This window comes from Nycticebus coucang, chromosome 7, assembly GCF_027406575.1.
Source record: "Nycticebus coucang isolate mNycCou1 chromosome 7, mNycCou1.pri, whole genome shotgun sequence".
Classification (NCBI taxonomy): domain Eukaryota; kingdom Metazoa; phylum Chordata; class Mammalia; order Primates; family Lorisidae; genus Nycticebus; species Nycticebus coucang.
The window spans coordinates 39586384-39658472 of record NC_069786.1 but is presented as its reverse complement, the minus strand read 5'-3'; positions in this window follow the sequence as shown (position 1 = coordinate 39658472).

Below are 72089 nucleotides of genomic sequence, written 5' to 3'. Positions count from 1 at the left end.
TCAACCATAAGTAAGTTTCAGAGAATTGTCCCCATAAATAAACATTTCAAAAAGAAATTCAGTAATACACTAAATATCAGCTGAAGTCACAGGTGTTAAGTCCCGGGTCTTTTCTATAATCTCTCATGTAATCACTTATTCTCTTTACCTTTAGAATCACCACATGTTCTTACTCACACGTGGAAGATAAAAAAGTTGACCTCATAGAAGTAGAGGGTGGAACAGTGGTTACTAGAAGGGAAGGGGAGAAAGAAGAGGAGTTACAGGTTGGTTAATGGATACAAAAGCACAGCTTGATAGGAAGGATAAATTCTGGTGTTCTATAGCACTATGGGTACTATAATTAACAACAATTTATTGCATATTTTCAAATACCTGCAAGAGCAAATTGTGAATGTTTCTGACATAAATAAATGACATTAAAAAAAGAGGTGATAGATATGCTAATCACACGGATTTGATCATTACACACTTTATGCATAGATCAAAATATCACACTGTACCCATAACATGTACAATTATTATGTGTCAATTTAAAATAATGAAAGCAAAACCATTTTCCCAGTGAGAATAGTTGTATGTGTAATAAAAAGTCTGATGAACAAAAAACTTTACAGTTATAAAAGTTGGTGTTTCCCAACTTGAACTGAACTCTGATATTGTACTTAACCCTACATTTTTTTCCTAAGTCTAATAATGTATATCTATGTCAAAGGGATCTTCGCTTCTTAAATTGTTTTCAAAGAGAATGAATAGAAAGATTGTTTATTAATATTCAAAACATTATTAAACAAATAGTGTAAGAGATATGATATTGAAAGGTTTTCCCTGAGATAACAATGTCTAAAATTATGATCCTTCCATCCATTAAAATCAGAGCTTTATATTTGACATAGATTCAGTGTGTAAGCTACTCATGTTCAAATTACATCCAAGAACACACAGAGAATTTTGTCCTAAAGTGTTTTGAATATCTCCAGCTTCTCAGAGGCTAGTTCTTTTCATTCAGAAACCTATTGTTCTGTATTGAAATAGAAGAAGTCACTTTATTTCAACACAGAAATTTAAGATAAGTCTTAGAGCGACAGGCTGGCATATACAGGGTATTCCATCTGCTATTAGGAAATTAAAATATAATTAAATAATAATACACTGGAACGTGACAATATGCTTCCTTTACACCCATGTTAAGGGTTTGTCAGCTGGTTGACGAGGATTAAAGGCACAGACATTATGGAACTATTAATAATTAAGATCCTTGAACTGGATCCAAAAGAAGCAATCTTAAAACAAATGCCCCAGAATTATTTGCAATGTTCTAAGAAGATGCTTTTTGTAAATATATTAGTTCCTTCTTTTTCTTTTATTTTGTCATATTTTATCAAGTTTGTAGAGAAAGACATGGGGGCCACAGTTCTAAAGTGGTGTGTGAAATAAACACAAAACTAGAAATGTGGTTTACTAAAGATGATTTGAATATTTCTCCCCAAATAACTCAAGTCTGATTTAATAATAAAATTAGACCTACTTAGATTACTTAGATTTCTACTAAGTTTAAAGGTTAAAATCTTCAGGTTTATAAATTCTCAACAAAAAAGTTGTATTTTGTAGCAATTTAAAAAAAATTAGCACATAAAAAGTTAATTTTTATAGGATCTTTGCTTTTGCTGAGTCTTTGCTTTCTCTCACACACACACACATACACACACACACACATAGACACACACATGCCACGCCCACGAAGCTCTTCTTGTCCCTACTAATTCCTCAACTGATTTTAATTGGAAATATATGTGCAAAAAGAAAATGTTAGGGGGATTGAACATGCATGAAATGCATTTGTTGTGAGTGTGTGTGTGCATTACGTGGGTGTTTTTTCTTTCTTCTAGATAATATTTAATATTACTTTATTATTATATTTTTCTGTTATTCCATTTTTTTGCTATTGGAGAAAGATGTCCTTTTTGATACTAAAATATTTTTCTAAAAAGTTAGTTTCAATTGCCATTATTTAAATTAATTTAATAGGATGAATATCTCCAGAACTTTCAAGAGAGGATTTTAAAATATTTTAGTGTCATTCTAAAGAACGGGAAAGAGCTCAGGCTTAGATGGATCAGGAATTTGTCTTTGTGCAATTGTCTCAGAGAAGCTATTTTTTTTTTCTGTCTTCTATTTTATTTTGTGAGGTAATGAAATATTTAAATAACTGATACTTGGCAGAAACACTTATTCCCACAGTATTTCTTGCCAAAACGAAAGAAGAAAGATCCAAATATCAAACAAGGGATGCCGTATTTGTGAGATTATAAGCCTGATTTTCTACATGACCTCCTCCGTAAAGTAAAATAAAATAAGATAAAATAAAACAAAGTAAAACAAAGCAAAACAAAATAATTAAAAGAGTGGAAATTCAGAAAGCCCTCTGTGAAGTGAAAGAACCACTGTCAACTGGGGGCAAAAATCGAAAATCAGAAAGGATATAGCAAGAAACAATCTTGCTCTGACAGGGAACGGATCAGACAACCAAATCAACTTTGCAGTTTCGATATTTGTTCAATTTTTAAAAGGAACACAAAAGTTAGGACAACATGACCCATAACTTGTTATTATCTAAATAAAATTAAATGCCTTTAAAAAGTTTTCCACTGGAGGCGGAGACTAGGTCAGAAATAATGTGTGTTCGCTGGGCCTCATTTCATGAAAGGAAATGCCTTCCCAAGAAAGAAGTAATTAAGGTCTATGCAGGTTTCATTTTAGTAAACATCAAATTGGCAAATATGCATTTACTTTCTTTCCTAAGATTCACCTTATAAAATTTAAAAAATTAAAGGAAGAACTCGCTTCAGTAAGGCTCTTTCATTTAATTATTGCATCCAAAATTTATTAGAGAAAGAAAACAAAAACATTTGTAAGCCGTGGGGATTGGTGGTAATTCAGGTACAGCGAGACCAGGAGGCTCTGCTGATTCCAGATGGAGTGGATATATTCCCACGGCACCTATTACTTGCCAAATGTTTCGTAAAGCAAACACATGACCTAAAAGATTTTGCAAGTGTGGGGTCTTCAAAAAAAAAAAAGGGAAAAAATTCTGTTCTTATTTAAAAGTCATGTCTTAATTCCTAACCATAAGTTGTTTTTAAAAACACACACACTTTTAATATTTTTCAGCTGTCATGCCCACTTTAGTGAGTCTACATGTGTGGGTATTCCATAAAATCTCAGTGGTGGTGGCAGATGTCCCCTTTGAAATATTTCATCTGCTGCTGGGGGTGGGGGTAGAGTGTCACTTTGGTGCCATGAACACCATTCCTTCTAAAGGCTCCGGTTTGGGACAGTCTCTCTAGGGCAAAAGCAACATTTCTGGATGTCACTCAAACTAGTGGTACAAAAAGCAGAGAAACATATGACCATGTTAAGATGAAAAAAGGAATTTTAAATAATAACATATTTCTGAGGCCCTTCACAACAGCGAAATAATTGTTATTAAAAAAAGTAATTGTTACAATTAAGACATGGCTATGGGAAAGTAAAAAAAATCTATCTGTTGTTTGAAGTCCCAGAATTCTATGCACTTGGCAGCCTTACCTACTCGGGAAGGAGCACTCAGTTTCGGGAGCTCCAGACTCTCTCTCCCTTCCTGACATTCCTCTAACAGTTTCACTCTGAACCACACATTTTAACGCTTAATTGTATGCTGTCATCCTGTATTCTCCAAATCTCTAGAGCTTTGGTGGTTTAGGAGTTTTGACTTATTTGGGGTGTATCTATATTTTTCCTCCTGCAAGATCACCCTGTGCTAAGTAGAAGGTGCTCGGTACACATTGATTTGACTCCTCACTCAGTAACCGCCTCGTATGGGCCATGTTAAAAAAAAAAAAATCACTGTCCCTCACGCACACATAGCATAAATATCTTTAGTAGAGAAAAAAAGATGCCAAGCCAATAATTTATGAGTATAATTACAACAGGTGATGAATGCTGCGAAGGCAGAGAATAAGAGTCTATTGGGAGATTTTATGCCGATTGGGAATGAAGTGGGCAAGGCTTTCTGAGGAACTGATACTTCATTGTAGGCACAAAGAGTAAGTTGGAATTAGCTAAGGAAGAAGGAATAAAAACATGTTGGCAGCATGAAAGTGCAGGCTAGTTTGAAGTACTGAAATACAACCAGTGTGACAGGTGAGTAATACATACAAAGGAAATGGGAAAAGATACTGGGGAGTTCAGCAGGAGCCTGGTCAGGTACATCCTTAGGGTTTATGATGAGGGTGTTGAACTTTTATGCTGCCTAAACTGTGAGGCCATTCAGGGTTTTAAACCAGGGACTGGCATCATCAGATTTACCTTTTAAGAAGACTATTCTGGCTGCAGAGTAAATAATGGATTGGAAAAAGCAACTGCAGAAGTAAGGTGACTCAGGAGGACAATTTCATTAATCCAGGTGAGAAAGGACACAACGAGGACAGATGATGGCAGTGGACATGGAAAGAGGTGGGCAGGCTTGAAGTGTATTTGAAACGTTAAATCTTTAGGAATTGATGGATTTGATACGGAGCTTGAGAGAGAAAGGAATCTAATGTAATATGGGCATCTGGCTTGAACAGCTAGGTAGATAATTTTCCATTTACAGAAATAGAAAAATATAAGGGAGAAAGAGACTAGACTAAGCAGGAGTAGGAGTGGATAGTTAGCTTTGGATAGGAAGTTTCAACTGCCTCTGAGGTTCAAAAGCGGAAGTGTCTTATAGAACTCTTGGAGCCCAGAAGAGAGATTTTCTGGGCAAGGGCAGTTGGGCAGTCAGCCACCTATGGAAAACATTTGAAAACAAGACTGGAATAGTTCCCTTAGGGAAAGATAGGAAGAAGGGAAGAGGGCCCAGGACAGAGTGGGGAAGAATTCCCAACAGGACAAGGAGGCAGAAAAATAAACCAAGGAAGACAGGGACCCAGGAGGAAAAGAGCAAAGTGAAGAAACTCAAGAAGATCAGAGTCAAGGAGAGCCCTTATGAGAAGCTTCCCAATCACCCATCAGAGTTTTCCATTTAAAGCACCTGCCTTGGGTCATTCCAGTTGGAGCTTTTCTGTCTGTCACTAATGCCTACATTTCTATGCCATTTTTCTCCTAACTAGCACCACATGAGCTGTTCTGGAAATGCGTATCTCTTTGCAGAACTGCATGATTTATAAGAAGAATTCATTGCATGGCAAGTAAACTATGTTTTGAGGTCTTAAACAGAGATCCAAATTTGGTGAAGATGGAGTCAATCATTTTCATTAGATGTGGTTAGCAAACAGATGAAATTTAATCTATTATTTTATTAGCAAATATTCATTGCAGACATGTTCAATGAGCTGCAATTTTATCTATCTAGGCTTCATTCTACCTTCTTATCTCAAACAAAAACTTAATAGACCAAAATGGTAAGAGATACATAAAAATTTAAAGCAATTTTATTTATTTTTTTTGTAAAATTACTGATAAGTATATATTCCCTTTTAAAATTTCCTTTAAAGTTCTATGTTAAGTATATTTCTGCTAGGCATATAAATTGGTGAAATCGTTTTAGAAAACAATTTGGCACAATTTTTAAAAACTTTAATAATAATGTGATGACAAAATTGTGCTTAACTGTATGGCTCTCTGAATATTCACAAACAGCATACTTTATAATCAGCTCTCAGATCACAAAAGAGAATGCCAGTACTTCAGAAGGGCCCTTGGCTTTGTAATTTTTAAATTGAACATTCCCTTACTCTATAGAAATTCTCTCTCTCTCCACATAAACATAAACATGATGCGTACATCCACACACGTGCAGCTATTCTACACATGTATATCATATAAATACATACACATATATCTCCAACAGAAATCCTTAGCAGCTTCCAGAAATGTGCCAGAATTCCCAGAACAAATCTGGTTATAGTACCATAAAATTGCAAACAATTTAGACAACAATCACCTGAGAGTACTAAATTGCAGTATATTCACACAATGGAATAAAATACAGCAGGGAAAACTACTACGTCTAAACACAACAACACAGATAAATCTTAGAAACGTCATGTTGACTGGGGAAGAGAAAATTTCGGAAGAGTAGAAGTGTATGACATCCTTTATATAAAGTTTAAAATAAACATCATAATAGTTAAGCGTATACATATATGTGACAAAAAGAAGCAAATGAATGCCAAACAACAATAAATACAATATTAAAGACAACATTTTCCTCTGAGGTAAGCCAGAGGGATGAGACAGGAAGGTGGCCAGAGCCAAGTTATAATATCATTGAGACCAGGACAAATGTGGGAGTGAAAGCGAGCACTATGAATAGTTAAACAAGGATAATACCAGTAACCCGGGAATATCCCAGACAAAACAAGACATGGAATCAGCCTGGTTATTGGTAAGGCTCTCGTTCTCAGATTGACTGGTGGGTTCATGAGCATTCCTGCTACTGCAAGTAGTTAACTGATTAATATAAATACAAGAGAGCCATTAATGACCAATGATTTTCATGTGGCATGAATGAATGATTTATAATTGATCCAATTTGGGATCCATCTGTTCTTCAAATAATACTTTGTCAAGTTAAAAAATATTAATTATTATGGGCTGGGCATGGTGGCTCACGTCCATAATTCTAGCCCTCTGGGAGGCCGAGACGGGTGAATGCTGAGCTCAGGAGTTCAAGAGCAGTCTAAGTAAGAACAAGACCCTGTCTTTAAGAGAAAAACTAGCCAAGGCTAGTGGCACATGTCTGTAGTCACAGCTACTCGGGAGGCTGAGGCAGGAGGATTGCCTGAGCCTAAGAGTTTGAAGTTGCTGTGAGCTATGATGACGCCATGGAACTCTATTCAGGGCAACAGAGGGAGACTCCGTCTCAAAAAAAAAAAAAAATTAATTATCTAGTAGTACCTACCTTAAAATGAATCCTTGGGGTCAGAAATGAGAGGCATGAAAGAGAACATCTATTTCTTAAAACGCAGTATAGTTGGGCGGCACCTATGGCTCAGTGAGTAGGGTGCCGGCCCCATATACAGAGGGCGGCGGGTTCAAACCTGGCCTTGGCCAAACTGCAACAACAACAACAAAAAAAAAATGCAGTCTAGTTGAAGAAAGGAGATTAAAGGGAGAAGACTGAGCCACCATCCAGTCCTATTTCTCCCTCCCCCAAAGATCCTAAAAGACAAAAATCCCCATGTAACAAATGCCATGAATCAAATGGTTATTTGATTTACAAACTTAACTGAGCTGGCTTAATTACCTAGGAAATTCTGGGCTTTTAGATGTATTCAAGTCTTACCAGTTTATGAAGTCAAAGTAATTGGATGCTGACAAAATAGTTGAAGTTGCTGTAAAACTGTTTATCAGCAGCTATGAGAGTTTTGAATTTCAGACAGATCTTCAGATTTACATGTGGTACTATTCAAGCTATTCAGCCACTGGTTTGGTGCCCAGAGCTCAGTGAGTAGGGTACTGGCCACATACACAGAAGGTGGTGAGTTCGAGCCCAGCCTGGGCCTGCTAAACAACAATGACAACTGCAACCAAAAAATAGCTGGGCATTGTGGCGGGTTCCTGTGGTCCTAGCTACTTGGGAGACTGAGGCAAGAGAATCGCTTAAGCCCAAGAGTTTGAGGTTGCTGTGAGCTGTGATGCCATGGCACTCTACCGTGGGTGACGTAGTGACACTAGGTCTCAAAAAAAAGAAAAAGACAAATATTCAGCTACCTATATAAGGAATGACCAATCCAAATAGATGCTACTCTTGTACCAGGAACAAGGTCCTGCAGTTTCCCTGCCACACTGGTGCAAGCTTTCTACGCTGGATCATAAGGTGGTCCAGGTGATTACCAAGGAGAGGCACCTGCAGCTAGAGGGTAGCGATGGCCCAGAGAAACATGAGTGGTAGCTAAAGACTAAGTTATGTAACTGGGTCACTCTTTTGAAAATTACCAGAGATGGATAAGTAATTTGTTCATCCTAAAATTTATACAATTTGGTATATATTCATCTAGAAAATAAATATAAATCATATGCTTTTACAGATGAAGAAGGGTGGGGAGATCATTACCAGGAACTCTCCCAGGATCTTAGAAGATTAAACATTAGTAGTTTCATGAAAACCTACTTCTGACTATGGCCTTACTGGAGTATGGGCTAGCTGGTATTTGCCTTGTGTCCATAATGATTATTCCAAGCCCTGCAGATTCTCAGACTAAACCAGGTTATGCAAGACCTTGTCACTGTTGATGGCAATGCCATCTACAGTTTAGTTTGTGCTTGATTCAATCGTAAATTAAATTTAATGTTACTACATCAGGATGCTAATCTTTGAGAGATACCAATGAAAATGCCTAAAATAGTTTCAGCAACAGGATAGCAAAATATAAAGTAACTTTACAATCACCACCACTATAACACTTCCATAACTTCCAACATCTTTTGTTACATCATCAGGTGTATTACATAGTAATATAATACATAATTGTTGTTTGAATAAATGAAGGCAAAGCTAGATTAAAATCCTGGCTTGACCAATTAACCTCCATATACCTTTTCTACTCAACTTTAAAATGGAGAAAGTAGGCCTGTGATTCATACCCATAATTCAAGCATTCTGAGAGGTGGAAGCAGGAGGCTCACTTGAGACTGGGAGTTCTAGACCAGCCTGAGCAACACAGTGAGACTCTGTCTAGCTGGGCATGCTGACATGTGCCTGTAGTCCCACCTACTTGGAGGCTGAGGCAGAATCGTTGCTTAATCCCAGAAGTTGGAGGTTGCAGTGAGCGAAGATGATGCCACTGCACTCTAGCCCAGACAACATAGCAAGATCCTGTTTCAAAAATAAATAAAAATAATAAATACAAAATGGATAAAGTAATAAAACAAAAGAGCGCTGTGAGGATTACTGAGAAGAGAGGAAAAAAATCATATAGTAGATGCTCAAAAACTGTTACTGCCTTCCCTTTCCTCCAGAATATAGTTAACATGAGTCTTGAGTTCATAACAAAAGAATGGGTGTTCTCTGCTGAATAGAACGCCAAACTCAAGACATAGGGACAAGGTTTTCCAAACATATGGAAAGAGCTAATGAAGCCAATGGCAACATGATGACTACATCTATGTCACTATGACCCAATCCCTAATTAAATGTTGCTCCAAACTATGAATTTCATACAGATAGTAAATTGAGTACACAAGGGAGTGTCTGATATATAATAGCTTCAAAGAAAGGAAAGAAAGAAATCACAACAATTTTTCTGAATTAGAAAAGGGAAAAATGAAAGACAATACTGTTAGGCTGATCCCCAAACTGTTAAAGAATTCGACATGACAAACAGAAACATATTGGTCATAAACCCTTCTTGGAACAAGATAGACTATATGTAAATGAGTGACTAATATAAGTATTAAAGCCCTTCTTTTTTAGCACATCAAGTAAAGATTGAATTTTTCAGAAATTAAAGAAAGTCAACGGAAGTGGGAGAAAACAGGGGGAAAAAAACGCCAGCCTTGTGGTTACCAACAATATTGCTGTCATCAGTGATTACTGAATTATTATTAATATCACCATTGGATGAGGTGTAAGTTCTCATGATTTATATATAATGAACACATTCATATTTGTTAAATGTGTGAACATATTAGCAATATATGATAACCTTCTTTCTAGAAACTATTATAGTTATGGGTGACAGAGTTTTATATTTCATAGTTCATCATTGCAATTTCTTATTAAGTACTGTCTTAAGTTACCCTATTTCACCCATCTGGTAAAAAAATTTTATATGTAAAATCAAGACTTTTCTTTTCAATTATATTTCATTCACTTTCTGAACTCCATTTTTTATAGCCCTGATTATGAACAAAAAGATCCTGAGAAATAAATCCATTTCCACTCCTAGCTGCATTTCAGAATATGGAATATTGAGTCTCCATGGACTACTCAGTCTCAGAAAGATTTTCCCCTGGGTCTCACAGAATATATTTTATAATACTTTAGGAGAGGAACCAATAGTCTTTATGGTCCTCACGAGCTTTGGATGGGTAGACGACCACCAAGAAATGGGATAAGATTTCAGTTCTGTGGGTGTTACTAGAAGGGATTTGCTAAACCTACAAATTTCCTCTTTAGTTTACTTTAAGTCAAGGTGGTATATATGTAATATAGATATGAGTTGGTGATGTAATTGTGACAAATTATTTCTGTCAAGTTGAATTTAAAATATATTTTTATCCTAAATATTTCTAAGAATATGGTGAAAATAATGTTTTACAATTTGGGAGATCACTTTGTTAATTTATCTAGAAAGACTTTAGGGATAATATAAAATCTAGTAGAAGAAAAATAATTTGTACATCTGTAATTGTTTCAACTGAAGAACATCATTTAAATTGGTGTTCCCCAGTAGTAAAATTTCTTATGTACATATTGTGAATATCAGAAACCCATGAAAAATAACCTAGAAATAACTTTGTAACAATGAAAGCTGATTAATAATGATGAGATGGGTAAAACGGATTACTAATAAAACTAATAATACTTAACCTTTGCAAAGCTTTTAGTTTGTGCAAGACCTGTGGTAAGTAACAATTTTATGCATTATTAATTTAATCCTTATAACAAGCATATAAAAATAAAGGAAAATTTGAATTAGAAATTGAACCCAGATAAGTGAAACTCTGTAGAATATAGAAGGGAAAAAGAGAACAAAGAAAATTTTAGCCTACTCCCTTTTCTATAACAGATTATTTTTCAAAATAGCACCTTGGGCATTCATCCTGTCCTTCAAGATAACTCTCAGAATTTCAATTTGGCAATATTCATTAGAAGACTTAAAAACCACCATCATGTTTTCTGAATTAGTAATTCATCCTCTGAAATACAAATGGAAAGATGCTCACAAAAGCATTGTGTAAGATAATAAAATTTAGAAAGGACACAAATGATTTGGGATTTGTGAAGTAAATTATGGTACATCTATGTAATAGTCTGCTATGTACCACTATAAATTATATTATTGAAAAGTGTTTCTTTCTGATCATGGGAATAAAATGTTCATGATCTATTGCTAACCTTAAAAAAAATCCCATTTGGACAGAGATAAAAATGTACATGTATGAAAAGATTCTCAAGGAAAACACATCGTGATGTGAATGTGCAACACTTCTCCCAGAGGGGCCTGGAATCCAGTACCTACATCTTCAGTGATGGTGGAGGGGTGGCAGCAAAGTGATGACTAAGGTGTGAGTCTAGTTATTCTAAGGGATGTAGTCCCCAAGCTGGTTCTCTGGCCCAAGTAAACTCCTCAGTAGTCTCTCATTGCTCCAGAACTTGTCTGTGGCTTGCACTAAGGAGCCTGGTAGATACAGGTCCTCCTTAGAACCTTCACTTAAGTCCTGTGTGAAACACAAAAGCTTTGCTCCAAGTTGGCCTTCTGGGAGCATATAGGGGAGAAGGTCAGGTCATCCGTTGAAAAATGAACAGAGTAAGTTATTCTCATAATTTCTGGAATTACAAAATACAAATTCTCTGCCCTGAGATAACTTTTTGAGCAATAGCAGAGACACTGGAAATTTACAAAATAAAATTGGAACTAAGAAAGAAACTGCTAGAAGCTTGACTGGTTAGATTCCACCTTAGAAGTCCCAGCTATGGTCACTTTAACAAATAAAGGTAACAACTGCCCCACTTTTAAAGAACTCTTCAGATTTCTGTGCAGTCAATAAATGCAGACCTACTAAGAGTTTCAAAGAGGATACTTTACTAAGACAATTCTCAGGCCCTAAAAACAATATCTATGTTGTTTTAGTGAAGCACTAAAGCTATTCCAAGCCCAGAATGTCCGAACACCCCCTACGATGTGATAACTGAGCAGAGTGGACAAATAAATCCAACAGCAGAACAGAGAGGCAGTCTTTTAAAAGAGTCAAACAAAATTGATTTTGTTTTCAGATCAGGTAGCTCACATGGTCACTCTCACTGCCTCTCAGTCTTCACATGAGACTTCTGAGGAAGTTCCCATGACCATTTCAGCTGAGGAAGAAAATCTAAGATCCAATTACAGAGGACTCACATGGCACCAGCCAGCCATGGATTGTCAGAGTGCAGCAGCCCTCCTTAAAGGTGGCCTTAAAGGAATGTGATGAAGGAGTATCCCCTCTCCTGAGCAAAACTTGAAATAGTAAGTGTTATTGTCTAGAATGTCCAGGAAGAGAAATGGCTTGAAGTTCAGACGGATACATAGGCAGTAGCTATTGGTTGGCTAGTTGGCCAGGAATTAGAAGAGCCATAGAATATTGGCAAAGGCATGACTGTTCCTACTCCACATGAAACGCTCAGTGAAAGACATCCACTAGTTAGGAAGTTCCCAATAATCACACTGAAGACATAATTTGTACACCATCTATCAGGCAGTGTGCTTCTCCAGACACTCCAATGCCTCTTCAACAGGCCCATGTACAAAGTGCTATCATGCAGATAGAGGCAATGCAAGGCTCCGTTTCTAATGTACCCTCAGTGACCAGTGTTTAACCCCTGGTCAGGCATCATCCTCCAGGGAATCAGCAGCTGGCTGGTAGCAGGATGATTACAATGGGCCTTAACCATTTTGGAAAGGGCAGCAATTTGTCTTCTTTAGGCAGATAACCTATTCTATAAATGGATTTTCTGTGCTTCTGCCAACACTATCATCCATGAATGTATGGCAATACCCTGTTCATTTCCATAGCATCCCATAAGACATTGGAAACAAGATGTTTCATGGGAAAAGGTATAGAAAGGAATTTATGCCCATGAAATTCATTTGTCTTGCAGTGTACCTCTGATTGCCTCAAGGTAACTGACCCAACAGTAATGAAATGAATTGCTGATGATTCAGTTATACAATCAGCCTGAGAGGCCACATCCTGGGAATGCTGGTGCTTTGAACAAGAGACCAGAGGCTATGTGTCCCATGGTCAGTATGCATAGGTTCAGAAGCTACTATTTCACTAATACACCAAATATTATATTTGCCTCAATTTTGCTTTCTTTCCTTGGAACTTCATACTCTGGAGATTTAGAAATCTATGTTTCCAAAAGAGAAATACCTTCCTTAATTATACAAGAATTGTTCCATTAAATTAAAAGTTGAAGCCACCACCTGGCTAGTTTTGGCTTCTCCTGCCACTGAACCATCAGCCAAGAAAGAGGGTGTGGAAATTGATCCTGGTTCCCAACAGAAAATTGGTTTGCCAAAATGATGGGATTCACTGGGATCAGCACTTACTACTTCCAAGTCCAGAAATAAAAACCACAAGCAACTACCACTAGACAAAAGCACTAGAAGGAAACATTGCGTTGCCAGCCAGATGCATAACCCTGACCACCTGAGGTTCTGGTTGAGGGGAAGATAAACTCAAAAGGGTAAGTGAAAGAACTATCATCCAAATCAGAGAGAGAGATGCTCTGCCTACTTTTATTGTTATATTTTTAAAAATTATTTATATTTTATCCTTTCTTTTTTCTTTTCTATTTACATGAAAAGTGTTGCTGATAGTTAAATTTGCATTTTAATTCCCAGATCAGCACATTCTGAGGAACCACACCAGGATCAATGAAGAGAGGATTCTATCACTTGACACCTTCAACTTTGAGAGTGAATGATGAGGCATGAGACTTCATTTGCCCTTTTTGTGGGAAGGTCTGAGAATATCTTTTGTGTATTGCATTGCATTTTATTAGAAGAAAGAATGAAGTTGTTGTATGAGAATAAACTACATGAGAAACTGAACCTTTTCATTTATAATTAACATATGAGTGGTTAGATATCCCCTCCTTTGGCTATTCTTGTCCTATAGGGGGGAAATGGAATTGCTAAACATGTTTCTACTTCAACTATACGCCAAAAGAATAAAAACATTTTGCTGACTGTTTTATGTTTACCAAAGATTTTACCTGATTCTGAGATGGCAAAAATGAGTGAGGCCCTACAGAGGAAAGCCTTGAGGCAGTATTCACTCCCCAGCTCTGCTGCTGAGGACAATGGGAAGCCTAATTATGCCACATCCAGGTGCACTTAGCCATGTTCAGAAACTGCCTTCTCAACATTCTCTTTTAGGAAATAATCAAGTCTCCTTAGTCTCAGCTAAATTTCATCACATTAAAAATAGGAATAAAATAACTACTGACCTCAGAAAGAGATTCTAGAATCAAAAATAAAAATTTACAAAGTGAATTTTTATTTTAGTCCCTCTCTGAGTGAGATAAAGAAGCACTAGTCTCTGGCTTTGTTAATTTAGCCATATTCTTATGTTTCTATTCCCAAATGGTTACCAGCCGTTCACATATAAAAACAGTATTGGTAATCAGGAATTATAATATTAATAAACAAGAATGGGTGGAAAAACATGAAAATATCACTCACTGATACGTTTCTGAAATGGAAATCAGCTGTCAAATTGCCTTCCTTAGACTTCACACATTTATCTGACCTTTTCACGGTAATGTCTTCCAAAAAGTTTGTGGAATGTGACATAACATGAGAATCCAAGCTTACAGCTATTCTTCGTGTTATATTTTTCTATGGACATTAAATTTTCACTTAACGTGGGCAAGATTGGTTAAAGGGTGTGCAAACATGGGTGCTGAATGCACCATTCTCATTGAAGCCTGGCCATTTAGGGGGAAAATGTGATGAGAAGTAGGGCAACATGAGGCCTGAGGGTGGAAAATTCCCATCCTTAAATTAATCAGTCATACGAAACTAAAGATTCCCATGCTTAAAAGGTCAAAGAAAGAATATAATACACTTATGAAAAAGAAACAGCCTCATTAATCCAGCTGTTCTTGGCTCAGATAGCAGAAGAAATATAAATGCTGTCATAGTTTGTGTGGGAGATAAAGGATAAAATGTGGGAATTTGCTGTTTTACTGCAAAAACCTTTTTTATTTTGGGGGGGGGCAGTTTGAAAACATTTATGGAAATAACCTGAGCTGAGAAAAGCACCCTAGGAGGTTTACATATTATGGGAAACTATTAAAGACAAAGCTTGGTCAACAACCTTCTGGACATAGTTTAATCAAACTGCTAGCACCACACCAAAAAGACAGTTGCATAAAGAAGAAACCCCTCCACCAGCCAAGACGTTTTACCTTTCCTCTATTCTCTGAGTCTGGTGTATGAATCCAGTGTGCAATAAATCTCTGGTTCATGCACTGACTGCACTACAGTATCATAGACTTAAGTCACAGAAAAAAAATTACCTTTATTTTAGGACAATTGATAACTAGAAATAGTGCTCACCAATAGCACAGATGTCTAATAGATATAAAAATGAATGTTTGGCAGTTGTTTGCAAGTGGGAAGTACAAGGATCTGAACTGAAATATATTAGAAAATAGCAGCAGTTTCATCGTTTTGTCAGGTTTCCAGTTTTGCATTTCACTATTTCTTTTTTAAATCTCATGTTTTGTTTTGGAAGGTAGAACTGCAACTTCAGAAAACTGAAAAAATTTCTGGCATGCATTTCTAAAACAACCTTGTAAATATCTGTGGATCATGTATACTTATATGGGCTTTTAGACAATTTTGTTTTTCTTTAAAAATTTAAGGATAATTGAACACTGGGAATCAAAGCAAGATGAGGCTGTAGACAAATAGGAGTCTGTTACAAGGACCCAGGGGGACTGCAACTAGGATTTCAGCGTGCCAACTATTAGCTAATTGTGAGATGAAACTAACTGACCAGGACTCCTGCTCCACATCCCAGTGGCTGGCTCAAATAAGCCGTTAGAAGAAGAAAATGCACATTTGTTGCCTCTGTGACCAAGTTCTCTGAAATCCAGTAATGGGCAGTTGGGAACGAAGATCCCTCAAATAACCATGACAATCAGAGGTCAAAAAGGCTTCTGATATCCCTGAGGGATAGGTAGGAAAAAAGCAGACAAGGTATTTTAAGTACAACAGGGTTAACAAGCTATAATTCATTTACCACTTTGTTGAGGTTTTAGGCTCAATGGAAGTCTGGAGAAACTGCAAACCTAAGGAAAAATGAATTATATTCTTTAAAAATTTTTTTTTTCTTTTGTGCTTTTTCTTTTTTTTCTTGCCCCCCACTTTTTTTGGTGGTGGTGGGGAGGGAAAAATGGTCAGGAAATTAGGTAAGTTGATTTAGTTAAACAATTGAAACTCTAGAGAAATCTGATCTTAACTTCCCAGAGGTTGAAAAGTAAAGCTCTGTTTCCTGTGATTCTCCATTTCCTGGGTTTAGCAGGGACATGGATCTCAAGAATTAAAATCTGATGAGAAAGTCTGTCCTACTAAGATTTTCTCACCCCAGCCGGAAAGCACCATACCAGAAATTTCACAAGAAAGTCTGCTCTCATGAGACTCACAGCCAGACTTTTAACCATTTTGATAAGTTCAGAAGAGCTTCAATCAAAAAGCTTTCAAATCCTTGTCCCCAGTGACCCAACAGATCCCTTTGAGAGCCACCCAACACCACTTCATAGTTCCCATAAACACTTGGACCTTTCCCTGTGAAAGCTGACAAGTTTTCCCGAAAGTCCTTACATACCACATTCAGCCTCATTTTGCCAAATGTGCTATCTCAGTGGAAACTGCTGGAACTTTCCAGACAGATTTTATGCTAAAGGCAAAAAGTACCTCAGTCACCAATGTGCCCACACTGTTTTCTGAGACTGACAGTGCCTACATATTTCATATGCTAGGTATAAAGCCCCATGCTTTTTTTTTTTTTCCTCCCTGTATAACTTAAGTATTGCTTTATAATACTTTGTGGAAAACGTCTTCTAACTCTAGTAATTACTGATGTCAACGCCCCTGTTAATATTCTGGAACTGCAAACATTTCACATCAAATCTCTACGTGGAAAGAGACTGCTCACCTCTACTTTGTAAATTAGCTATATGATTTATCCGTGAGAAACATTTCAAAAATATAGATTCAGAAAGACATCCACCACATGATGGCTTTTCCATATGGCATCTCATAATTATTTTGCTGTGTGTGAACATGATGAAAACAGTTTCATAATTCTCTAAGGGTCAGCGTAAATTATTTCAATTAGACATATTTCAGAGCAAACATTACCTTAGGGTTTATTAATAATATTACCTGAGAAGGAACAGCTGCCTTTTATGCATAAAAAGCTGTCAGCTTCTTACCGCTCCTTACTATAGAAACCCTTGTGTGACTTTTAAAAAATGGCAGATTTTCTCATGCTTTACCTAAACACAGAACTTGGCAGCAGGGACCTGGTTGTAATCCTCAGCATGGGAGCTGGTGGGTGGATTTTTTTTCTCTATAAACTCTTGTATAAACCACACCAGTCTCCTGGTATTTATTCTGGGTAATGCTGGAAATTGTACACAGATCCAACAGGGCATGTAAAGGAGTTTTGTAACTTCCTGAAGCCCTTTCATGCAAAATCCCCACTCTGAATGCAATTCCAGAAAGATGGGGCATTAGAGCAGCTTAGAAGGAAAGGTTTATTCTGTTGTCTTTTCCTGCCCTTCTTCGGAGCCTTGCAAATATGAAATAGGTCGATTGGGGCAACATAATAACTACAATTAATATGGCATTAATTGACCTATAGTGAAAGTTTAATACCCTTTGAAATGGCTTCAGAAGTAAATCACACAGAGAGTTTTATTCATAATAATTAAGGACTGAAATGTTCCTCCATAGGTTGGTTGTCACTTTGTAAGAGTTAGTTGGAGCTACATATTACTGCAGGACATCAGTTTAGCTGTATTATTACCACCGGTCTTTGAATATGCATATTAAAAGATCTCAAGGCACAAGAATCTGTGAGGTCTGAGGAAAAGAAATTAGAAATACTCTTCATGCCCAAGGAATGTATCACTTTATCAAAAGCTTTTCTTGTCTCTCACCCCAAGATAATGACAATGATGATGATGATAATGGTAATGGGATAATAATTTTGATAAGGGTTTCTCATCAACATGTCCTGCTTTTGGCAAAAACCTTCCTAAGGCAAATGCACATTTATCTTGGCAGAATTGATAAAGAATTTACTTTTGAGGCAATGGTTGCTGGTTGGAAGAAAGATTGTGTGGTGGGTGGTAGAATTAGTCAACATCAACTATTCACATGCACTCTATTAGCACTGAGGCCCAGAGCAGCTTCAAATTCTCAGGGGATATTAGTTGGGGGCATAGCTGTGACTTTTTGAGCATTTTTTGAAAGAAAATGAATTTGAACACTGTAACTGAAATAAGGAAAAAAACTGAAATGCAGACAGAATCTTTAAAATACCTATAACCAAATACCTATTACTTTTCACAAACATACATAAAGCCATAGTTAAAGCAGTCCTCCACCACAGGCAGCAACAAAAATTCTGGAAGAGAATGAACAGGGTTATCAGAAAAACTAATTGATATTTGTCTATTTTTTTTATTGTTGTAGTGTATTGGTTCTTTTTTATATTTTTTTATTGAATCATAAACACATAGATCATGTATACATTAATGCATTTATGGGGTACATTGTGCTGATTTCATATAGAATTAGAAACACTTACATCACACTGGTTAATATACACCTCATCTCGTTTACTTAAGTATTGCGTTAAGACATTTATACTCCATACTAATAGATTTGGCATGTACCCTTGCATTATGCACCATAGGTGTGTTCCCATCATTCACCCCCCCTAGATCTGACCTTCCCCCTCTTATCCAATCCCCCCCTCTTCCCTCCTTCATCTTGGGCCATAGTTGTGATCTATTCTTCATATGAAAGTGTGAGTGATTGTAAATTGGTTTCATATTAATACTGAGTACATTGGATATTTTTTCTTCCATTCTTGAGATACTTTACTAAGTAGGATATGTTCCAGCTCCATCCACATAAACATAAAAGAGGTAAAATCTCTATCTATTTTTAAGGCTGCATAATATTCCATGGTATGCATATACCACAATTTATTACTCCATTCATGTGTCGATGGGCACTTGGGCTTCTTCCATGATTTGGCCATTAGAAATTGAGCTACAATGAACAATCTGATGCAAATATCTTTGTTATAAAGTGATTTTTGGTCTTTGGGATATACACCTAGTAGAGGAATTGCAGGATTAAATGGCAGGTCTACTTTTAGATCCCTGAGTATTCTCCATATTTCTTTCCAAAAGGGACATATTAGATTGCACTCCCACATGCATTGCAGAAGTATTCCCTTATCTCGATATCCACGCCATCTGTAGTTTTGGGATTTTGTTATGTGATCCACTCTTACAGGAGACAGATGATATCTCAAAGTGGTTTTTATTTGCATTTCTCTGATGACTAAAGATGATGAGTATTTTTTCATGTGTCTGTAGGCTATGCGCCTATCTGTTTTAGAGAAGCTTCTGTTCAAGAGCCTTGCCCACAATGAAATAGGATTGTTTTTTTCCTTATTAATAAGTGTGAATTCTCTGTGGATTCTGGTTATCAAACCTTTGTTAGAAGCATAACCTGCAAATATCCTCTCCCATTCTGAGAAATGTCTGCTTGCTTTACTTACTGTGTTCTTAGGTATACAGAAGCTTTTTAGTTTGATCAGAACTGAGTAATGTATTTTTGGTGTTGCTTCAATTGCCCAGGGGGTCCGAGTCCTCATAAAGTATTCTCCCAAGCCAATTTCTTCAAGTGTTTCTCCTGCACTCTCTCCAGGAATCTTTATAGTTTCATGTCTTAAGTTTAAATCTTTTATCCAGTGAGAGTCTATTTTTGTTAATGGTGAAAACTGTGGGTCCAGTTTCAGTCTTCTGCAAGTTGCCAACCAATTCTCCTAGTACCATTTGTTAAATAGGGAATCTTTCCCCCAATTTATATTTTTGATGGGGTTATCAAAGATCAAATGATGATAAGTGTCTGGATTCATCTCTTGTTTTTCAATTCTGTTCTATACATCTATCTATCTATTTTGTGCCAATACCAAGCTGTTTTGATCACTATAGATTTATAGTATAGTTTGAAGTCTGGTAGTGTGATTCCTCCTGGTTTTATTTTTATTTATGAGTAATGTCTTGGCTACTAAAGGTTTTTTCTCATTCCATATAAAATGAAGTACTATTTTTTCCAGATCGTTAAAGTATAACAGTTATTCTTTAATAGGGATTGCATTAAATTTGTAAATTGATTTGAGTAATATGGACATTTTAACAATGTTGATTCTTCCTAGAAATGAGCATGGTATGTTTTTCCATTTGTTAACGTCTTCAGCTATTTCTTTTTTAGAGTTTCATAATTCCCTTTATAGAGATCTTCCAAGTCATTTGTTAGGTAAATTCCCAAATATTTCATCTTCTTTGGCACAACTGTAAAGGGAATAGAGTCCTTGACTATTGTTTTGGCTGACTATTATTGGTATATATAAAAGCTACTGATTAGTGAGTATTGATTTTGTATCCTGAGATGCCACTGTGTTCCTTGTTCACTTCTACGGGTTTTGTGGTTGATTCCCTGGGATTTTCCAGGTATAAAGTCATATCGTCTACGAAGAGTGAAAGTTTGATCTCCTCTAACCCTACTGGTATACCCTTGATCGCCTTCTCTTGCTGGATTATGATGGCTAAGACTTCCAATACAATGTTAAAAAGCAGTGGATACAATGGGCAACCTTGCCTGGTTCCTGATCTGAGTAGAAATGTTTTCAACTTTACTCCATTCAATATGATATTGGCTGTGGGTTTGCTGTAGATGGCTTCTATCAGTTTAAGAAAAGTCCCTTCTATACTATTTTCTTAAGTGTTCTGATCATGAAAGGATGCTGGATATTGTCAAAAGCTTTTTCTGCATCTATTGAGAGAATCATAAGGTCTTTTTTTTTTAGTTTGTTTATGTGATGTATTATATTTAGTTTTACATATATTGAACCAGCCTTGAGACCCTGGGATAAAACCCATTTGGTCATGGTTTATAATTCATTTGATGTGTTGCTGGATTCTGTTTGCTAGGATCTTATTGAATATTTTTGCATCTATATTCATTAAAGAGATTGGTCTATAGTTTCCTTTTCCTGTTTGGTCTCTTCCTGACTTGGGGATTAGGGTCATATTTGCTTCATAGAATGTGTTGGGACATATTCCTTCATTTCCAATGTTTTGGGAAAGGTTAAGTAATATAGGTACTAGTTCCTTTTTAAAGGTTTGGTGGAATTCTAATGTGAAGCCATCTGGTTCCGGACTCTTCTTTTCTGGGAGATTTCTTACAGTTGATTCTATTTCAGTACTTGATATAGGTCTGTTCAACATTTCCACTTCTTTCGGATTAAGTCTAGGAAGTTGGTGTGCTTCCAAGTACTGGTCAATTTCTTTCATATTTTCATGTTCCTGAGAATAAAGTTTTTTGTAGTATTCATTAAGAATTTTTTTAATTTCTGAGGTGTCTTGTTATTTTGCCTTCGTCATTTCTGATTGATGATATTATAGATTTTAATTTTCTATTTTTGGTTAGGTTGGCCAAACGTTTATCAATTTTGTTGAATTTTTCAAAAAAACAACTTTTTGATTCACTGATCTTTTGAATAATTCTTTTGTTTTCGATTTCATTTAATTCTGCTTTAATTTTAGTTATTTCTTTTCTTCTGCTGGGTTTGGGGTTGGAATGTTCTTCCTTTTCCAGTTGCTTAAGATGTCCCATTAAGTTATTGACTTCCTTTCTTTCGTTCTCTTGAGGAAGACTTGCAACTCTATAAATTTCCCTCTTAGGACTGCCTTTACAGTATTCCACATGTTCTGATAATTCATATCTTCATTATTGTTTTGCTTTGTTTTGTTTTTTCAAAAATTTGGCAACTTCCTTCTTAATTTCATCTATGACCCAGCTATCATTCAGCATAAGGTTATTTAGTTTCCATGTCTCTGTATGAGTATGCAGATACCTGTGATTGGTGAGTTCAACTTTTATTGTGTGATGATCTGAGAAAACAAAGGAATCATTTCTATATCTTTAAATTTGCTGAGGTTAGATTTGTGACCTAAGATGTGATCAATTTTGGAGGCTGTTCCATGGGCTGATGAGAAGAATGTGTATTCAGTTTTGTTAGGATAAAATGTTCTGTGGATGTCTGTTAAGGTCAATTCTTGTATGGTGATGTTTAAGTCTAAAATTTCTTTGCTTAGTTTCTTATTGGAGGATCTATCCAACACTGCAAAAGGGATTTTAAAATCTCCAACTGTTATGGTGCTGGAAGATATTAAATTGCTCATATCTATTAGGGTCTCCTTTATAAATTAAGGAGATTTCTTCTTGGGTGCATAAATGTTAATAATTGACATCTCATCATGTTAAGTGTTTCCCTTAACAAATATGAAGTAACGATCCTTGTCTTTCTTTATGTTTGTTGGTTTAAAGCCTAGTGTATCTGCAAATAAAACTGCCACGCCTGCTTTTTTCTGATTTCCATTTGCCTGGATTATAGTACCCAACCCTTCCCCCTGAGTCTTTATTTATCCTTTAAGTAAGATGAGATTCTTGTATGCAGCAGATATTTAGCGTGAGTTTTTGTATCCAGTCAGCCAATCTGTACCTCTTAAGAGGACAGTTTAAGCCATTCACATTAATTGAGAGTACTGATAAGCCTGGTAGTATTTTGGGTGTCAAGTTTTTTGAAAGTCCAGTGGACATTTTGAATCTTTTTACTACTGTGGAAATTAGGTTTGGGTCAAGAATTTCAGAGTGAGTTTACTATGGTGGTAGAGCATTGTGCTGGTCATTACAGAGGATGGATCTGATGATATCCTGAAGAGCTGGTTTGGTTACGGCAAATTTCTTCAACGTGTGTATGTCATTAAAATATTTAACTTCTCCTCATAAGTAAAACTCAGTTTAGCTAGATAAGGATCCTGGGCTGAAATTTGTTTTGTTTTAGGAGATTGAAGGTTGATGACCATCCTCTTCTGGTTTGAAAAGTTTCAGCAGAGTGATATGCAGTCATTCTAATATTCTTCCCCTTGTAGGTTATGATTTTCTTACGTCTGGCTGCTTGCAGGATTTTCTCCTTCATATTAACATTGGTGAAGTTAATTACAATGTGGCTAGAAGATGCTTTATTTGGGTTAAGTCATGCTGGGGTCCTGAAACTGTCTTCTATCTGAATTTCAGTATCTCTTGCCATGCTTGGGAAGTTCTCCTTAGTTATCTCTTGGAGGAGAGTATCTGTGCCTTTTGGACTATCCTCTTTTCAGCAATTCTATGAGCCTAATGTTTGCTCTTTTGGAGCAATTCTCCCAGGGAACGATCCATTTTTGCTCTCCACTTGTCTTCCTTTTGAGCATTTGAGAGCATTCAAAAGCTTTGTCTTCAATGTCAGAGATACTTTCTTCTGCCTGTTCCATTCTGTTACTGAGGTATTCTACTGTATTTCTCAGATCTTTGAGGGCTGCAAGTTCTTGCCTCAATGTGTCAAAAATCTTTGGTAATTTTGTTTTTGAATTCATTGAATCCTTCAGACAACTTTTTAATTGCTTCTTGAATTTCTAATTCCGTCTTTACTTCCATTCTGTTAATATTATTTGCAATCCAAATTCTAGATTCAATTTCTGACATCTGAGCCATTTGTTTATGAATGAGATCTTCTGTTGTGTCTCTTTTATCATTCCTTGGGGGAGTTGATCTACTCTGATTATTCATACTGCCAAAGTTTTTCTGCTGATTCCACCCCATGATTATTTTTCATCATTTGGCTAGAGAAGCTGGCAAGACAAAATTGAATTGAGGGCTCCTGGAGTTGTAATTAACCAGCCCTTTACCAAAGAACTAGGACTGGTGATTGTGGCTTTTCCCTTAGAGCTTTACAAAGGTCCCGTTCAGAACTACAGCCAAAAACTCTGGGGACCTGCTTGCTGTGGTGGGGCTAGATGGCACTAACTAATCTCTGTTCAATCCTAGTGAATCAGTGGCTTTGGGCTGAAATCTCAGCTGTGGAGATACATAAGCAACTAAGTCACCCTCCCCTCCACCCACATCCAGGTGACAACTGGAAGAGGAGAATCCCATACTCCTATAACAACACAACCAGGGTACAACCTTGGTGGGTCCCCATGTGATCGGCCCAGGTCAAGAGTTCCAAACCAATTGTCCCTGTCAACACAAACACCAATCAGGTCTTCAGAATCTAGGCAGTGGGGATCCACTGGCAGCTCAGTTTGACCTTAGTGGGAAGGACCGTGGAGCTACCACCACTTTCTGGGATGGCCACTGTTGGGGTGGTGCCTCTGGTATGGGGTACTGCTGTGTGCAGATCACAGGAGCCAGTGGGGAGCTGGAGGGCATTGTCACCAGTGGCTACAAGGGTCACAGGAGCTGAGAGGGGAACCAGAGGGTGAAGTTGCTGACCCCCAGCCTCATGCCACAAGAGCCTGGCAGGGAACCAGAGGGTGGAACCACTGACCCCTGGCCTCCTGCTGCAGGAGCCAGGCAGGAAGCTGGAGGGCAGAGTTACTGGCCTTGGGGGTCTCAGGTGTCACAGCAGCTGGGCAGGAGTAGCCAGCCAGTGACCATGGGTCTCAGAAGCTGGTCAGGAGCCAAAAGGCAGAATCGTAGGCCCTGGGCCCCAGATCATAAGAGCTGGGCAGGAGTTGTGAGCCCTAGGATGCAGTGGCAGGAGCCAGAGGGAGTTGCTGGCCATGGGCCACAGGGGCCTCAGGTCACGGGACCCAGGTGGGAGTTGCCATGCAACACCAGTTATAGGAACCCCTCAGGGAGATGAGCCACCCACCACTGGCTGCCAAGCCAGGGAGCTGGTGGGCTGTGGTCCCCGGTGGTCGGTAGCTCAAGTCCTGAACTATGCTTTCAACACAGGGCAAGTGTCTCTCCTCTTGTCACTCCCTGCCTCTATTAAAGTTAGAGTTAGCACAACTTCCCCACAGCTCATGAGGTTCCACGCCCTAGCAAAGTTCTGCAAAATGCTCCAGATGTTGCAGGGGGTAGTCTTCTAGACCACCAGGAAAGGAGGGAGGGGTGGATTGGGAGTTCAGGAAGGTAGGGAGAATATTAGGTCAACTTTTGGCCCAGGCAAGAGATGGGCTTGCAGCAGTATCTCTCCATGGAGGGAGTCCCAGCTGTCAGTCATTCTCTACCCTTTGGTGAGACAAAAGGTCCTCTGTTCTCTACTCATCTCAAGCTGCTCTCCTGGGAAGAGGAGGGGAAGGACTACCATCCTCTTTGGGGTGGGTTTTGTACCTGAAATTGGTTTCCTTGGAGTCCCCGCTTGTGGCAGTAGGGGTGATGCAAACCCATCAATCCTCTCTCTCTCAGCTCAGCTCCTGATTTCCACTTTATTGGGTTATATTCTGGCCATTATTTCTCCCTCTGGATAAAAGCCTCTGCCAAAAGCTGGCTTCAGTCTCAGCCATCTTGCCTCCCTCCTGATATTTGTCTATTTTGCCAATAAAAATAGAGGACATCATAGAATTTAAAACAACACTTATTTTATACTTTTTATAATCATTATGGAAGAGCATAACATCTCTTTTGCTTTGTTGTAACTATTTCAGAAATGTTAAAAATGCTCTGCAGTAAGCATCACTTCTCCTTCATCCTACAATCTTATTCTCCCCAGTGCTCATTGTTCTTCATCTGGCATTCAGTCATGTCACATTGTTGTTTCATACTCATTTTGACCCCAACTCAATGGTGAAGGGCTGAGAACCAAAAGCAGAGCCATAATCAGGTGAGAAAAATATTTCTAAACCCTGCCACATCACACGTGAACCACCTGCCATGGCTTGCAGTGTGCTTAGGCACCGTCTTACTTCCTCCCTTAGTCACTCCCATCTGTGTGAGTGGACTATGATCTGCTCAGTTGCTCTGAATAAAAATTTAAGTATTATTGACCACTCTCCCTTTCTTCACACCCCAAATTCAAATCATTAACAAGCTCATCATCAGAACCTACTAAAAACCCAACAGCTTATCATCATGCCCAACACTATCACCATAAGTCAACCTACCATCATCATTTGTCTCTAATACTGCTCATAATATTCCCTTCTGGTTTCACTTTCTACAGTTTGGCCCCCTCACAGTTTTCTGTGATCTCTTTAAAAGATAAATCAGATTATACCATGTTCTTATCTTCAACCCTCCAATGCCTTCTCATTATACTTAGAATGAAGTTCCAAGTCCTTCTTATGGCTTCTAAGTATACACAAGATCCAACTTCTGACAGCCACTCTGACTTAATTCCCTATTACACTTCAGTTTACTGACTGCATTGCAGCAACACTTGCCCTGATATTCCTTTATACCTCAAAGCCAATCCTATCTCAGGCCTTTCACACTCTGCTTGATATATTTGTGTTCTACACACTTGCCTGGGTCATTCTATTCCTTTATTCACCTCTCTGCTCAAAATAATCTTAGAGTATCTTGCCATGTCTCTATATGTGATGGTCAAGTTTATGTGTTGACATGGCTATGCTAAAAGATTCCCAGAAGCTTGAAAACATTATTTCTTGGTCTGTGAGAGTTAGCATTTTATTTGGTAAATTGAGTCAAGAAAAATCACCTCACCAGTAGGTTTGGGCATCATTCAATCCATGGAGGGATTCAGTAAAATAAAAAGATGGAGGAAGGGTAAACTTATTCTCTTTGCTCACTCTGGAACATCTATTTATTTATTCCCTTAAAATCTGTGCTTCTGGTTCTTGGGCCTTCAGAATTGGACCAGGACTTATACCATTGTGCCTCCCCCACCCCATTTCTCAGGACTTAGGAACTTACGTCATTGACTTCTCTGGTTCTTCAGCCCTTGGGCTTGAACTGGAACTCTACCAGTGCCTTTCCTGGGCCTCCAGCGTGATGACAACAGATCCCTGGACTTCTTAGTCTCCATAGTTGTGTGAACTAATCCTTCATAACATTTATTTTATATATATCTATATCTGTACCTACCTATATCTACATAGATATAGATATCTCCTATTGGTTCTGTTTCTCTGTAGAACCCTGAGCAAAACAGTATCTATTTACTATTTCATTTTTATTTTCAAAATATACTTGACATCATAATACATATTTTGGGCTACATTTATTTACTTCCTTACTTATCTGCTTACTTAATTATTGCATCTCCTTCATCAGAAATATGAGCTCCATGAAGTCAGAAATGTGTGTTTCTTACCCCTAAATCCCCATCACCTAAAACATTGCCTACAACCTAGCAAATACTAAATGTATGCTCATGATCTAAATGAGTATATTTGATTCCATTCAAACTTCCATCATACATGAAAATCAGATGAACAGAAAGATATCTCATCCACCCTTTTCTGTAGTCAGGGATGTAATGTGTATTAATAAGTGGTTAGCTAAAATCTTGTTAATTAGCCTAACGATGTGAACACTTTGTATTGTTTCCATCTTTCATTGTTTATACCTACCATCAATATCAGATAATATATTCCTGTTTAACTCTAAGATGATAAAGTTTCATGTTTTGTTTACCATATTCTTCAAGATCCTCTCTGGTAACGTAATTCTACTGAAAATGTAGAAAAAGGTGAAGCTTTAATCGTGACTTTAGTTACTTAATATCCCCTTATGTTCTAGTTTATTACTTACCCTATCTATAGTTTTAATAGACAACTAACGTCACTTGATAGCCTAGATTTTCACTTGCCAATGGACTATTTCTTTCAATGTTACACGTTCTTATTGAATGTCCCTGCTAACAAGAAGGTTAAAAAATCACAGCCCTGGTATTGACTATGTCATGCTCTATTCACATGTGGCAGGTAGTCTTCATTTGTAATTTGATTGCTGAGCCTATAAAATAAGATGTATGCACAGAACACTTAGTATCCTTTTTTTTTTGTGTGTGTGTGGTTTTTGGCCGGGGCTGGGTTTGAACCGGCCACCTCCGGCATATGGGAGCGGCGCCCTACTCCTTAAGCCACAGGGGCCGCCCAACACTTAGTATCCTTTTAATATGGTCCCCTCCCAAGTTGGCATCTCTGGAAGAAAGCTCTAAGAATAAATCAACAAGCAGGTAAGAGTGGATAGAGGGAGAAGATGAATAGCTATGAAGGCCCAATAGAACCTTGGCCAAAGCTCAGGAGTGCATTGGAGCATACAAAGCCTTTCAGAGTTATTCTGCCTGGGACAGAAATGTTTGAATATTTATATCTGCCTCAATCAGTCATTGGATGGGGGTGAAGAGCTGGAGAGCAGAGGGGAAGGAAGAGCATATCTTGGAAGACAAAGCTCACAGAAGCTCTAGGAACCCTGGCAACTGTCCGTCAGCAGTTGGGGAAATATGCCCTGGTTTCCAGAGGGATCTGGATGATACATTTCTATTTCTTCCAGCCACAGAAACATTAACAAATTCTCTTATACTTTTTATATTAGCACAAAGAATAAGACAGGTGCTATATGGGCACTCTTCCAAAGACCACTAACATGATATTGTATGTATATTACTGCACCTTCTAGTTTCAGCCTACGATGGGCAATGGTAATAAATGTTTATGATCTACCTTGAAGTATACATGTATCTATAGGTGCCCATGAGCTTGTGTGCATAAAAGAACTTGAAGTGTGTCAAAGGTCATGTGCAGACTAATATCTGTAGAAGAACTGAGCAACCATTAAATTCATAAATCATGCTTTGGCCTTACTTCTCCTTCCTAGACTTTCCAAGAGCATTGGCTTTAGCTACGGGCCTACTTATTTGACTGCATTTGAAATTTACAAACGTCAGATCCCACACCATGGTAAAGCATTCATGAACATGTTCAAATATGTAGTTATACTGAGAACAGAAGTTTACTTAAAAATAGCATCATTCTTGGAATTTTCTAAGTTTTTCTTTTTTTTTTTTTTGCTGTCAAAGTTATTTGGCCTGGAACCGTTAATCACAGAATATATCATAATTATTCTTCCCACTCTCTCTTCTCCACTTAAATACTTTAAGAGCCATGTTGGCTTTTTTCTTATTTATTCAAGTACTCAACCAATTGGCTTAGCCTGGTTTTTTTTTTGTTTTTTTTTTTTTTCCTGCTGTGTCACCTTTTAATACAGGTTTTCATCACCTCTGCAAAAGGGATTTTTTTTCCTCCCAAGTGAAAAAGATAGATTGGTAAGTGGTCCTGCAGCCTATAAACTGTTTCCTTTCAATTCAGACCCAGGCAGGTTGGCCTGGCTGACATTCAGGTAGTACTATAACTTGTTTGAACCCTGTCTAAGGGCCTTCTGCTCAAGTATTTATGCCTGAGCACTTACTTGGGTGAGCCTTGAAACAGCCTCTCTAAAGAGTGATGGGATGTTTGCCCACCTTCAGCCTACATTGTAATGAAGCATGCCCTTTGCATTTAAAATCCTGAGGTTCTGACCCTACCAGGTGAGACTTTCTCTGGAAATGGACCCTTGAGGCCATTCCCAACCATACAGTTTGTGTGGAGGACACCAATAACTGTGTTCCCTTTTAAGGGTTTTCTTTCTCTTAACATTGTCAGCTGCTTTCACGTTTCAACACTAAGTTCCACATAGGAAGTATTAGAAGATTTCTAAACCTCCTAAAAGCTAAACCTAGTAAATCTTCCCTTCAGCATTCAAATAGTCAGGGTCTTTGTGTACATTACGAATTTTGCAATACTGTGTTCACTTTAAGAAGGGTGGTGTAATATGCAAAAGAAAAAAGAAATCTTTTCATCATTAATGTCATTGCCACGAACAGGAAAATCTGTTATTTAAGCTTTGGTTTTTGTTTTCTTCCCCTCTCCCTACTGCTTAATCCAATTATGTATCCCTCCTTCCCAGGCTGCAAGTACCACTCCACCCCAACTCCTTAATTACAGACTATTCAGTGATCCTAGATGTCCTGAGATAGAACCAGTAGATTTCAGTATTGTTTTATTCAAACCTCTACCAGGTACTGCATGTTCAAGACAATTTTCTTTCAAGGCCCCCAGATATCAGACTACATAGATAATAGCTCATTCAGTAATCAGTAGATGATGAAGTGGTTGAAATGTAGTTGAAAATTAATGGATGGATTGAGACAAAGAAGCTACTTAGATTCCTTTGATGAGATGATACAGCAACTTACATTTAACTTAACTATCTGCTATACCCTCTCACCCAATTAGCCATGCAATTCAAAATTTTATGAAAACATTTCAAACTATATTTATATTTCAGGCCTTGTCAAATACCATTTTTTAAATAATTTGGGGCTAAGACTAAAGATTTTTTAAAAAAAGAAAACTTCCTTTTCCTTTATATTTCACCTCTCTACTTAATACTTGGACTAGTATCAATTATACTGCTCATTTGGGAGGAAAAAGTGGGAAGAATACTAGATGGATGATATTTGTAAAAGGTGATAGCTGCACATCATGATTTTCAGCAGGTTTTTGTGCTAAGCTTAGAGCAAACTAAGCCCATGAGAGTCTTGTCCTCCAGAAGCTTACCATCTGTGACCAGCAAAAGAAGATATGAAGAAGTAAAATAGCATTGAACAAAGATCTGTATGAGTAGTTAGGTGCCAAAGAAAATGATCATTGTGTGAAATTAGGTATTAAGGGAAAAAGGTTCTTGTAGGTTGAATTACAATCTCTTTCTTAATGTATTCTTTAGAAATGTAAAATTTCTTTAAGAAATTTTCTAAAAGAAATTTTAATTGTGATCATGAGGTATGTGTTTAGTGACACAAAACTGAGAAAGTATTCCAGATAGGAAGTCTTGTCTGAGAAGGAGACAAAGAGACCAGAGGATGAACTTGTCAAGATGCCTCTTCCTTCTAACACAGTAAGTTCAATTCATATTTTTGCTCTCTTATGGCAATTTTTTTTAAGTTTTGTTCTTTGGCTCAAAACATTTCTATAAATTGCAATTATTTCCCACAATGTCAAATATATTTTCCTTGATGAAGATGATTATTAAGTATTAAAGTTTAAACCCATAAGAAGTTTGTGAATTGTTAAGCCTATTTGATCACTAGTCAAGAGCAAATCCTTCCTACTCGCAACTTTTCATATTAATGCTGCATATTGTCATCTGCGCATCAAGGCAATGAGACGTTTCCTCCAGAAAGAACAACAGCAGTTACCCTGCACTAAATATATCGTGATGGACTTAGATCTTTGCAGTCTTTTCAGGTAACTTTTAATTAACCTAGAAAATTATCCATAGTTCAACTGTCGGAATGAATACTAGTTTAAAATGAAAACATATTTGAAGAAAAAAGCAATCTGATTAGAAGAGCCATTTATACAGAAAAAGTGTACTTTATTATGAAGTTGCAAAAAAAGTCAAAAATCTTTATATGCTAAATAAGTAACAACAAAGAATAATGTTAAAAATGGACAGAAACAATTTCTGTAGAAGACTTTAGCATTGTTCTCTGTCCTTGATCTACCTCTGGTAGATCAAGAGGTAAATATAGCCATATGAGAAAAGTAACTAATACAATGAGTTAATAAATGTATTCTTATTATAAATTCTACAAAGAATATATAATATCTTCATGAAACATACAGAAAATTACTCATGTTCACTTTCAGAAAATAAGGGTTTTTAAATTTGTTTAATGTGAGGGTACAAACAACCAGATCACAGTATTTGAATTTGTCAGGTAAAGTCCACCTTGTAGTTGTGTTCTACACCCAAAAAGTGTGCCATTTATACCCCTACATTGTGCCCATTATGTGGGAGTACCTCAATCCCCCTCCTTTCCTCTTTCCCCTTCTCTGTTCCCCCTTCCTCCAACTTGAATTGAATTGAGTTGTACTCCTATGTGGTGTGTATTAGATTGTCTACTGGCTTCATATTAGTATTGAGTACATTGGATATTTGCTTTTCCATTCTTGTATTACTCTTCTAAGAAGAATATCCTTTGACTCCATCCAGATTACTACAAAAGATGTAAAGTCACCATCTTTTTATGGCTGAATAGTACTCCATGGTGTACATATACTTCAATTTGTTAATACATTCCTGGGTTGATGGGTATTTAGGTTGTTTCTGCATTGTGGCGATTGTAAATTAAGCTGTGATAAACAATCTAGTGCATGAATGTGGAGAGAGAAGATTACTTTTACACTATTGGTGAGACTGCAGACTCATGCAACCTCTTTGGAAAGAAGTATGGAGAATCCTCAAAGAACTCAAATTGTACCCATTTGACCCTGTAATCCCACACCAGGCATCAGTCCAGAAAGAAAAAATAATTATTTTATCATAGAGACATTTCAGAAAATATTTTAATATATTCTACAATTCAGAAATTTATTGTCTGACCACTGTTGAATAATACATGAAATTAAAATAAAAGGCTAAAGAAATAAGCAAAACAAACAAAAACTCTATTAAAGAATTTACAGTAATTTTTCTAAATAACTTTGATTTTACCAATAAGAAATAAAACTTAATAGTTATAAAGCAGTTCTTATAATGTCTATTAGATTAATGATTCCCTTTCCCCCCAGATTCACAAAATCTCCAATCATAGCATCAAAACTAAATTCTGAGGAAATTTGCATAATTTTCTCAATGATCAAAGATCCTTCAACACCTGCATTCTTAGCAATAGTCATTGCAGGAATTTTGAGTGTTCTTTTCATAATTTCTATATCAATTTTTTGAACTTCATTAGTTGAAGTTAGTGAGTCCAAGGCTGGAATATACCAAGAAAAGGCACAATGCTCTCCCAGAGTGATACCGTCTTCAACAGCAACTCTTGTACCATTAAGGTCATCTGTAACTCTGTCTTTCTTTTCATTCACTTCAACATCACTTTTTTTTTTTTTTTTTTGTAGAGACAGAGTCTCACTTTACCACCCTCGGTAGAGTGCCATGGTGTCACACGGCTCACAGCAACCTCCAGGTTTTGGGCTTTCATGATTCTCTTGCCTCAGCCTCCTGAGTAGCTGGGACTACAGGCGCCCGCCACAACACCCGGCTATTTTTTTGTTGCAGTTTGGCCAGGGCTGGGTTTGAACCCACCACCCTCAGTATATGGGGCCGGCGCCCTACTCACTGAGCCACAGGCGCCGCCCCCAACATCACTTGTTAACTACAACAGAAGTTGTAGTCACAGAAGAGAAGACCCTGGAATGGTTGCAATGGGTGGCATGGAAGGTGGCAAATTCTAATTCCTAGAATACTGCTTTACCATTAACGAACTGTGACAGAAAACTCTGATCAGTGCTCCTCACTAATAACTAAAGAAAGTCAGTAGAAGAAAATCAAGAAAAGGCTGGATAATGTTTAAGAAAATCACTATAACCTTTAGTCAATGACGTCAATTGACAAATGATTTACTGCTGTCATTGTCCATGCCTGCAGATCATTGATTTTGTATTTATGAATAAAAAGGCACTTGTACATTCTGTAAAAAAATCGCAGTTATAGATGATTTAGAAAATAATAAAAGTTAGTATATTACATTTTAATTCTTATGAGATGCAGCCAAGCTGGTATCCAGAGACAAAATCACAGCCTTGAATATTTTTATAATAACATAAGAAAAATATGAAAATACACAAATCATTCAAGGAAATAGAAAAAAGAGAACCACACTTAAGGGAAACAAGAGAAAGATAATAGTGAACATAAAACCATGAAATAATTTATTATAAAAAAGAAGGATATTAGAAATATTAAATAGAGCCAAGAAGTATAAAAGAACAGGAAAGATTCCTGCAAATAAAATTGAGAGGGAAATGATCATGCTGGAAATTACAGAATATTGTGTACTTCCTCTATAGCAGATGCTGTTTTTAAAGCTTTGCATATTATTTCAGTTAACCCACAAAATAAAACTCCAAAGTATTCCTTTCTTTCTTTCTTTTCTTTTTTTTTTTTTTTTTTTGCTTTAACAAACATGTTACTGAAGTTAGGGAGTTAACTTACTATTATCACAAAGCTCCTTATGTGTCAAAGATACAATTTCAAAGCAGCAATCATTCATGCTTACTCCCAAAACTATGCTCCTAACAACTATCCTATTTCTAAAAAATCATTTCATAAAATGGTTGTAACAGATTAGAATGGATAATTCTTAATCATTTTATTAAATTGGATAAACGGGGCCATTTCTGATAAAACATACATTTCTCAATTGTACCAACTTTTAGAAGGCAACCCATGTATAAAATTAACCATTGAATGAATTGGCAATATTACAAAAAAATTATATACAAAAATGTCTCTTGGACAACATGATATTTTATTTTAACCAATGAGCATTTGTCTTTAAATTTTCAAAGAATACAATTGTCTGAAGCTCTCTATTACTTATTCTAGAGACTAAAAAGAATAAAAGCTTATCTTTCAATTCTAAAAATTAAATATCTGGTACCAAAACCTGATGAGGATAACAAGAAAATAAGAAAACTGTAGACATGTCTCAGTTACATGGATGTGAAAATACCAAATACAAGTACCAGCAATCAAATCCACCATTATGAAGACATTGATTGGATTTTAAAAAAATCCCATTGTTCATTAGCCATGATACAGAACAGCTCTTAAATCATTCATCAGCCTTACCTTATTATTAAATTACTAGAGATATTCGCATTAAATTCAGGAGCAAGGCAAAAATTCCTGCTATCATCATTATTACATAATAATGTTTGGAAGACCCTGGAAAATTAAACAGCCACCAAAACCATTAATAAGAAAGAAACAGGAAAGGAGAAAACAGCTATGTCTACGACTAGACTGCATGGAAAAAAAAATACAACTTTAAACTACTTAAGATTAATGAATGCTGGTAAGATGATCAAATGTAGAATTGGACACATCCTCCCTCCCTCTTGTAGGATTTAGCTAGCTCTTAAATGCTTGTATGATGGCTAGCTCTCCATATGAGAGACAAGTAAATGTCTGAAATGGATTTATTTACTTACTTATTTTTTATTTACTTACTTATTTACTTCAATAAAGAACAAATATGTCTCTTTAAAAAAAAAAAACAATGATGCAGTCTTTAGCTTCTTATGTATTAGAAGTAACCAGTTTATTAAAACAAATCACACTTGCATCTAAGCACTCCTGAGAGCAGAAAAGAGTGAACAGATCCCTGGAAGTGGAAATCCCTCTGTGGCATGCTGCTGATGATCTGAAATTTCCATGCTGTCTCTATTATTCACAAACAAAATGCTACTGTGCTCCTACCAGGCAGTGGGATCTTTCCAGAGGGAGAGGAAACAGCACTGAAAAAGATCCACAAGATCCCATTCCGTTGGAGTTCATAATTGATTAGGATGAGTGGAGCAGAGGATAAGAGCAAAAGTTGCTGTAGTGAATGATGCGAGCTTCCACAGCAGGTGGCATTTAACCTGCGACCTAAGTGATGAGAGCCAGAGTCATACGTAAAGATGAGGTTGAAGAGAATTCCAGAGTTTATATTCTATTTTAACTTAAAACTTTATTTAACTTTTATTTTGGATTTTATAACGTATGCATGCTTCTATTAATGTAAATATATTGTGGGGTTCTTTCCTTAATAATGATGCCATGTTTATTGAAAAGTCCATTTGGACTTAGCCTTCTCTGTTCAGTTGCTTTGACATCAGTTCAATTCAACTCTTCTTAACTAGCTGTTAGTTACTGTTGTCCTCCTATCCAATCCCCTCTTCCTCCTTTCTACTTTACTTATTAATGTATGAAGTAGACTTTCTCATCTTATCTCTAACTCTCACCCCCATCTGAACTCATTACTGAAATGAACGATAGAATGTCTCATTTGACATATTGCTTGTTAATAAAAATGGTGATGCCCAAATGGCCTCAATAAATTGTGTCCATACAAATTAAGGGAATATCAAATTGGCTGTTTCAAAATCTTTCATTTTACTCCTTATCAGACTAACATACAACTCTAAGGGTGATCATATTAAAAATATAAAAAATATTAAAATAATTCTATTTTAATTCTGCTAGTAAGATGGTAGATCATTAGATCTGATTCTTCCCTCCTCTCCTGGAAACAAAAATATGCAAGGAAAACAAAAACAAAAAACTCTATGAACTACATTTCCAAGGAAATTGGGAGACATATTTCAAATTCTGTGTTGATTAAGGCAGATGAGGCTAACAAAGCCTTTCAGAAATCATTACCAAAGAGGCAACAGGAATAGAATATGGAAAATGTGAAAGCATGTGGAAGAAATAGTGGTGGCAGATCTCAGAAAGTGTCGGAAAAATATGTACCTTCTATGTAGGGACAACATGTTCATTGGTGACAGTGGCTATGAACACATGAAAGAGTGTTGAAATTACTACAAAGAAGTGAAGGACTGGGTTAGGATCTCAGCAGCACAGACTGCAGAGTTACAGAAAGGGTAAATAGAGAGGAAATGTTCATCAAATAGACGTGATGCTTCTAAGACTTTAAAGGGTGTTTTTCCTCAGCAATCTCACAGGGAGCCTAAGAAAAAGAAGAGTTAATCTTAGAGAGATTTGTGGACCAGACTTTTGTCCAATGGAGTAAATTATTAATTAATAAGTAAGAAACCAAAATGTTCTTTTAAAGTAATTATGTTAGATCGGACTGAAACTTACAAGAACCATGCAAAATAAAAAAACAGCTTTGGACTTCAAAATTTCTATAGATACAAAGCCGGTTAAGAAACTGCATAGATGCAAATATTGGTAATTTCTAATGAAAAAGGAAGGATGACACAAAGGAAGTATCAGGAACCCATAGTGTGTAGCCAAGACTTACAGAGAATCATTTTTAAAGAGTTGAGCCAGCCCATAAACAATGCTGGATTTCAGAATTGCTATGACCCTTATTCCATTGGATTATCTATTATAATGATTTTATATTTATCACACTGCTGTATGTTGTGGCAGGCAGATGGAGTGGGCAGAAAGCATGTGGACCTAATTTCATGGACAAAATTCTCATCTGCAAGCCATTGACATAAGAGGATGAGACTTTAACAGATCTTAGGGGGAGATGAAAGTATTTCATATATTGAGAAAGTAAATAATTTATGGCCAGAATATGGAAGGTGGAGATTAAAGATTAAAATTATTTACTGCTCTTCTCATTGATAGTTTGAATGTGATTCCCTTTCCCTTAAACTGGAGTTAACTTACTGAATAGAAGGTGGTTGAAATACCATTCAGCTACTTGTGAGGTTGAGACTATGTAAGGGGCTTCCATCCAGCCCCTTTATAATAATCACTATTTGAGCCATGAGCTACCATGCAGTCAGTTTGACTACCCTGCTAGAGATACCGTGTAGAAAGGCTCTGAGACTACATGGGAAGGAAGACAGTCCCAACTTTGCCCATCTTTCTGGCCATCTTCACCAAGCCACCAACATGGGAGTTAAAGTATTTTGAAATCTTCAGACCAGCCATGGTAGCAGCTGAACACCAGTAAGTGATAGAATATGGAGCAGAAGCTGAGCTCGGCCTGAATTTCTACCTTCCAAAATTGTGAGATGAAGTTAAATATTATAGTTCTATGCCACTTGGTTTTAATTTATTTTAGACAACAGAGTATCTCTAGTAAAAAAAAAAAAAATTGTGTGTGTGTATATACACATGATGCATACATATATAGGTATATACACATATATATATAATACATGGGTATACACACACACTATGTTGTCAAAAACATGAAGAGGGGATGGGGACTAAGGGTCTTACAATGAGGTATAGTTATAAAGTTAATTACTGGTCCACAAATGCAAAATCTCACTAAGAAAAATGCAAAGAAAGCATACTAGAAAAGAAGACTTAAAACGCAAACACACACACCAAAACATGCCAGGGATCTTGCAAATAAACAAATGTCTCTGAGCAGCAATTTGTTAATATACAGGACAAAACTTAAAACTGGCTATATATTTATCTGGGAGTTACACAGAAAAAATCCTACAAAATATTTTATGAGAAATGTGTATAAAATTTTATGTATTAAGTTGTTTACTGAGTGATAATTTATAATAGTAGAAATTTGGAGGCATATCATTACTGCCCCAAATGTGAAATGATTTAATGAATTGTAGCCCACCCTATAACAGAATAATAGGTAACCACTAAAAATATGTTTTCATGAATATTTAATAGCATGAAATCCACTCAAAATATAATGTTAATTGCAAAGGAGCAGAAAACAAAACTATATAGTAGAACAAAAAATTAATATATAGATTGAGATTTTGTAAAAGAAAGAACAATAGATCACAAAAATATCAGTAATGTTCCCACCTATGGTTAGTAGAAATGTATTTTTTTTATTCTCTATATTTTGGGGATATCCACTCGTTTTTGTAAATTTTGTTAGATTTATAAAAACTTATTTTGGATAATTAGCTAAGTAAATTGTCAATCAATCTAAGGTTCTGCCATTCATCATAGTTAAAAGGAAGTTCCCTACTCTCTTTTATACTTTTTTTTTTTTTTTTTTATGGGTGTAGATTTTTCTTTTTTTTTTTTTTCCTTTTTTTTTTTTTATTGTTGGGGATTCATTGAGGGTACAATAAGCCAGTTACACTGATTGCAATTGTTAGGTAAAGTCCCTCTTGCAATCATCTCTTTTATACTTTTAAGCTGGATTCCAGAGAAAGTGATGCTTAAATCAGCACAACCATAATTCACAATTTATACCCTAAGGAGACATACCTGGAGTAAACTTCTTGAGCATAATTAATTTATATTTCTCGAATTCTTATTGCTCCTGAGATACCCACAGATGTCCGGTTAAGGATGAATTATCCAGTCACATATCATGTTAGATAATTTTCAGCTCCCTGAAAATCAGAAGGCCAAACATTGTTCATGGGGCCATCATCTAGCCAGGTGGTATTTCTTACTGAATATTGAACTTTGAATTCATATTACTCAATTATACTTAACATAGAGATATTTTGCTTCTGGCAAACTATACAATGAATATTTATTTAATCAATAGGCCGTAAAATAAAAACACTGATAGTTTTAATATAATTTCCAGGACCCTTGATCATTGAAAAAAAAAACCAAAAAAGAAATAATAATCTTTCTAAGTCAAGATTCACAGAGAATCATGTATAAGCCACTGCTCTTTCTTGGTTTTCTATTATTGTATATTAGATCCCTTTTTGTATATTAAGTAGTTTGCAACCTACATTGATTATTTTAGAATGCTAGGCTACTTTTAGATTTTTCCTATTCTCTTATCCCCCAGGATCATGGAAGAGTTAAATCTCCTCCAAATTCACCATCTAAGAGTAACATACACAGCAGGAGCATGTATGTTTCTTGTGGTAGTAAGCACTTCAGAGCAACATTATTAGATTATGTGGGCACCAGGGAGGGTAGAACTCTGAGCAGACCAAGTAACAGCAGTGGAGGCATAGCTGTGGAAAAACAACCCACAACTTGAACGTCCAGGACACAAAATTACTGGTTGGTCTTGGCACAGGGATAGGCACCATTTTTTTTTTTTCTATTTCAACAAAAAAAATTCAAACTCATTAGTTTACATTACTTTCAACCAAAGATCTCAGATTATGAAAAGATTTATTTTCAAATATCTAGCTATTTCTTTATTCCCCTAGTTTTCTTATACCATACTTTCCCACCCCAAAAAGAAGAAAGTCCCTGGTATGTAACCAGTCCTGAAATCAGAAGTGCCTAAGTACCACAAGAAACGCTGCTCTTTTGATATTTTTGGCGAGCACCAGGAGCGAATGTTCCAGAATTCTGGTCAAATTCTCAATCCAGTTTTGCTGACTAATTTGTGAGGTTCTGAGCATTTGCGAAGAAACCGATAAGCGACTCAGCATCAGCCTTTTATTTACATAAAGCCCAGACATGAAAGGTCTTCAGGTTCAACAGAAGTGATATTCTTGCAGCTTGCACAGTCCCATTTCCGGAACCCCATTGACTAGTCCAGAGGAGGCTTTGTAAACATCAATGGTTCCCCACTCTAGGAGACAGAAAAAACACACAACCAGAAAAGGATTTCCTAGTGGCTCAATGAATTCAGTAAATAATTCTCTGCTCACATCTAGACTCTACCCTAGATGTTTGGCAATCTCTCTCTATGCTCACTTTGCTTAGGAACACGACTGGTAATATGACTTAACTTTTAATTATAAGTACCAAGACTTCAGGGTTTTTTCACTCATGAACTTTTCTCTTTAATGAACATTCATCTTCCCCATATCTGTATGTCCCCCTACCTTTCTTAACTTAGGTATCTGCTTTTGGTCACATCATTCCAAGACCTCTTGACTACTCGTACAAAGATAAAATTCCCCTCCCTTCTCTAAACCAAATAGCGTCAACAAATTTAAAGAGGGGAAACACCCAGTTATATTTGAATTTTTCAGATGTACACAAAATATTTAAATTTTTGGTATAAGTCTGACCCACATAATGTTTCTGACATATTTATTCAAAAAAATTGGAATTTATCTCAAATTCAAATTTAATTGGGTATCCTGTATTTTATCTCACAAGCCTAATTCTACCTCAGTATTCCCTTTTCTCCCTCTATTTTAATTTTAGTATGTATCATCATGTGACTTATCACATAATTATGTTTTTTTTATTTGTCTTCTAAGCTAGACAAGGACAGAGACTTTGCAGTATTCACTATTATATCCTGGTACCGAGAACAGTGCCTGACATGCTCAGTTTTGTTACATGAATGAAATGAAAGAATGAATGTTGATGCACCACTATGGAGCTTGCGGGTGTGGTCTGGTTCCTCCAGGACCCTTCCCAGTCTTTCCTCTTTCCCCTCCTATCCCTTCCTGGCCAGAAAAGGGCAAGCTCTTTCTGAAGCCCTGCTTGGCCAGGTATAGGCTTCCAGGAACATTCTGTTGAAGCCTCCCATTGCAGCCAGCTTCACTTTCTCATGCTTGCCTAATAATTCATACAGGAACCAAAGAGACAGAGAAGTTTGGGGTTTCCTAATGGGCTATGTTTTCAGAAGGAAAATCCCTGTTGGATAACAAATATCATTCTGGATTTGTACGATGTTGGGGCAGAGCTCACAGAAAGTAGTTGTTTATGTCTGACACAGATCTTTATTATACAACTGAAAATGCTCTCAGTTACTCTGACTTATTTTTAATAAAAGGTTTAATGTGTTTTTATTTCTTCCAGGCAGTAGATAAAAGTTGTACAATATTGATTTTAAATTCTACCAAGTTCATCCTTGTTTCTAAATAATTTTTTTGTTCTTTGGAAAAAAACATATGGCTTCATGGATTGTGTGTGTGATATGTGTGTTAAGGCTATTTTATGTTATTATTTTTACTTTTAGAAAAAAATATTATTTTTCCATTCTACATTAACAATTAAAATGTATTATCTAATTCTTATCAAAGAATGTATTATCTAATTGATGTCAATCAGTGTTAATATCTACTTACCACATAAAAGTATTCATGAACTCACCTACACTCCCTGAAAAAAAAATCAAACAAAAATTTTAAAATACAAATTCTATAGTTTAAAAAATTATCTAGAAATAAGATTAAAATAAGGATAATAAACATGATTTAATAATATCAAGTTCATTTTATAAGAAAGAAAGCATCATATGTAGAATAAACATAAAAATTTACTAAAACCCACAAAGATAGTGTAATTTTTATACTATAAAATTCAAGTGTCTCAAACAATGACAGGCACTTTAAAGTCAATGGCTGCAATTTAAGATGCTAACAACTATTTGCCAAAAGTAACTTGCTAATGATAAAGCTCTAGGTTAACCACTGAAATGAGAATGCCACTGAATGAGAACATTTCTTTCATGGATTTACAAACAGCTGGTTTCCTTGCCATAGATATTTTCCACAGAGTCCTTCCATGTCTCCTCTCCTAAGTATGTTTTGTCTCATATTTCAAACATAGTCCTTGCCCTCCACCATGTCTTGCCTCTGTTCATCACCAGTGGCTACTCCCAAACTCACTATCTCTTTGAACCCATAAATTACCTGATCCTCACTTCAACTCTGGAGATCTAATTTTATTTATTAATTTACAGATAATAAAGAAGCATCCTTTAACTTTTACTTCAATCATTAGTAGACTTCCATAATTTCCAGGCATACTTCTCTCTTTGAACATACCATTGTGTGCTTATAATAAAAAGATAGTAAAATATACTGAGTAATTATTGTATGCCAAGTATTTTCTATGTGGTTCATAAATAGTAACTAATGTATTCCTAATACATGCTGTAGTGTGGATATTATTATTATTTTCCAGAAAAGATGACTGAGGCCCATAGAAACATAATCCAGGATCTGAGAGTACAGCTCCATAGCCCTGGCTCTCACCCACTGGATCTAGTGTCTTACACTGACTACTTTACATATCTGATTCCCTAGAGGGCTGTGTCAGACTAATGTACAGTTGCCCTTTATTAATAAGGCTTATATCTCAAGTACTAGACATAGTTCCTGGATCATAGGGAAGTAGGAAGAAAGGAAGGATGGATGGAAGGAAGGAAATGAATAAGGGAGGGAGAAAGAGAAGAATAACTAAAGCAACACATGTTTTTTAAAACAATACAGTTGTCATTTTAAGCTGTAAGTATCTTCTGGACTATACCAATTTATTCTACCAAAGACCAAGACACAAACAAACAAACAAGTAAAAACTAAACAAAACTCTCATCCACCCAAAGCAAAGAAACTAAGTCCTTATTTAAGCATAATTCATTTCTCCTAGGACAAGGAAAACACAAGACATACTAGGTAATTATTTTAGAAATGCCAAATCATCTGCATTGATTTGCTGTACCAATTAGATTTGTTAACTAATTGCTCAATATTCCACCTGACTTTTATTCTGGGACGTGGACTTTTAAATAACTCAAGGAACTATCATAAAGAAAAGTGAGACTATTACGGAGTACATGTAAATACTTAACTAGCTATAATTTTGCCTAGTGTGTGTTTGGTAAGTATTTAATGTTTCTTTCAAGTTGCATTTTACATTATTCAATGAAGCTCAGACTGAACAACTAAATGGCATGTAAGCTGAATGTCCAAATTAGATACAGAGTAAAGGAGGGCAAACAGCCATCCACTGATGCCCGGAGATCTATCAGAAATGGGCTTCTCCCTTTTTGCTACTATCCACATTATTTTGATTCATTCTAATCATGTACATTGCCCACAAATTGAAAGTTATACACACACACGTCTAAGAAGCTTCCAGTGAAATCATTGACTAGAATGGGAATATTTTCCTCTGTTAATTTCTATACCCTCTACATTTGAAAGTAAATATTAATTATAGTTTTTCATTTCCAGAGTTGAATTAAAGCAGAACCTTGATAGCTGACCACCTCCCTACACTGACCGCCTTTTTTTTTTTTTTTTATTGTTGGGGATTCATTGAGGGTACAATAAGCCAGGTTACACTGATTGCAATTGTTAGGTAAAGTCCCTCTTGCAATCATGTCTTGCCCCTATAAAGTGTGACACACACCAAGGCCCCACCCACCTCCCTCCTTCCCTCTTTCTGTTTCCCCCCCCATAACCATAATTGTCATTAATTGTCCTCATATCAAAATTGAGTAGCTGACCTAATTTCACAAAGCGGACATGTGCCTATTGTACTGATACGTGTGCTTCCTTATGTTGACCATCTCTATATGTTAATGAGTCTGTCACAGTCCTTTGGAAGGTCAGCTCACATATGTTCTACTGTACTTTTCTCATTTAGTAACTCCTACATGGGTGTGCCCAAACACACACCACTTCTGTTATACACAGGACATAGAATCTCTGGAGTATCTTCTCCTTCAGCAGCACACTTTTCCTCTCCATTTAGGCCGGTGAGAACTACTATCAGGTGCAGTGGTCTGGGGGCAGCGAATTTTAGCAGGAAATTGTTATTGAAATACAGAGTTTGAGAGAGCAGCTCAAAATGAGTCAAAGGTGAATTCACCTTCAGTCTTTGTTTTGAGCCAAGAATAAAACAAAAACCTTAAAACATGCTTCAAAAAAAAAAACCTTACAATTCATAACTAATAATAACTAAGTTTTCATGAGTCTTGTGTTTCTCATTAAAAACTTGTGTACCTTGTGTAGTTATACTCAAAAACAAAGTTTAAGGGCAGCACCTGTGGCTCAAAGGAGTAGGGCGCCAGCCCCATATGCTGGAGGTGGTGGGTTCAAACCCAGCTCTGGCCAAAAACTGCAAAAAAAACAAACAAACAACAAAAAAAAAAAGTTTAACTATTCTAGGTCAATCAATTTTCCAGAAATTCCAACAACAGTTTTTTTAAAAAGCCTAATTACTGGATCTCACCTACTTTTTCATTAACGATGTATTAAGCTTGCACAACCAGGGAGGAAAGAGAATCTTACCTAATGTCAGTTTTGATCAGTAGTTTACAGAGTTAATAAAGATTAAAATAAATCATCTAACATCCTTCCTCAGGGCAGGGTTGGGCATGAAACCAAAAAATAACAAGAATTATTTTAGGCATTTCACTTTCTAATTTTATTTATTTATTCAATAGTATTTATTGAGTACTTAGTGTGTTTCAAGTACTATACAAGTTGCTGGGCGTAGAATAATGGACACAAAGATGATGCTTCTTTCAAATAATTTATACTGTAGCAGGAAAGACAGGTATTAAATGAATAACTGAAAAGAGAGTTATGGGATGGTAACTATTTTATAATTATTTATTATAGTTGTAATAAGTCTTGAAAAAATTGCCATGGTGGGATGATATTTTGAAATGCCAATTCATATATTTTCTATATGATTTCCTGGGGCCCTTGGGCTTTCCTCATTTAGTCAATGAACACCTTCTATGTTCTTACCAGGGAAGAGATGCCACAACTCAAAGAAAAAAAATAATTCCCATGTGCTTAAGTGTAACCAAAAATATGACAAAAGGCTTCTCATAGATTTCCATGCCCCTGATGGGAATGGGACTAGCAGAATTTTGCCAGGGGATACAAGAGGAGGCTGAAAAGGAAGCGAGAAATAGAAAAGGACCGGTTGTGAACAGAATTGGCAGGCAACCTGTGTGAACTAGGGGGTCCATACCAGGCTGCTGGACTTTTCAGAGGTTTATACTCTGGCCGTGACCTTGACATTTGACGGCCTTGCCTGAAGCCTTGCTTCTGTGTACTTAAATAAATCCCGTTTTGAGTTATTGCTGCGCCCTTTCCCTCCCTTTTATGATTACTTCTTTCTGCCCACCTAGAATTAACAAAAAAGAGGAACACAGAACCTTATTTTTTGGTCAGGGACTCACCCATTCTAAATTTTCAAGTTGTATTTTCTATTTTTCTTCACATCTCCCGAGCATGAGAAGGTTTTATCTAATGTAATCAGGCAGCTCCACTCTTTACTTACTGGCTTGTTTTCTAAATATTTTGCCTATGCCCCGAGTTCCTTCTTCTTCCCTAGAAAAATAAGCTTTCCAAACTGAAAAGCTAAGAGTTTACCAATTTTTGCTTTGCATTTCAATTTCTTATTTCTTTTCTAACTTTTTGAGGAATGACCAAGGGTACAATGATACAGAAGAGGAAAAACATCAGTTAGTGTCTCAAGAGCTTAACCTACTACATAATTATTTATATATAGTTGTAATAAGTCTTGAAGAAAATTGCCAAGTTCAGGAATAGTATAAAATAGTATGAAGCAAAGTCAGGATATAAATTAATTAGAAGTAATAAAAAAGGGAGCAAAAAAGGGAAGAAAATAGTAAAGGTGTGGATTTACATTCAAATGTGTGGGTGGATGAGACTTCTTTTTATCTGACATTCAGTAATTAATAGAACTGCTAATACCATGAAGTTATCAAGGAAAGAGCTTAGATATTAAATAGACATGAAAAAAGGCATAGAATTATACTATTTTGACATCAGAATTTATTTTCCTTATTTTTGAGCACTGAAACTTAAAGATATTTATATATCAGTTATTCATACCACTATACAAAGATAATATTTTAATTGCAATTAGCCAAATTGCTGAATCTCAGAGCAGACCCTTTCACTTCTAAAATTTTCCAAAAACTCCCATGAAGAAAATACTGTCTTTTCTCTCTCAGTTCAAACCTTCTCCCAAAGTCCTTTCTCCAAAAGCTGATTTAAAGTCTTGGTCACAGGGAATAGATAAAGAGATTTTATGTAGATAAACATAGTCAATACTATTTCACTCATTTTCATTTTTTCAAGTTCACTAGTTATAAAGGCAAGCAACAGAACAGAATGCCCAACGAGGAAACAACATGTAGTCCTGGTGATTGCCCCTTAGTACATATAACCCACTGAAAATCTGTGTGAATAGGTCACATTCTAAAAGGCAAAGTCTTGACTGTTCTCAGCTGACAAATTCTTTGGAAGCTTCTTAAAGGAATAAGCTGGCAAGGCTTACATATTTCAACTTTAAAATGAAAGGAATCTCTGAACTTTCCTTCTTTAGCATCAAACTCCCTTAACCTCCCCCCCGCCCCCACACACACAAGCCGTAACACCATAACAACAATAATGACAAGAAACTGCATAGGTTAAGATTCTTCCTGTATTTGTATATGCGCATACTCGCCTTCTTTCCCTGGAACCTACTTGAATCTGAATTTACCTGTCCCTCGTCTTTAATCCTTTCATATTCCTCCATAGTTTGGATTATATTTTCCCATGATAAAAATGGATAGCTGTGGCTTAGAAAATGGAAAACGGACCCACTGTGAACTAGAGCAAAGTTGAAGACAACTAGAAATGTTCTAAGAGCATTTTCCATGATTCCATGAGCTTTCCTGACAACTGATCCTTCTTCCCACACTTATCCTGGGTTATAATGTCACATACTCAAAGTCCATGATGTAACACACCACAATTTCAGGGATAAGAACTTTCCCTTTTATAAAATTAAATTATTTTTCCAAGCAAGTCCAATTACCTTACATAGTATTAACTCTGAAGTTGTGAGTCTATTAAAAATCCTGGGGTACTGGTTCTGTGAAGCTCAGCTGCATGTGGCTATTGGATCGCATATCCAGTTTCTCTGCCATGTAAGAAGAAAACATGTCAAAATCTAACTATTAGTTGGCTTTGTGGTGTTGGGTTAGTATGCCAGTCTGAGGTTAGAGCAGAGATGAAATCCTGAGCCCTGGACTTTGTATTATATAGTATTGTATTTTTGATGTTGTACTTAAGGGTCAATTACTGTTTCCATTATAAACCCTGTTTTTCAAGGGTTTATAGCTCACCAATTTTCATTTTGGTATGCAAGCTGCCTGAATAGACAGGTTTTAAAAATAGTTTAAATTGTGCAGTGCCATTTTTAGATGTAAAGCAGTAAAATACACTTTTTACTGGTTTCAGTTTGTTTTCAATGTCTCCAATGTAAAAATTTATTCTATCTTAAAATGCAAAAAATGTAAATATACTATCCTAATGTAATATCATATATATCACCATTATGTATGTATATGTATATGAATGACTTTGGACATTAAAAAGTGAGCTTGCTTAAATTATGTTATTAAAACACAGTGGGAAGATACCAGGAAAAAAATGCAAAAAAATGCATATTTTTCATTCATTTTTGCAACAGCTTTGCATAGAGGAAATATAAAAGGGAGCAAAAGTATATTAAATGAAAATTTCATGGAGGAATACAAAATATCTCTTTTCTTGTAAGATTTATAGGTAAATGTCCTCAAAAATTAACAAATTAATCAATCAATACTTCCAAAGCATGGACACTGTTTTGTGTCTAATACCGTGGCGGTACCAAAATAGCTCGTTGCCTCCAAATTAAAATCTTAGTTCTTGGGATCCCTATGAGCAATACACCTATTTACCTGGGACTCCAGATTTCTTTCATCCTTCTTAAGTAGCCAAACCTAGAGGGATCTAACTAGGAAGACAGCAATGCTAAGCACAACAGCACTATACGTTGAGGTATTCTAGTCATAAACCACGTGACCAATAGGGCCCAGGGCAAAGCCACTTACAGAGTTGTACAACTTACTGGTGTCTTGCAAAAAGAGCAAGGGATTCCATATAAGGATAAATGCCCAGATACAAAAATAAACTCACCTATGGTCTTACAAGCTTTAAAACTCTCAACTCTCACTATCAGAATTAGGAAATCCCTATTTAAGGGTGAATTGTTTTTTCTACCATTCTGAATTTTCTAAATCATTAAACAAAGTTGTTTTATCATAAGCTAAATTTCTGAAAAGAGTTGTATATACTATTTCTACTCCCTCATCCGACTGACTCCCCTCAACCTATTCCTATCTGGTTTCCAAACTACCACTCTACTCACTCTGCTCAACCTGCTCTTACCTAGCTTACCAACAACTCCCCTGGGGCTACTGCCAATTAATCAGGCTTTTCTTTTAGCTTTTATCCAAATGTATATGTATTTAGCAGATTGTCAAAGTTTTCTATCACTTCTCTCTCTTGTCATTTTTTTGTTCAATCCACTATCTACCCCCTACCCCCTCTACTGTCATCTCAACTTCTCATTCGGGATTTCTCTATTGGTGTGAAGTTTGGCTGTGCGGTAACAGTTGCTTCCCATTATGGAAACTGAGGCAACAGAGGGCAGTGCTGTAAGCAACGTTCAGCCAATCAGATGCATTCCGCGAAGGCTTGATAGCTTGATCAAGTCAGGATGTAGGGATAGTTAGAGACCATATTCGTGCTTAGGCAGGACATCCCCCAATTTCGTCAGCATTGTAGTTGTTATTGTTTATGTTATGTAGTTCTACAGAGCCCACTTTGTTCATACCTATTTTCCAAATGTGAATCTTTATATTCTCCTCATTTCTGTTATCTTCAGATATTCTTCGATAAATTTAAATTTTGCTTAAGATAGTAAGCCATTGTTGCTTATAAAAAGAATACTGATATAATGTATAATTCTCTGACTCAGCTTTCTGATAGCTTTTAGAAATTCACTTTCCTTTCTCTATTCTTTAAGTTACTAATACATTGTAATTCCTCTGGATACTTTCTTATGTCCTTTCTCATTTCACTCTACATTATCTACAGGGATTATTGTGACCATTCCTTTGACTTCAGCTATCATCCATGTGTTATAGATTTGCCAAATCTATACAGCCATTCAAAATCTCTTTTCAGACTTTATATATCTTTATTCATGCTATTTGTTTTTTTTATTCATGCTATTTGTTAATTCATTAATTCTATAAATACTTACTAAACTACTATACATCAGATATATAACAGGCCATATATATGTGTATATATGCACATATATGCACACATATATATACTTATACACATACATTAAAATCACAATAAGAAGCAAAATGATAAGGTTTTCCATTTAATGGAAGTTTGCTTGCATGTATATACACACACCCACATACATGCACACACACATGTATAGTTATATGCATATATTAGGATAATATAAATATCCTAATATATTTATATCCCATAAAAAAGCAAAGTGATAAGGTTTGCCATTTAATGGACGTTTGCTTAGCAGATTTCATAATTTATTGAACTCTATAATGTCATGAATCATTAATCTAATGTATTTCATAAATTAATCTGCAGTATCCAGCACCTGGGCCATGGACCAATACCGGTGTGTGGCCTGTTAGAATCAGGCCACCCAGGAAGGGGTGAGCAGTAAAGCTTTGTCTGTGTTTACAGCCACTCCCCATTGCTCATATCACTTCCTGGGCTCCACCTACCATCAGATACCCCTCCCCCAGTAGAACTAGATCTATCCCCAGTCCCATGCAAAAATTGTCTTCTATGAAACTGGTCCCTGGTACCAAAAAGATTTTTGCAGAACTAATTTATTGAATTCCATAGATCCCACATAATATTCCACATTTTCACTTACGTATCTCAAAAGTACTATATTTATTATCTTTCTCCCATATCTATACTGGTATATTCAACCTACCAAGTTCCAATGTCAATGAAATTATTCAGTTGCTTCTGTTAAGAACCTAAGACTAAAACTAACTTTTCCTTTTCACCCCAGCTCTGCCTCTGCTCCAAACATTAAAGTCTATTCATTTTTTTCACCTTTCTTAATATTGCTAGAATTTTTCACTTCTCATCGTTATTTCCCATGCCACCCTATATAGTGGCCTCCATTCCCCTTCTCTAACATCAGCCCAGTAGCGTCACTACTAGCCTTGGCTTTTACGTCCAAATTTAGCAAGTGCAAACTTGAAAAAAATGCAAGCCCATTTGTGATCACTTTTTAATTAAAACTCTTTGAAAATTTCATGATAATCTCAAAGTTAAATGAAAACTCTTTTCAAGTCCCTTCCTTTCTCTTTGTTCACATTTCTAATACCTCACTTGTGGCCCCACACACTTCTCGCTCCAGCCATGAGAAATCTTCCCATGTCAGGAAACAAACCATGCTCTTTCACATGCCTTCCACTTGGCATATTTTCCCAGTTCTGTGTTAATTCCAGTCAGGCCGATTCCATTCTTTCCCAAGGTACTGTTATTTTACTGAGGAAGCCTCACTCTTCCTACAAGACTATATTACATCCCCTCATAAGCATTTATAAAGCATCTTGTTCTGCCCAGCACTCATTACCTTGTATTATTACCTGCCATGTTTTATGGGTTGATTTCAGCCGTAAGATATGTGAAGACAGAAGCCCTATCTCGTGTACAGTGTTTTTTTCTCCAAAGCTCATAGTAGGTGATCAGTAAGTGTTAGCTATACAAATCAATGGTTAGTGCCAATCTTAACACTTGCTTTAAAAAATATTTTTATAGTAAAATTTTTTATAATAAATTTTTATAATAAAATTTTTATTTTATAATAATAATTATAATAAAATTTATTTTATTGTAATATATTTATAACATATAAATATAAAATATATTTATTTAAAATATTTATTTTATATTTATTTATAATATAATTTTTATAATATTTATTATAAAATATATTTATTTTAAAAATTTTATTATAATACATTTTTATAATAAATATTTTATTATATTTATTTCAAAAAATACCAATTTCAAAGTGTGAAAATCCTTTTGTTGCTTTTTCAAGACTTTGAGTATTTTTAATTGATTAAATTTAATTATTTACAGATAGTGATATCTATCTGAAAATTATGACTTTTATGTTTATGACCCATGCTATTTTGCATTAATGATCAGGTAATAAAACATCAGCAGGGCTCAGTACCAACTGCTCAGTGGCTAGCATACCAGCCACATACACCGGGGCTGGAGGGTTCGAACCCAGCCTGGGCCTGCTGAACAACAACAACAAAAATAGTCCGGCATTATGGTGGGTACCTGTAGTCTCAGCTACTTGGGAGGTTGAGGCAAGAGAATCACTTAAGCCCAAGAATGTGAGGTTGCTGTGAGCTGTTATGCCACAGACCTCTACTGAGGGTGATATAGTAAGACTATCTCAAAAAAAAAAAAAATCAGCAGGCTATAGCTAGGTTGTTTAATCATACCTCAGTTGAAACACACAACATACTATCAATATCCTATCTGCTTCAAAAATGTGTATGTTTCTGAAAACATTTTAGACTCACTAAGATTGGCAACCTCTGAAGGATTACAGAAATTCAGAGTCCCAGGAATGTAATTCTCCTCCTCCTAAGACCCAAGGACCTATTTTTTTCATTTCCATTACTTTCTCCTTTTCTTCAAAGGTGAAGAGCCGTGAGAAGAAATCCAGGGTGAGAGAATGTTCTTCATAATCACTCAGGCATATGGAAAGGCCGCTGCTCTACACCAGGTGTTAGACTGAGCTCATCCTTTGGGAGGAAAGCAGACGGTCACGTGGATTCAACATCTTAGAAGAGTAGCATGTGAAGATTCTGCAGAATCAAAACTATTTATGCAATATTCCGAAGATTCTCTTATGTTTGTACAAGAGTTTTCCAGAGGCTACGTAGTATTTAATACAACAACAAATTGACTGAAGCAGAAAATCAAAGAGATTTACTAAAATGTACAACAGTGCCACTCTTGTCACTACATATTTTTGATTTCAGAAAATGTAATTATTTTATGAAAAATATATGTATGTTAACATATAATGGATTTACTGTCAATTTTAGAAAACATATTAATAAATGTTCCACGTATCAGTTTTAATGTAGGGTAATGTTGATAGCAAGACCACATAATTATTGCATGCCCTCAATAATTTTTAAGTGTAACATGCTCTGAGACCAAAAAGCTTGAGAACATAGACAGTGACGAATTCGTGAGGGGAGGCCCTTAACCATGAACAGTATTGCACCGCGCTCCATCAGAGACTGAAATAAGTGCAGGTGTGGTTGATGATGATGTTTGGTTTGCTGCCCCTCCCTGCCATCTGTCAGGCAGTCTTCCCGGACCATGATGCTAAATAAAGAATTGTAGTTCACACGTCTATGAACATGTAAGCAATGGGCTCTGACGAGTAATTGAGAAAACTCCCTGCACTCCCAGAGCCCCCTTCTTTCTCAGGTCATCTGTTCGAAGTGCATAATTATTTGATTCTTATAGAAGTCACCTTATTGAATATATTTCTGTAGTTCAGTAGTTTTGGTTAAAGAACTAGTGAAACAAGAAGAATCTTGGGGGTATTTACTTTTTTCTGTTCCATTTGTACCTTTGTCTTCCATCAGCTAACTCTCAGCATCCTTTGGGTGTCACGCTAAGAAGGTGTGCCATCAGTTCATTGAGCAACTGACTGATTAATGAGTTCTTGCCTCCTCTCCAGCAGAAAGCCTTGCTTCATTCTAGGTGGACTAGGCCATTAACGATGCTACCAAATAGTTCTGTGAATAGAAGTATTCAACTATGCTCTCATTCACTGTAAGTGTCTCATATTCTGAAAGAGTGGATGCAAGGTCAGTGCAAGTGTCCTCTGGTGCCTTGGGAGAAGATTTTAGGGTTTCCTTTTTAATAGATTTTGTTAAAAGTAGCAAAGGCACCATAAAAAGAACAGTTAACAAAACTGTTTGTTTTTTTTATTACCAAACTTAATATAAATACTTCAACATAAATGTTCTTTTTTTAAATTATTCATAAATGCTGTCTTTGCTGGAATGGGGGGAAGTGGAGATATATAAGAATAATCTTAGAACTGATTGCAATTTGAGAATACTAATATAATAATATTTTTTAACCCCAACTAGTATTAGGAATGATTCCTCTTCACTAAAAGATAACATACAATAAAATAAAGAATGCAGGTTAATTTTTAATTTGACCTATATTAAATAGTTGTCATGTAGAGATAAAACTATAGATAATTTTAAAGTCTCAACTGAAATAATTGAGATCTCAGATGTTACACTCTGATATCTCTTACTTTTATTTTTCCCTCAGGTACAAACTCACATCAGGACTCCTTTCCTATGCAATTAACAAGGTAACTATCTTACCTAGCTGACATTGTGCCTCTTTATTTTGGGGACTGCGGGAATTTGCCACTTATACTCAGATCATGTTTTTGTGAGAGGCCACAGAGCGACTTTCTTTAAGGCTATCAGAGCCTTCCTCATTATCCTTTATGGGCTGTGCAGAAAACATCTCAACTATTAAGATATTTAACTGGAGTGCAATAGAATGGGTTTGCTGGCCCTTTCCAGTTCCTTGGGTAAAAGCTCTGTTCATAATCAGTTTCTGGTTTTTTAAATGACCCTCAAGAGGTTTCTTCCGATCCACTTCAGTTCCCTTTTTCGAGTCCCTTTGATTTTCCAGACTTTAGGAACCCATCCTTACCGCCTGCTTTTCCATTGGCTCTCCCCTGAAGGCTAAAGGAACACTTTGTTGCTTCAGACATTGAGACTGGACTATCTTGAGAACTAACACACCATTTGTAACAGTACAGTTTACAATAGCACTTCCTGCAACAAGAAGGTGCCTCCCTCAGAAAGACAAGAACAATTTCTGCACCCAATTTACTTACATAACTACAAGCAACACCCTTGTTTCTTGTCAATAAAGAGGAAAATAAAATAGAGTAGCAATCACAATATATAAATGATATTCCTTGTCCCCAGAGTCCATACCAAAGAATAATTCACTCAAAGAGCTCGCATGAATTATAAATGGCAGGAAGATGCAGCGAGGAAATTTCAGCACAGACCCCTCTGCACTGCTATTCCACAAATATTTTCCAGTCAGAGAAGCCACAGGAACTATGTCATGAAATTGTAAAGATTTATAATTGACTTTGGGTTCCTCCCCTACACTCAACCTTATTTTAATATTGGAACACCATCGAATCTGTAAACCTGAAATATAATTTTGATTAAATTTTGAATAGTGTAATCCATATAAAAGCTGAAATTGAGAACGATGAGGCTTTGAAAGAGCCACCCCCAAATAAGAACAAAAAAACCAAAGCAAGAGCCATGGAAAAACCTTAAATCTTAAACTACACATAAGAAGTAGAAGACTGGTGGTGCCTGTGGCTCAGTGGGTAGGGTGCCAGCCCCATATACCAAGGGTGGTGGATTCAAACCTGGCCCTGGCCAAACTGCAACAAAAAATAGCTGGGCATAGCTACTCAGGGGGCTGAGGCAAGAGAATCGCATAAGCCCAAGAGCTGGAGTTTGCCATAGGCTCTGATGCCACAACACTCTACTGAGGGTGACAAAGTGAGACTCTGTTTCAAAAAGAAAAAAAAAGTAGAAGACAGAAAAATAAGCTCATAGAAAACTCGTAGCTCTTGGTAATGTGACGGTGTGCACTACAGGCTCCACCCTGACCTGAAATTCGGGGGCAAAGCCATTATTGTTTCTGTTGCCAAGAAAAGGAATATTTAAGTTGTGATATAACATACTGTTATGTTGTCTAGTTCTTTTTTGGCCTTTGTTTTAAAAAAATTGTAGTAATTCCAAGGAGAAGTCATAGAATGAGCAGATCAGAAGCTTCACAAATAAGAAAATGCCGGCAACTTTCAGTCTTGTCTTGAAGGACAGTATTTGTGCATCTTATTTTTTTATTTTTTCCTCTAGCATTTTCCTTGATGTTTTTATGAACTAAATAGTAGGAAGGAATTCAGCGTAAGAGGAAGAAATCTTTGCTTTCTGCACCAAAAAATAATTTCCCAATTTATAGAAGAGTTTCTGACACACGTGCACAAGCCCCACAAAGGGGAACAGTTGAATTGAAACAGAATCATCACCATAAAGTGTGTGTTAGAGAAGGGAGAAAAAATACAAATGCAAGGACTCAACTGAATGATCCTAGTTAAGGGCCTTACCAAGGAGATAGCTTAAGTTATCTTTGAAAACTAGTGAGCTGCCCCTGCTCGGCTGAGTTTGAATTGAACATTCCCAAAGTAACATTTCACAAATAGGGATACCCTTCCATTTCACACCGCATTTTCTCAAAATAGCAACACCATTTAGCAATATTTCATATCATGACAATTACATTGTAGAATTCTCGTAGTCTTAGTGCTTCATTAAAATTTTTTAAAAAGTTAAATCCCTGTTTTGTTGAACACAAGAAATGAGTAGTAAATATTGATTTAGAATGAATGCAAACATTTCCCTAGGAGTGGATAATTACTGCCTTTCTATGCAAAACACTTATATTTGAAGAAGCACTTCACTTACTTTGCCATGTAGTATACATTCCTTAGTACATTTTAAATTATACGTTGTCCTGGACAGTGTCTGCTCTATAATTTCTTGTGTCTCTACACCAGAGTCAATATGTAATTTTAAACTATAAAGTTTCTGCCAACTAGGAGGATAAGCTTAACTCTTTCTCTTTTCTGGGTTCTTATGTGAGGAGATCTAGAAAGCCCTGGGATGGATTATCTCAGACCTTGAGCAGTTCTATCCCTTTTCTCAGTCTAACAAAAGGCCACTGTAATTGGTCACAGATTTATAAACCAGAGACAAATGAAATATATAATTTATGTACCTAAACCAGCTTACAGCACGTCTAAAAGACACGAGTTAACATTATAAATTTTGACTGAATTACAAGTGGTTTGAATAATTGTTATAAAAAGTTTTAGTCAAATAAGAGACCATCATTCTTTAGAATATATCTTTCAGCGAGACCCTTGGCTATCCTACTTTTACCTCTGTGCCAAGATATTTGCAACATAGCACTGTTTAAAATATGCAAAGAAATCCATTTTAACTGTTTCAATATCATCTAAGTAGGTGGTGATTTAATTCAAACGTTGATGTTAAAACACTTTGAATTGTGTTCCTTAAATATATAAATATTAAATACTACTACCAAGTTATTAAAGATCACATATCATATTTATTATTTTCACCTATAAAATTGCCTTTCTCTAAAGTAATAAAAACATTTATGGAATAACTTCATATTAGAGGATCAAAGTAAATGAAGATACTAAAGTAAAGAACTGGCAAATTTGGAGTCAAGATACAGGAGACAAACAAGGCCAGTGGGTTTCTGATATATCTGGATGCAGCCACACAACCAGATTCCAGGGAATCTCGGTGTTCATAGCTTGTGTGATTTAGTCTCATTTATTCTCTCTAGTTTCAAAGAACATATAATCTTCTACCTCTTGGAATATTAAAGTTTTACAATATAGGGAAGATAGATCCTAAGACAAGCAATAACATTTCAGTGGTTATTCCAGCTGTGCATGTACTTGAAAAAAGAGAGATCAAAGTTTGACCCATTTGCATGTCATGTGGAGTCTTGTGGCATCCTCCATCCTCTCTTATGTTAATGCCCTCTCTTGTTACTGGTTTATTTTATACCAACTTGCCTGGTTACAAGGACTGCCTGGGGAGCTCATTAAAAATCACATTCTCAAGATTTTGTTCCAGAGTCTGAACCAATGAGTCTGGAACAGAACTAGGAAACTAATTCTATTTGTAATGCTCCAGATAATTTTTATGATTAGGTTTGGTGAGCACTGTTCTAGATCTTCATCTAAACCACCCTCTAAGCTCAACTTTATTTTTAATCGATGTGAGCAGCATTTTCCCTAGGCATAGTTCAGGAGGAAAGAGTTATCCCTACCCCTCCAGCGTACTCAGTGAAAAATACTCTCTTAAATGTTCTGATGCGAAATGAAAGCACAAGTAGGATCAACATTAATTCATAACAAAGTAAAACTCATTAATACCAGGCTTGTTTTTTTCTTTTTCTTTCTTTCTTTACTTTTCTATTTTTATTTATTTATTTTTTTTTTTTTGCAGTTTTTGGCTGGGGCTGGGTTTGAACCCACCACCTCTGGCATATGGGGCCAGTGCCCTACTCCTATGAGCCACAGGCGCCGCCCACCAGGCTTGTTTTTTTGATGAGGGTTTTGACAAAGGTGTGTTTTAAAGAACAGAAAGACACTAAATTAGTTAAGTGAAGACTGGAAAGGAAGTGGGTACAACAAATAGAAACAGTATGGATAGTGCAGGGCAGAGAGATGTTACCTTCGTCAGAAATGGGCCTACGCACCATTCTTTGGAAATGTACTAAATCCAATTGTCATCTGAGATTAGACTTCACATGCAAAAGACTAAGTGTTTTTGCATTAAATAAAGCATCACACACGCACACATCGTGGATAAGACAACTCAGTGCTTCAGCAGAGATTATAAAGAGAGACCAACACTGGTAAATTTACTAGCACACAGAAATATTTTACCTGATTCGATCATAACCACATGAATCAAATCCAAGAATCCAAGCTTAACTGTGTCTCTTCAAGAAATAACAAGAGATTTTTTGTGGAAAAAAATGTAGTATAGACCCTAGATGATGCCATGTTAATGTAAAGGGTATTATTAATGAATATCAAAGATGCAAGGTAATCAGGTATGAACTATAAGAAAAGTCCTAAATGCCCACCAACCCAGGAATGGATTAACAAGCTGTGGTATATGTATACCGTGGAATACTATTCAGCTATTTAAAAAAATGGAGACTTTACATCCTTCATATTAACCTGGATGGAAGTGGAAGACATTATTCTTAGTAAAGCATCACGAGAATGGAGAAGCATGAATCCTATGTACTCAATTTTGATATGAGGACAATTAATGACAATTAAGGTTATGGGGGGGAGGAAAAGCAGAAAGAGGGACGGAGGGAGGGGGGTGGGGCCTTGGTGTGTGTCACACTTTATGGGGGCAAGACATGATTGCAAGAGGGACTTTACCTAACATTGCAATCAGTGTAACCTGGCTTATTATACCCTCAATGAATCCCCAACAATAAAAAATAAATAAATAAATAAATGGCTATAGTAATGTGTTTGACTTGGTCTACCATGTCCCAGCATTTTCCTAAGCACTCTCACCAGGGATTTTTGTAGGATCTGTTTTTGCCTTTTTTCGTGCATTCACTGGCCGCACAGATTGTATGGAAAGTGTGGGTCAAGCACCAAGTCCCCAAGTCACTTACTGAGAGAAGACACTGCCAGATGAGGCTCTAGAATCCAGTCCTTGAACTCACATTCACTGGCTTCAGAATTACCTTATTTTTTAAATCTAAACCCATACTGTGTGTAACACCCTTCCTAAGTTCAGAAATATTAAAATGTGAAAAGAAAACATGTATCTTAAAATAGATAACATGTAGAAGTTCTTAACTTAAAAAAAAAAAAAAAAAAGGCAGTCTCCTGAGGTTTTAAAGGTGTTTATCAAAGAAGTTTAAAACTCAACAACAGGCAAATAAATGATTAGGAATTGCCAGTCTTTGAGTTAGTGCCCTTCTCATGCACACTTGCCTGGGTAAACTCTACTACTAGAAGGAAGGCGGCCTGCTACTCCAGCCCAAAAGAATATGGTATTTGCCTATAACTCCTAAACTTTCCAAGTTCTTTCCCTTTCCTCCCTCCTCCTGGTCTTCCTCTTCTTCTTCTTCTTCTTCTTCTTCTTCTTCCTCTTTCTTTTTCTTTCTTCTTTCTTCTTCTTCTTTTTAATGGTAGTGTTACACACCAGAATCAAACTCAAGGTAAATACTTGCCCCTCATCCTGAAGATGAACCTGGGATGCAGTAGTGGAGTGAGGTTTCACTGTATGTCACTACTGGAAGGGATGAAGGTGTTAGTACTTACAGGAAGGTTGCATTATTGTAGGCAAGAGCATTATAAAACTGTTCATATATGGAGAAGAGTTCATGTACAGAAAATGGAGCACAGTGGTAATGTAGTGTCCATTCATTACTATTATTAGGGATAAGATCCAGCCTGCGCCATAGGAACTGTCACAATGCTACATCATTTTGAGATATGTCTTGTAGAATTGTAGCTGTCTGATCTATGTGGAGGAAACATTTGCCAGCAAGTGGAGACAGCTCAACTACAAAAAACCTATCTTAGAGGAATGTAAGTCCTGGGAAGGTAAAGGATACGTTGAGAAAAAGTGTGGGGGGATGTGGAGGGGAATGAAGGAAGGAGGATTGGCAAGGGAATAGAAGAGCCCATGAGACAGAATTCCTGGAAGCTTGGGAAAATACAAAAGAAACTTTGAGGGTTTTTTTTTTTTTCAGTGTAAATTAAAAGAGATCTCATTAATTCAGAATGAATTGTCTTTTGATTCCAATTTTTCAATAGTTTTGCAAAGGTAGCCTCAAGTAACAAAATTGTTGTTGGTGTACTGTCATTAAATCAGTGAGAGCAGAAGAAGAAAGCTGAGTTCTATATTCACCTCCATACAGAAAAGGAACCATCGCAATAGACAACCAGGAAATACTCTGCTAATGCATTCAATACCAAACAGCAATAACAGCTAACACTTAACCGAATTCATACTGTGTGCCAACTTTTACAGACCATTAATATTATGTTTATATTAACTCTTTCTATCCCCTCAACAACCAAATCAAGTACTTTGTTTGACTTACTCCTTTCTACAGATGAGGAAGCTGAGACTTAGACAAGATAAACAATTTGCTTAAGGTCGCCCAGCCAGCTGGGATTGGACCCAGGCTCTTTGTACTCAACCACCCACGCTCTTACCACCACGATCACATCAGGATAACTACAGCACTTTCAAAATACCAATGGAATTTCTCTTCATCTCCCGCTCAATTCCAGAATAAGAGAAAAAGTGGTTTACCCTGCCAGCAACACCACTAACATCGCTAACTTGACATTATTCAGCAAACTGCTTTCACTCAGGAAGTGTGGTGAGAGCTCTCTGCCTAAATACTAGAGACTGTTTTCCAACAAGCCAACCCCATCTAGAAATAGACCAAAAAATTCAAAAGTAGTAGAAGAGGTGGAATTTATTGTTTTAAATCCATTTCAAGAGCTATTTCGAGTCCTGACTTACCATATTTCAGGGTTGGACATTAGAGCAGCACCTAATTTCCCTGGCTGTTAACTCTACCATGGAGGGCAAACTCACCCTTTGCCAGGCCTTGCGGTGGGACACAGTTCAGAAAGCTGAGTGTTCAAAGTATTCTGCAAATCGCATTCTTAATGTCAAAGGATAAAGCATCACAGTCATGGGGAACGTTGTGCATCCACCAGGAAAATCTTCATCCATTGGTCACTCACTTTCCCTCTAGTTATTTGGACATATTTGAAAATGTATTAAAATACCCATGAGAGGTCCGATTTTAATTCTAAAGCTTGAGAAAAAACACCCAGTGAAAGTTATTTTCAGGTATAAAATTAGAAACTCCTTTTAACTCCTTTGCCTCAAGATTTACATAACTGTGAGGGCAAAGGAATCGCACGATAAAAAATACCAGATACTGCAGATTAGAAATGAAAAGTAAACCAGCCTCATGCCAGTTTCTTGCTATGAGTTCCAGAGGAGCCCAGAATCATCTGTGACTGAGAGAAGATGTAATGTGGAGAGAAAATCTCCCAGGATAATCAAGGGATCTATTTCCAACTCCATTTCCCCCCACAGATTGTTTTGTTTTCTCACATCAATGAGCTCGACTCAAATGTGGAGTCCATGATCAAGCTGGCAGAAGTCAAACTCCCTACCTGGATGCTTGCAAATTGTAAATCACAACTTTACAAGGATTTAACTTTTCCCTTTCCAAAATAATCAAATGGTGTGGTGAGGGGGGCCACTAATCATGACAAGAAATATACTTCGAATTCTTTCTTTTGGTGCCAAGTCCAATAAGTTCCCTGAGTGAAATTAAATGCACGATCTTATTCCAAACCACAGCTTCCCTTGGGGATGTGCAAATCTCAAGTGGGGGCTGAAAGGCCAGTTGTATCAAAGCCCAGGGTTACACCCATTTTTTTTTTTACCCTTTTTAACTACTGCCTGTAGTATAAATGGCTCAGATCCCTCTGTTTTTCAGCCTTCACAGTCAAAACCAGCCTCTTCATACTTTCCACATTCTGCCTCTAAAACGTGGATCTGACTTCTCTAAGTTTCTCACAGTTTTTGTTTGTTTTAAGAGATTCTCTGCAGAACTCCAGGGAAAAGGGAGAAAAAAGATAAAAAAAGTTATATAAATGATACGTTGTAAGCTATTACTGGCTCCATCACTTAGATCTGCAATATCATAGGAATTAGTGATGGAAAAGAAAGATTAGGTCATCCTGTGCACTCTGTGCCAACACAGAGCTATTCCCTATAGCAGATTATCTCTCTGAGAGTTCCTAATGCGTTTAAAGAGTGGCCAATGATAACATAGTTTCATTTTATTTCTTTTTGCTGCTTTGCTCCATACAGTCTCTGGCATGTCATTTCTAAGTTGCTCTGGGGTGACTTCCGAAAAGACATTTTTGAATGCCTACGAAAAATTAAAACATTTGTACTACCCAACGGCTATAGTAAGTTTGGTGTGGAACTATCCACAAAAGAACAAATTTTAAAGAGCCAACGTTTAGTCCCAGGATGGAAATGGGATGTGTAAAATTATTTTACCTATACAAATTCTGTATATCTGGTATGTTATACCACAAATATAACAATGTTAGTGTGCACACGTGTTCACACGTGCACAAAAACACTCATCATTATTCCAGAGTGTTTCTGTTTCCTAAAGTTGTGCCAAATGCTGCATAATACACGAAAATGTGATCCAAACTATTTAAGGTTATCTTTCTCACAATTTTCTTCTTATCTCATACATTTTAAAGGTCAACTTACACAGGGAGATATCTAATTTCAAGAGTACTCCTCCATTAGGAAACTCTCTCTTGAGGTAGTTTTGTTTGTTCCTCTTTGCTCTTAAGATAATGGAGCATTTGGGTTTGCTTTTCTATGTGCTGAGCCCAAGTATTTGTACCTATTGAATCACTGGTTTCGCCCCTTAGAAGAAATAAAATGTTAGGGGAACTTGCCATGTAGAATGAAAACACTGTTGCATTTGTAAATGGCTATTACCTTAAACTATTGACCTTGAAGACTAACTGTAAGAAATCAAATCAATATTACTACTTGAAAGCGTATCATCTTATGCTGAAACCATAATCAACTCTGTTAAAATACGTTTTTTAAATTATGCTATATTCAGTTATATAGTCTTTGTCTAGGTGTAATGAAGGATACATTTTCATTTCTACTAATTTTTAATAAGTTTCCCCACCCTTGATATGTGTGGTAGAAAAAAAAAATTATTGCTACAGTACTAAGAGGCAGGATAGTTTAATAATCAAGAGCCTGGGGTACAGAACACCAGCTTTTTAGCCCTGGGTGTACCTTGCACAAGTTTTGTGATCACAAGCATTGTCAGTTGCCATCTATGTGAATTTCATCAAGTTGTTTCTCAGATTTCATCAGATGTAAGATGTTGTATGGTGTAATGTTGAGGATTATTTGATATACTGCTAAGACAGTGAAAGCAATGTTCATTAAATGGCAACCATGATGCTTGCTTATCACTTAGATATTTTTAACACAGTATTGTTCAATATGCCAAACAAGAACTTTGATGCTATTTAATTTCTTTGAAATGGCTTTAGGATTTTTATCAAATTATTTGAAATCATGTTACAAGTTCTGATTTTATATTTTCCAATTTCATCACAAGGAATAAAGAGAAAATTATGAGATAAGAATCAGGAAGATATTTCAAAAGGCAATTAAACTCAACATATGTTGTTCCAACAATGCATATATAACTCAATAAAAGTATAATGACATAATAATATACAATCAAGTACATGCTAAACAGGCAATGGCAACTACATAATGACTGAGATTATTATAAAATGTTATCAATTATACACATCTGGAGTTGGGATATGGATATAAATAACGATATAGAGCGTATACCAAAAGTCACACTTAAGTCACCATACTTAGGGAAAATGGAAAATTATAGCTAAATGCAGATTTATGTTCAAAATATCCACCACAAAATTTTACAAAGAGGTGGCCAACACTTAGAGAATATTTTTCAAATATGTTGTAAAATTTTGCAATTAATATTTTGTAAATAAAGGTACATTTAGCTAGAATTTTCCATTTTTGCTTTGGTATGGCAACTTCAGGAATAATTTTTGAGGACACCCTATAGATAGATGTAGAGATGCTAAAAAAAAGAAACACAGTAAGGACCATAAAAATCAACTAATCCTTATGTGCATTAGTGTTTTCATTTTTGTAAATTGGGGTAAATAATGACATCTACTTTAGAGCTTATGGGAGACCTAAATAAAAATGTAAGTGCATGATGGGGGGGCCTCAATAATATTTAGCAACTACATAATTCTTGTTATTATTGTTATAAATGCTTAAGCACTGAAAATCATAAGAAAATGTGATAGTATTTAGATATTCTCAACTGTATGAAGGGGGTGAGGATTTTGAAAAGAAAGGTGTTTTCTAAAACTACTGTTTTCTATTTTTTTCTTATGCATCTCCTTTGGGAAAGAAATGCAACTTTTCTCAAGGCCCTCAAGTCCGTGGAGGTTTCCTATCCTGTCTTAGGAAGCCACTGTCACAAGTAAGAGTATACATACATCTCACGTATAATCTAGATAGAAAAGAGCTGAGCAATTTTAGGAATCAAGCAGACAGATCTTTCAAATTCAGAGCTTACTACTAACTAGTTGGGTGGCTTCAGGTAAATCTAAGTTCCCTGGGTCTCAGTGCCTCCATGTAAAATGATACAATGGTATGGTTTATTTAAGCTTGATAGTTAAACGAGTTTAAAGTACCAAGGGACTTTCTGTGACACTTAGCACATAGTAGACACTACACTTTGGTTCTTTCCCTTAATGTGCCAAGAATCGGTAGAGGTCATTTTTAAGAAATACAATTATTTAAAAGAAAAGGCATTAGTTGATGTGATAGAAATAATAAAATAAAAAGAGCAGAGATTAAGGACAAAACTAACAGTCTTTACAAAGGACTTTATTGATATGCAGAAGTCTGTTGACAAAATTTGTTATCAGTGGTTTAGATGGTCGTCTTATTATTCATAAAATATCCTAAATTATCTCTAAAACAAGTGTATGATAGAAGAATTCAACATACTGTATGTGATTGCAAGGCAGAATTAAACTGGTGAACTTTATAGAAAGAACATTAGGGCAGCATAATGCATCAGGTTTTTCCCCGCCCTTGCTGGGGAAATCTCAGCACTAGTTATTCTCTCTCCAAAGATCTCTTCTCATGACTAGTTACTTGGAACCTTCCTTTTGTCAAAGAGATCCTCCCTGAGCACTGTGGCTAATGGGGTTCCCATTAAATCTTTTATAGAACTATGCTTATTGACTTCACCACTGTAATAATAATAATTAGTTATTATGTCATTAGTTTATTTGTTTAGCTTGTGAATTGGAGAGCAGGACGTCCTCCAGAACTATCATGCCTGGTTTAAACGTTTGCTCTGCCAAATATTAGCCACTACTCATTGGCAAGTTATTTGTGTTTTCTTCCTCACCTGTAAATGGTAAAAATAACAGTTTCCCATTTGTAGGTTTACTGTAGATGAATTAATACATATAAAGTACCTAGTTACTGACACGTATGTGGTCCCTGAAAGTGTCAGGTGATCTTGTTTTATTTTTCTCCTCCTTTGTGTTCCAAGGCCTTGCTTAATGCCCAGAAAATAATTGGTGCTCAATAAATGCATATTAAATCAAAAAAGAAAATAATTGGTGCTCAAAAAATGCATATTAAATAAAAAAAAATGCATGTTAAATTAATTTTGAAGAACAGTCCTAAGATGAGACCGCAAACAGTGAGATAGGTTGCTCTTTGAGGTCGTAAGTCCTTTTTAGTCAACATAACTGCTGAAATCTTAGAACGGTTTTAAACATCTTTCTGGAATTGCAAGTTAGATGTCATGCTGAGTCACGGAGGTCTCTCTTTTCCAGCTGGAAGATTCTGATATTGATCTAAGGTGTTGCTCTCACCACTTTCTGTAGGTCCTAGCTTTCTTAAACACAAAATGAAGGATTTTGACTGAATAATCTCTAAAGTCCATCCTCTATAACATTCTATGACTCTATATGTGAACTAATCTAATGCATTATTACAGATATCATATTTTTTCTTGCAAAAATTATCCTAAGAGAAGAGTTTTACATTGGCCTATCCAAGCAAATTTGTTCAAATAGCACCTGGGACAGAGTCCTTCTATCCTAGAGAAAGGGAGCCCCAACCGTTGGTGACTGAGCTCTAGTCACTGGCACCCAGTGACAGGAAAATAAACCACCACCCATTTTCCATGCCTCCTCTTTCCACTGCTGTATTCTCCTTCGCCTTTCACCTTCCACAGCCATTCAGCCTTGTTCTGTGCAGCCCCAAAGCAGAGGCGTTCCACCCACACATCAGTGCAGAAATCAGAGCCAGAAAAGCCCTATTAGGTCATACAAGTCACACCCCTTCCAGAGCCAGAGCATCCTCTCTAACCGACATTTCAGTTCCTCTTCTGGCTCCAAAATGTGGTTGTGCTTCAGTGGCTCCTGTGTATGGTTTGAATAAAGGTTTATAAGCATTCTGGGATTCTTTGAAAATAAAGGTTTCGTATAAAGTTATATTGCCATTTTGTTTATTATAAAGAGTTTTTTTTTTTTTTCCTTTTTTAATCTTCCTGGGAATAGTTGCAGGACGATTTCTCAAAGAGGAAATTGTACCAGCAAGACTTTTGACCTTATTTTTATCAAAACTGATAGTCAGGCATTCAAAACCTGGCTGATGTTTTCTCCCTGATTGCCCCATTATAAATATGCACTTGACAATTTAGTTTATTAAACAATCAAAATATTATTTAAAGTACTAAGTGTTAATTATTGTTAATATATTTGCTCACTTTTCCCATGAGTTTAAGTATATATTTATTTATCATCAATGCAAGTTCTGTTTGTTTTTAATCATTTAACAATGCTTCATTGCCTTCGGATATGAAGACTTATACCTGTTAATTTGCTAAATGTTCAACATTTTAAAAATCTGTTTGTACATTTCATTATGCTGAGCAGTATAAATCCAACTTAAATTTACTCCAGGTTATACAAAAACCAACTGATGAACACAAATGTCAAAAAACACTGAAGATTCAACCCAATTCCTTGGCCACCATCCAGGTACTCTTCTGGCTCAAGGACAATTTTATCATTTCTTTGTTAGGAACAAATGTCTTACATTATCATAGTAGGTGCAACTTGCATGCTACTTAAGACTTTCTTCTCTTTAAGAGGTTAAGCCAAAAAGGCTAGGATCATACTTAGCTTCCCTATACACGCAAACAAAATTGGCAATATTGCACTGATTTTATAGAATTGGAAGCCTGATTGTAGAGAAATAGGGCCACTGGTCATTGTTACTCTAGTCATAGAACTCAATAGTCATATTCACAAGATCACATTTTCTTAAGGAATCACTGGTAATAGAAACAGGAAACTACCCCACAAAATGTAAAATGTTATACAAAGCCATAACAGGATACATATTTATCAGTGATGTTTCATGAGCTAAATATAATTTCCTGATTTTAAAAAGACTACTATTCACATTGGAAAGCCCTGGGTAACTATTGCCTACTCTGGCACCAGACTAACAATGCACAGAAACCCAATTGTGGCCTGCTGTTGGGAACAAATATCAACTTCTGAAACTTTGCAATGAAGCAGAGCTCAGAAAGGGATACAGACAGATATATACTACTTAAAAATTTCACTTTCAAGTTTTTAGCAAAAGTAGAACAAGTCTTCAAGGAAAGAAAGAGACTCAAGGGACAAATAACTATTGAAGAGAACATCAGAAACACAATTTTTGGATCAGACTGGGTATAAACTAGCAGAAAGTTTTTTTAAGGTTATATTGGATACAGGGCCAAGTGACTAACAAAAAGAAAACAATAGGTTTAGTAGTTTTTAAAAACATGAACACATATGGAAAGGTGTCAAAATGTTCCTACTCATAAGCACTCCTCACAGGAATGCCATAATTGAAGGCAATATAAAAACATCAGCATTTATGCCACACTTACCAAAATGTGAAATATTTATCTACTTCTCTGTTTAATACTTCTGCCCGTTAAACCTAGATCCCTCCTCAAAGATGAAACTGTTTAGAACATTTGAAATGTTGCGACTGCCTAGGGCAGTGATTTTTAAACAGTGTGTGATGAGAGGATTTTAGGTGTGCTGTGAAAATTTTTAAAGATCATTAACTGAATTATTTTCAAAGAAGTTCAAAGCCCAGTAAGTATATATATATATATATATATATATTTACTCTTTTTTTTCTTTTTATGAACATAATTTAAATGTGCCCTGGGAGTTTAACTAGGGGTTCAAGTGTTCCATGTGATAAAAAAAAGATTGAAAAGCACTGTTGTAGAGGCTAATAGGGCCAACAAGTCCCATTTCAAGTTCACTAAGAGTGATGAGGACCACAGGAAGGCTTCTTGAGTCTCAGCATTGAGTAAGAGGCTTCTCACTGGCTCCAGGGGGAGAGTCTGTGATCAATTGTTGCTGCCCGTCACGACCAGAGCAGAGGGAGGGAGAGGAGAGAAGCCCACCCACCACTTATTTAATTTTCTGATTCAGCCTAACCCCCTCAGTTTGCAGTTGAGGAATCAGGGCATAGAGAATTCCACTTATGAATAAAGAGCTAGAGTCCTTCACCAAGAAGTAGACACACATGGAATTGTTTCAGTTTCTGTCCTTTCTTTCCACCATTGCATTCCAAATGCTAATTATTTGGAATTCCATAAAACAAAACTAACTCTGTAACTGATACATGTAAATAATACATAGTTTACTTCATCAATAACAGTCTTAGAAGGGATGTATTGGTTCTTTCAATGAAAAAAACTTAATGCTTATTCATATTTATAGATATATTTAAGCTCCTAATATCTCTTTCTGAGAAATAATTTTTTCTTACTAAAAGTTAATTTCTCTCTGTAGGATATTTACTCCCATAAGCATACTATTTTTTCCTAGGTATCCTTCCTTAGGCTTCTTTCTCTGTTTAGAAAGTTTATAAATCTAACTGACTTAATCTCATTCAGTGTGAAACTAAAACTAGTAATGAAGTGTAGAGAAACCATTGAGGTACAACTTCCTCTAAAACTGAAAACCAAAGTGTTTGAGTAATCTCAAACTACTAGCCATATTCCCTTGAAGCTTCTGAGAAGAAGTGCAAAATAGACATTGGTCCAGCATTTACCTTCAATCCCCCTGCCCAGGGAGGCCTGCAGGTTCTTAACCAATGGGAACAATGTGCGGGTATGTGGCACACTTCCTGGTTGAAGGGCACAACTACAATTTGGACTTTATCTTACGAATGCAAACAATATACTCTAATTCTATGTACCCTCATATTAATCTGAAATTTTTTAAAAAATCACTTTTTAGAAATTCAAATGAAATGCTCTGGGTAACTAAATATTTGTTGCAATTATGATAATTGAACATCTAGTGTCTATACCAATATAAAATACCCCAGCCGTAGTAGGTGTTTTCTTCATTTAAATTTCCCCTTGCCACTTGCGTTTTTTTTTTCTTTCACTTTTTATTCTGGTATATTTATTCTAAAACTTACTAGTGTGTATCTGCAAAGGTAAGAAAGCAATTGTCTCATTAAAAAGCCCTGTAGAGAGGAAATAGACAAGAACCGTGAACATGGTTTGTAATGGAAGTGCCTCCTGCACACTTCGGTTCTCCCATTATATTTTCCAGAACTATCTATATTATTCATTGGGAAAACAATGGTATGGCTCTATTTTGTGGACCTTTTATGAAAATCTTTTCACACAGACTACCCTTTTAAAAAATAGCACTGGGAAGGGGAATCAAGAGGCATGTTTTATGACTTTTAAGGCTTTGTCTTCCCAGCTGCCCATTGAAGAGATATTTTGGCTCGGGTTTACATATCATGGCAGCATGGGCCCATGGGGACCCATGGACGGTTGTAACAAGGGTTCCCATTAACCAGTTTCGTTATTTCAGAGGCCTAAGGGAATAACACATTCACCAATAAGGCTGCTAAGGCTACAGTGTCAAATTGCTTTGGGGCATAATCTTATCAATTTCATATGAAAACTCTTATTACCTCATGCTGATCAGAGTCTCTGATTGGCAACTATGTGTGAGTCTGATTAATAAAGTGTGAAATAAAAATAAATAAATTGTTTTGTTTAGACGCTGATTTTTTATTCCAAAATATACCATTCCAGATTTAGAGGATCATCAGAAAAGACTAATTAACATCAAGTGTTTACTGTCAATCAAATATGTTGAATCATAATACTGATGATGATGCAATAGTTAGAACTCATGTGGTGCTTACTGAGTACCAGGCACTGTTTAAGCATTGTACAGAAAGGAGCGTATCCAATCATCACGAGTGTCTGATGCAATTCTTAGGAGGTGCAATTCTTAGGCCAAAGGAGGATTATAAGATAAGGAATGAGGACACTGACACAGCCGGCAGTCAACTATCCTGCCCACAGTCACACAGGGAGTGAGCGCCAAGCAAGAAGAGTTTGAACCCAGGTGGGCTGGCCTCCAAAACCATGCTCTCAAGTCCTTTTAGGAAATAATCCGATTAAGGTGCCATTTTTTTTATTATATCAAAAATAACAGAACATAGTGACTTTCTTACCTATAAAATCTAGAATACTAATAGTTTCTTTAAGAGTAGTTGGTCAGATTATATAAGTTAAATTTTATAACCTTTTAGAACAAGACCTGAAACAAGGCAAATTCTGTTAGGTGTTTGACAGTATGAATCACAATTCCCTTTGAACTATGAAGCTTTTTTCCTCCCCTTGAGCACAAAACAAAATTCTGAGGCCAACCTTCCCACCTGTGCTCAAATGGATAAAAAATTAACTTTGAAAATAACTTTGCTTTTGTCTAGCTTACCAGATGCAAGCAAACTCCATTGGTTGCCTAAAAACAAGCCCATTAACCTGTCATACCGCTAAAAGCTCAGGTGCACACTCCCTTTGCAAGCAAGAGTCAGAGGTGAGGGAGAGGACACCAGGACAAGTTGAGTTCAGGAGCATGACACTGGGCCCAAGAGCCCTGCAGGGGACCCTTGCGGGGTTTTCTTTCTCTTTTGCCTCTTCAGAAACACTTCTGTGAGACTAGTAATTGACCACTAAATCAGTGTGTGTAGAGACAAACGTTTAAACTGTAACACCTATACGATCTGTCCATTCCTAGGACACGCGTTATCATTGCATAATATAGCTCAGTTTTAATAAACCTCCATTCTTTGAAGTTCTCTTGTGGAGGAGAGTAATTCCACAGCAACTTTGAAGTATACTCCCTAAATAAAGTAAGAGAAAAGCCATTGTTTATTTGGCTACTATTTAAGCGTTAATGAGAGATTTGCACCTGTACAGCTGTTGTGGACTAAAACTAGCTCATGGAGTGAATGTGTTTTCTGCTTGAGACAGTTGTAAGTGCCTTGAGTAAAAACACTGAGGACTGCTAATGGATGGGTTTATTTTAAAGCATGCCATCTGCTATCAATCATAGAGAAGTATAGGAAGCAAGTTTGGCTGGGCTCCCTCCTTGCGAGCCTGATAAAGACAGGGCTCTGGGACTCGGGAACATGGAGTCCTCAAGAGAATAAAACATCAAACCTACTCAGCAGCTCCACTAACAATAATAAAAATGCCTCTGCCTAAAGGTGACATTCTGAATTTACGATTATTTGTGTCTATAAAGTGTATTCTTTGGCTCCTGACTCATTCTGACTGTCTCACTCCGAGAACAATACATTAAGCCTGCCTGGAGTAAATGGAAATCCTACCCTTTTATTAAACCAGCAACCAGTACCTGAGACGATCTAATGCGCTGTAGGATAGCAGGAAGATTTTTAGCTCTGTTCTGTTCCTTCTTTAAACATGTTTTCTAAGAAAATTATAACAAAATCTATTTAATGCACTAAAATATATCAGCAGTGTAGGCAAGTTTATGTTTCCTAAAAGACAAAATAAAATGAAATAAAGTCAAAGATTAAATTGGAACAAATTCTACTATACTTGTATCACATGCCCATTATAATGCTACTGGAAAATTACATATTGGAGGTATGTCGTGGTAAAATTCAGAACTGGCAGCTCAGAATTGTTTATGTTCTTTATGCCGTATGGACCATGCATGTTTTCAAGAGGACAAACGTTATTTCCTCGGAAGTGTTCCAGCTGTGGAATCATAACCAATATTGCTTTCAAAAATGGATCCCAAAGTATTCCTTGAAAAATGCCGAGCCTGGCTTATTAAAAGTGCTGCCTGCTGTAATCCTTAGTGGATGAAATGAGTTGTGGTGGCACTGGAAACTTCCACAGTTTATGTTAGATTCTGCCTCAAATCTGCAGCTTAACTTAATTCTATTGCTAGCCTGGAAAACGGAGTTGTGAGGGCTTAGGGAAAACCCACCTGGCCAGCAAACTCATGAGCCTAATTAAAGTTAATAGAGAAATTAAAAGAGGATAACATTGGCTCAGTAACAGTAAGAAGAAATGTATGAGGCAATAGAAATTCAGGGCAAGAACTTAGGTTTTTGTGATATACATTTGTTAGATACTTCTTTCTAAAGACATGAAACAGAAACTGGTAATATTTGACTTACTATGTATTATGGATGAAATGTTACAGCCCAATAAATTATTTTCATGCTCGAAGAAAATTAATATTTCAGGTTCAGTACTAAAGAAAAGGAAATATGTAACCGATGAGTACACTTGCAGATCTGGTGTCTATCAAAACTTGCCTAGGCTCTATGACATCATGCTATTAGGAAAGTAAAGGTATCATCCCTGCTCT